This window comes from Electrophorus electricus, chromosome 11, assembly GCF_013358815.1.
Source record: "Electrophorus electricus isolate fEleEle1 chromosome 11, fEleEle1.pri, whole genome shotgun sequence".
NCBI lineage: Eukaryota > Metazoa > Chordata > Actinopteri > Gymnotiformes > Gymnotidae > Electrophorus > Electrophorus electricus.
The window spans coordinates 25,402,140-25,474,228 of NC_049545.1; the positions used below are offsets into that span (position 1 = coordinate 25,402,140).

The 72,089-nt window shown below is 42.6% G+C and overlaps 1 protein-coding gene across 1 annotated transcript; it reads right to left on the reverse strand.

Annotated features, from left to right (window-relative positions):
* Positions 1–9,402: 9,402 nt before the first annotated feature.
* On the reverse strand, positions 9,403–44,245 carry hhip (hedgehog interacting protein). Its single transcript, XM_035531878.1, has 13 exons — positions 43,608–44,245; positions 39,615–39,807; positions 33,847–33,991; positions 31,892–32,093; positions 24,659–24,810; positions 22,560–22,733; positions 21,884–22,027; positions 21,476–21,597; positions 19,501–19,624; positions 18,667–18,797; positions 17,310–17,394; positions 10,167–10,315; positions 9,403–9,895 (listed from the first exon to the last, which is right to left on the reverse strand). Exons 1-13 carry the CDS (start codon positions 43,875–43,877, stop codon positions 9,699–9,701), a joined length of 2,088 nt encoding a protein of 695 aa, XP_035387771.1. The 5' UTR covers positions 43,878–44,245; the 3' UTR covers positions 9,403–9,698.
* Between the last annotated feature and the right edge of the window lie 27,844 nt (positions 44,246–72,089).

Genomic DNA, 72,089 nt, shown 5'->3' on the forward strand with positions numbered 1-72,089 from the left:
AAACCCTGATATTTGCCTACAAAGCCAAAACTGGACCAGCCCCTCCATACATGATGTCAGTGGTCAAAGCCTGATTCTGACTTCGAGTATTTTGAACCTCAAGTACGACTTGGCTTGAAACGACATGCTTCAAGTCTCATGGAAGACAAGCATCAGTATTATTTGTCCTGGTTCCCAGATGGTAGAATGAACTTAGACTGGCTGTCCAGACAGCAGAGTCCCTTGCAGTCTTCAAATGCAGACTGAAGGCTTAACTATTTGTGGAATATTTAATTGACCATTGATCCTGCTCCTGCAAAATTCATACTATTGTGTAACTGATATGTATTGTTTAGTATTTTTTGTTATTGCACTGATTGTTGGCTGGTAGAGAGCTTATACTTGTTTTACACTTCTAGTTCAATGGTATTTGAACTTTAACCTACTGTACTGGCTATGACACATTCTATGAGTAAATGACAAAGCATTCTGGATAAGAGTGTCTGCTAAATGTAAAATATTAAAATTTAACCTTGAGTTTATGGTTCAAAAGGTTTGAAATCTGTGAAATACTATGTGAAATACTAATCACAGCTCAGTAGTAAATAATTGCATTTAAACCTGTGGCTCTGGTCTTTGGGCTTAAAGTATTGATCTAACTGAGATATCCTCTAAAACACCATGCATGTACATGTTTTTGAAGTTTTGAATAGAAAGGAAAACTAGGTGACTTGTACCATGTGCGAACCATTTCCAAATTTCAAACTTGAAAGGTAAAATATATTAGCAAAGCAGAATACCTGATAGTAATTATATAAGACAGCATGAGCAGTCTGTGAGGAGTAACCCAGTACCAGAGCAATACTGCAAATGTCATCCCAAATCAAGGGAAAACCTTCAGTAAACTGTATGTTTTGGGCAAAATTGGGCAGAGATACTCCTGTGATAATAATGAGTCTATGGCAGTAAGCAGCTGTCCCTTGGCCTGGCGGACAGGTCAGACTTCTCCGGGAGCATATGGGAAGAGCAGTCTTCAGCAGTGTTCAGTTTATTGAGAGGGGGATTGGTGAATTGGAGTTTGATTTCTCTGTGTGAAACCACTGACTTCGTCACTGTGCACTACACATCTCCCTACATGTAGAAACCTAAAGCTGTAGACATGTATAAGACAGTAATGTAAGCATATAGAATCCCAGAGATGAGGACCCATATAAAATAGAGATGTAAGCATGTAAAACCCAGGGACTCATGCACCATGTATCTTTGACTATGTCAAACATCATAATGGTCTGTTCATCATAATAATATCGTGAACCTAATTCTAGATGATGAGAGACAAATAGATTAAGAAGTAGAGAGAAAGATTTTGTAGAAGACAACTGAGACCAAGCTTCCTAGTTGTTTCAGTGTGTGGTATTAAGACTGATGGGCTTCTTGAGTGGGTTTCTGTGTCATGGTGAATGTAATCACTAACTTCCCTCCACTTCACCAGTAAATTGAGAGTCTAAAGTTCATCCATCTCTTCAGCTGACAGCACTGTTCAGCTCAGATGAATTTATGCTCAAAATAGTTTAATTAAATTATTTAGGGAAAAAAAGGAAGCAGGTAGTGGCATTTGTACAAATTAAAGCATGGACTTTGTTTCTTTTTTGAGCACTGAGAACCAGTGGCCTTTTTGGCTGGGATCTGGTTCATGGGACTGTTCTACACTGAAAGCCAACTGGCATCATGTGGATGGCAGGGTTGGTTTGGCCCAGCTGTGTGGACGGACTGCCACCTTCTGTCTGCCTTGAGAAGACTGTGGCTTCATAATCACAAATTTTGTATGAAGAGACCATGCATGACTCTTCAGTTAATTCCACATTAGATTCTGCAAAATAAATGTTGGCATGTTGCTGCATTTCTGAGTGGGTGTTTCACCTTCTGCAAGTCTTGTGAAGAGAATGGCCTCCAACTGAGATATGTTTAACAGGTGCATGGAATTGATGCACAGTCCAGGGCCAAAGGTCACAGTGCCGTGGGCCAAGTCCCAGGTGGTAGAGGTCTGAGGCTGTGACAGAGGTTCAGATGTTGTGACAGAACACCTGCATGGAGACTGATAGGTGCTCAGTCTGACCTGCTGAAATACGTAGAGCTGCTCTTTGTAGAACCGCTTCAGCAGAGGGAGCCTTAATCCTTCTGTAGGGTTTAAATGTTTTCTCCTGAAATGTTGAAATGTTAATCTCCTCTGGACTCCCTGAAAACTGGCACTTCTCTGCAGAGAGATCGTTGGGCTCAGAATAAGATTAGAGCTCTGGGGGGTGACAGGGATGATCACATGCAGCCTTGTGTGGTGGATCAGTACTGAGCTTTTTTTTTTTTTTTTTTTTTTTAAATGCTAAAGAAAAAAACCCATCATGTCAAATAATTACAAATAATGTGAATCCAGAGGTTCATAAATTATGCAAGTGAAATATACTCTTATTATAGTCACATCAAAACATTCCATAATGAATAATTGATTTGGAATGTGCAACAGCTGCTTAGGTTGGACTAGGGTTAGAGTTAGAGTTAGAATTCCTCACAGTATGGTTTGATCAGGATGTTTTCCATTTGATAGGAGTGTGTGTGTGTGTGTGTGTGTGTGTGTGTGTGTGTGTGTGTGTGTGTGTGTGTGTGTGTGTGTGTGTGTGTGTGTGTGTGTGTGTGTGTGTGTGTGTGTGCGCGAGCGCATGTGCGTGTGTATTTGGAGTGTGTGTGTGTGCATGTGTGTGTGCGCGAGCGCATGTGCGTGTGTATTTGGAGTGTGTGTGTGTGCATGTGTATTTGGAGTGTGTGTGTGTGTGCATGTGTGTATGGGCATGATCATGCACATGTGTAGCAGGAGTGTGTGTGGCCTGTCATGAATAGATGTCATGTCATTATTCTGATTCACTGTGTGCAGTTTGTAAGCAGTGCATTCTTCTGTCACCTTAAGCTTGGTTTGATAACAGACAGGCAGATTGGAATGATTGTCAGCATAAGCCTGAAACATCATCACACACATCAGAGCACCAGCCTTAGGAAAGACTGACTGGATATAAAGACGCGTGAGGATATGTGTGTCTGCTTCACTCCACGTCAGGCCTTCTGAACTTTGGAGCTCTGGAGTTTTGAGCACAGCACGTTTTGTTTTTTTTTATTCTTCTGTTCTGATGCGTCCTCTGCTCCATTGTGACAGAAAGCCAAACCCTAATCTATGCCGTGAATCTGCTCTGGGTCGGGCCACTTGTCCTCTTTTACAGCAGAACCCGTCTCCTTTAATCAGACTGCCGAGGTTGGTGGCAACCTTTGATTTGACCTTGTTCACTTCTGAGTGAAATAAAGCATGCAGATTTGTAGAACAGATATCCTGATGAATGACCTTGTGTACAGGTTAATACAACAGCACCCTTCGCGAGTAGAACCATAAAACACTTGCATAGCTTGTTTTAATGTGTTTGGGAAAATTTGTGGCCCTGGTTTGCAAAGATACCTCAACATGGAAACTTTTACCTAGGTGGTCTCTTTCCACCAATACCAGTTGTTTATCACACCCTTCAGGGATCACAGCTGAGACAAACACACACGTGCACATGTGTGCGCACACACACACAAAACCCTCCTAAAATAAAAAAACTTCACTCAATGGTCTGGACACAGCCGTTTTCTATTATATTCACATATAGACCCTTTTATCTAAAATAATATAATAAAAATAGTATTGCTGACCCATTGGAACTAGACATGTAACTTCAGTTGTAATCAGTGGCAGCAGAACAGCAATTGATCAGGGACCATGATGTCATTCTTACCCACCCATCCCCCTGGCCTCCTTTGATGACATCTACCTGTCTTCCCATGCCAATCTCCTGCCCTGGCCATTGGATTGGACTTTGTATGTATTTACATGACAGATTGGGCCCCAGTAGGAACCTTAATTGCATCATTTCATGGATGCGAGTCAGCGGAGCAGCTTACAGGCCGTAAACAGGAGTAGAGGACCAAGGAGGTGGAGAAAGCAAACACATCACACCCACGTGATAAGCTAGTGTGGTCAGACCCATGTGATAAGCTAGTGTATTTAGACCCACGTGATAAGCTAGTGTGGTGTGCTGCTGTTCACTGCTTTGGTCATGCAATAGCCCTTCAGGGACCTGCTTAAGGACAGTATGATCAACGCAGTCGGAGAATGAAAGAGAATGAAGCAAATGAAACAAAAGATAGGGAAAGTTGGTATACCCAAGGGTGTTTACCCAAGCACATTTTGGACTGAGCTATAAGTTGGGCATGTTGACTCAAAAATCATGATCATGAAAATAGGGTTACAGATACTAAGACTCATATAAAAACAAAGATTTAAAATAAAAAAATTCTCAAAAACTACTTTTAAGATGTGGTGTATCTGGTTATGGTTTCAGTAGTTGCAATTTTAAAGACAGAATTCTTTTATCTTCCTTTAGATGAAAATTAAAGGTCAGTGTCAAAAGTTTGTTGGAGTCCATGGCTACAGCGTGAGGGTGAACTGAAGGGAATATTCCACATCCATGACCACACACACTGCAGCAGTAGCCTCCAGTGACTCAGCCGTGTAAACACATGAGGTAACAGAATACGCAGTGCAATCAAGGCTGGGACAAGACCAGATAGAATCCAAAGGTCTGTCGTGTTTGGCAGATACATCAGCTGTTTACTAAGTCCATGACTTAGTTCATTTTCAAATGAATCCACATAAACACACTATCTATGGTGAGGAATGATTTTCCTTATACCTACAGAAATAAAACCTTACAACAGGCTTTTGTATGAGGATGAGTCTCAACAAATCAAAGCAGGTAGTATACATTTCTAATTGATTTTTTTCTTTTTTCCTCATCATTCTCCTGTCTAAACCCATGATCTGTTATGAATAACTCTTCAGCCCCTATACGGAATATTAAAACCTACTTCTCTGACCATCTGAATTGTGGAAATATTTAGGATACAGGCTCAATGTGTTTACGCAGTACAGGGTTACACTGTTTATGAAAGATAGCTAGGCAAGACTCCTTTGGGAAGAAAAATAAAACCTTTCTAAATTAAAAGAAATGATACATCCTACAGATAGTATATGAACTAAAATATACCCCATCACCCCATAATGCCCTTTAGATTGGCTCAAGCGGACAGACAGCCTAGCACCACAATCCACTGAATACATTCTGCTGACTTCCATGATGTGGGTGGTCCTCATTCATTACTATAACGATCGCTCACTGTGATATTTGAAGGCAGAATTTAATGAAACTGTCAACCTGCATGACGAAGTCACTGCATTCATTTGGGTCTGGTGAAACTTTGCATGGTGTAAACTGACCTCAGACTGAACGTTGTTAGGGTTTGGCTTGCATCCCTTTGTTTACTTCCAGTGGTGCCTCACTGAAACCTATGCCCTGCGGAATTACATAAATAGCCAAGTTTGTAATACTGAGGGTCAGTTGTGACTTCTATATCTAGCCAACATATTGTGACACCAGTAAAAGTGGTCAGGGTTCAGGGCTTCAGTCCTGGATTAACATTTGCGAACCACAAGGCCTGTGGCCATACTGACCTCCCTGGTGTATGCGGCAGTTTCTATACACTGTACCTTGATGAAAAACCGTTTCTGGAAATTTGGCTGGTGACGCACAAGAAATGAGACACTATCCAGCACAGGGCCACAACAAACACCAAGGGTACCTATGTAAAGCAATCATTTGTTTTTACTAGGAAATACTCTCTGATTTTTTTTCTTTGCTGTGGTATGCTGAGATATTTCTAAGTGCTACACACTTTGGCATACTGTAGCTTGGCCTTAGAACACAGCTTTAAGACTAGCTCAGTGAGACATAATCCTGCATGTGACCTACCATAAACAGACCGTTATCAGACAAATGCTCTGTTATTTAATTTGTTATGGGTACACCAGATAATGGGGTTGTGGATATTCGCACATCTGGGTAAGGAACAGTATAAATAATTTTGGAAAAAAAGATGTCAGTCTTACACCAGTTTTCAAACATGCTATACACTTTAATAAACATTATGATATTTCTGGGAAGAAACTGAGATAGCCCTAGTTTTATTTACAATACATGATCAAATTATTCACATGAAACAAATCAAACATGGCAGATGACTTAAATAACTTTATGGTGTAACTACTTAAATAATGAAAAAGCAAAAAAGAAAAGGGTTACCCTATTCACAGCTCACCAGCAGCTCCAGCCCAAGTTTCACATTAAGTGCTAAAATTACAGAAGAGACAGCATAGATTCCTCACACTTACTGAAACCAAGATAACTTTCACAAGAAAGACATTGTTGTTTCTCAAGAGACTGACAGTCCCAGAAATGCTGAGATAAAGAACATTATTACTGACTAATGATACAGTGACTAATGAAACAGTGACTAATGACACAGTATACCTAAGTACTCTACTGTATATACCTGTAGGATCCTGATTTATGAAAACAAATGATGAACCATAAAGAAACAAAATGAAGGAAAACAAACTGTATTAGAGGAAATGGATAATATTGACTTTGGATTTCTGTGGATGCAAGTAAAGCACACTGCTGTGTGTTATTCTAGATTAACCTGGTAGGGCCTCTCTGCTGTGTGTTATTCTAGATTAACCTGGTAGGGTCACTGCTGTGTTATTCTAGATTAACCTGTTAGGGCCACTGCTGTGTGTTATTCAAGATTAACGTGGTATGGCCACTGCTGTGTGTTATTCAAGATTAACCTGGTATGGCCATTGCTGTGTGTTATTCTAGATTAACCTGGTAGGGCCACTGCTGTGTGTTATTCTAGATTACCCTGGTATGGCCATTGCTGTGTTATTCTAGATTAACCTGGTAGGGCCACTGCTGTGTGTTATTCTAGATTACCCTGGTAGGGCTTCTCTCTGCTATGTGTGATTCTAGATTAACCTGGAAGGGCCTCTCCCTGTTGTGTGGTATTCTAGATTAACCTGGTACGGCCACTCTCTGGATACTAGAGGCAGTTTATGTGTAAATACTGTACAAAATAAATTCAATTGCAAAAGCAACTGACTAGCTCAGTGAACCATATTTGGGTAGTAGTATGTTTGGTAAGAGTTTAGAAAAGCTTTTAACAGATGTGTTTTACACTTCAAAAACAGTTTACTGTGTACAGAAAGTCTGGTTTACTTACATTCATGATACAGAACGTATAATTGGATAATCTAGTCAAAGTTTTTTGTATCTTGAAATTAATATTATTTACTGGTGGCTTGTGGCATGCAGAAGTGAAACAATTAATTACTCGTTACTTAATTCATTCTCCATGTCAGCTTTAAGGCCTCAACTGAACATACTACAAGCACCCAGGACTCCAGGCCATATTAAAGGCAAAACATTAACTGGCATTATGTCCTATCTTAAACTGACTTATACAGAGAGGAACATCTCATAATATCATGAACTTCTTATGATGTCTTATAATTGAACCTGGAAATATGCAATGGCAGATAATTATACACAATTTGTCAAACTGATAACCTATATACAGTGACTTTCAATGCAAAAACTAACCTTATAATTTGAAAACTGTAAATGTATGTATAGTAGACAATATATGATATGAATTCATAGACTTAATGTTAAACAGCTTTCTATTAACACTTTCCTGACATATATTATTACACTTAAAAAAATAAACCCTCCTCTATCAAAGTAATAGTAATACTATATTATTTTTTTATAGTAATACTATATTATTTTGCAATGCTAAATAGTGTGTATCTTAGTACATTACTATATGTACAACACTAAACTTGTTCCCTTTTGGAACTGTTTACTGAATATTATTCAGTAAATAAAAATACATGTGGATTTTTTTACCATGAATAATGGTGAATAATGGTGAATAATGGTGAATAATGGTGACCCAATTCCATTGCTAATAATAATAATAATAATAATAATAATAATAATAATAATAAAAACCATTTGTGGCAGTGTAACTAGCTTAAAACACCTTTGTGACAATAGTCTCTCATGTCTTACAAACAAGATATATACGAAATGTCTAGCTTGTTCCGGTGCTGAATTTCCAATAGGAACAAAAAGATATATAAACAATGAAATGAACTATAATACATTATGTGAAATCAAAGCAGCGTGTATGGTCATGAAGAGTATTGAAAAATAGCATGGTTGATACCCTGATGCTAAACCAATCTGTAGCTTGGGGGTATTTTCTCAGCATATCAGTTAGAACCACTTCCATCTTAACAGTGTAAAAATGAAATCAAAGTGACAGCTAAACATTTTTGATTTGCAACTCACCACATTTTGTTTGAATAAAAGACACACTGAATAAGACCATTCTGCAGGTTTAACTTTGTAGGTCCCCCCAGTGATTTGTTTCAAAGAGCCTTTTCAAGAAGAGTTGTTGATATCCTTCTAGATCCTTTACACTGAAAACGGACTGGCATCAAGTCCCATCGTTGTGATTCCTTAGCGCAGCTCTCGGTCAGAAGCCCTGGAATAACTCTATGGCACTTGTCAGTATTTTTCTTCAAACTAGTGATTCTTTTTTTCTCTTTTTGTTCAGGTCTCAAAAGAGAAGGACATTTGAACATAACATGAAAACAGTGGGTAGAACAAAGCTCTATTCATAACATTTATTGCCATACTGGTTATAAGGCTAACCCTTTTGGTTTGGGCTAGTGGGTCCAAGGTAGCCATGACGTCTCATGTTACATTTCAGTCAGGTAGACTGTCCATTGAGTTCCATTAGTGAGCCTTGTTATATTTGTTGTAAGTCTAAGTTTCTTCCATTTGTTGAGTCTTTGTTGTTCATGGGTGCTTGAACAGGTGACCCACCTGTGTGTAGGACAAAATATCCAGACTGAGCTCAAATGGTAAATCCAGTTGTTTGAGTCATCTGAAAGGTCCTTTTCACTGGGGAATTTTGCTTTGGACCTACCCATAACAGAAGCAGGAATCAGAGCATTGAGCATAATGAGTACCCAACCCCTTCATCTGGACAGCAGGTCCCTTTGGACCCCCAGCTGTTTGCATTGTGCATGCAACAGTATGAGTGCATGGGTGTGTATGGGATGAAATAACAAGGGGTGTAGAAAACTAGAAAAGATGTGGAGGGTAAAGACAGTTGTGGTTCCCATGGTAAATGGAGCACTAGGGGCTGGGAGAATGGCTCCAGTAGATCCCAGAAACACCATCTGAGATCTCGGTCTAGCTAAGATACTACGCAGGACTCTCAAGCTCCCAGACCTCTGGTAGAGGACCCAAACTTGAAGGAAAAGACCACCCGGAGTGTGAGTGGGGAATTTTTATATATATATATATATATATATATATATATATATATATATATATATATATATATATTCTATGAATCAAAGTTATTTTTCAAATGAATGTCAAGGTGGGATCATTGTTTAAAAATAATTTTTTAAAAAGCTGGAAAAAAGTCAGTCTGGGTAACAACAGCGTGATTTCATTGGTTGATATTTGCCCAAACAACCAGTTTTCAATGTCTAAACCAAACATGGCACAACCAGTATTAACTGAACTGTATCACTGGTGCCTGGAACCAGAGGAACGGATAGTAATGGTCATGGTGATCTGTACGCTGGTATGCAGTTGGAAGCAGGTGGTGGTCTGAAAACCAACCCTTAAATATCAGAGTGGATTCTTTTTTCTATTCCCTTATACAATGTAACTGGTGAGGTCCAGCAGGTATGATGTCATGTCAATGATGTGATCCAAGAGCCCATCCTTGTCTCGGTCCGTCTGCACACCCCGCTCCCCCTTCTCACACTGGGAGCCGGAGAAGCCCTCCTTACACAAGCACTTGCTGGGCTCAATGCAGACGCCGCCATTGCGGCAGGCAGGCTCACATTTGGCTGCAAAAACACAGAAGCAACAGCAGCACATAAGCACGAGTCAGCAACTGTGGTACCTGCCCATTTACAGGCTGCAAGGAGCAATTTGAAAAGACTTTAAGAGGCAAAGAGGAAACTCAATATTGATTTATAATTAGAGGCCAATGGGACACTATGTATTAATTTATAATATTACTAGATGTTAATTTATTTTTTCATAATGAGACACAAGATCCTAATATTTACCGTGTATATGCGCATGAATGCCTGTGTGTGTGCGTGTGTCTCTCACCCCGTATGCAGTAGGGACCCTCCCAGCCTTTACTGCAGCAGCACCTGCCTGTCGGGGTGCAGTAGCCGTTTCTGCACTCGCGTGAGCAGCTGCTGCTCAGCATCTCAGGAGCCTCCACTGGACGACGACACTCCTTAGGCACCTGAGGCCTGCCGGAGGAAAGTGTAGCTCACAGTTAATGAGGGTTAGTGTAGCTCACAGTTAGTGAGGGTTAGGATTAGTCACTGTACCTCACAGTTAGTGAGGGTTAGGGTTAGTCACTGTACCTCACAGTTAGTGAGGGTTAGGATTAGTCACTGTACCTCACATATAGTGAGGGTTAGGGTTAGTCACTGTACCTCACAGTTAGTGAGGGTTAGGGTTAGTCACTGTACCTCACAGTTAGTGAGGGTTAGGGTTAGTCACTGTACCTCACAGTTAGTGAGGGTTAGGATTAGTCACTGTACCTCACATATAGTGAGGGTTAGGGTTAGTCAGTGTACCTCACAGTTAGTGAGGGTTAGGGTTAGTCAGTGTACCTCACAGTTATGGTTAGGGTTAGTCAGTGTACCTCACAGTTATGGTTAGGGTTAGTCAGTGTACCTCACAGTTATGGTTAGGGTTAGTCAGTGTACCTCACAGTTAGTGAGGGTTAGGGTTAGTCAGTGTACCTCACAGATAGTGAGGGTTAGGATTAGTCACTGTACCTCACATATAGTGAGGGTTAGGGTTAGTCACTGTACCTCACAGTTAGTGAGGGTTAGGGTTAGTCAGTGTACCTCACAGTTAGTGAGGGTTAGGGTTAGTCAGTGTACCTCACAGTTATGGTTAGGGTTAGTCAGTGTACCTCACAGTTATGGTTAGGGTTAGTCAGTGTACCTCACAGTTAGTGAGGGTTAGGGTTAGTCAGTGTACCTCACAGATAGTGAGGGTTAGGGTTAGCCAGTGTACCTCACAGATAGTGAGGGTTAGGGTTAGCCAGTGTACCTCACAGATAGTGAGGGTTAGGGTTAGCCAGTGTACCTCACAGATAGTGAGGGTTAGGGTTAGCCAGTGTACCTCACAGATAGTGAGGGTTAGGGTTAGCCAGTGTACCTCACAGATAGTGAGGGTTAGGGTTAGCCAGTGTACCTCACAGATAGTGAGGGTTAGGGTTAGTCAGTGTACCTCACAGATAGTGAAGGTTAGGGTTAGTCAGTGTACCTCACAGATAGTGAGGGTTAGGGTTAGTCAGTGTACCTCACAGATAGTGAGGGTTAGGGTTAGTCAGTGTACCTCACAGTTAGTGAGGGCTCTCTTCTGTTTCTGTCCCATCCCTCCCTTCCTCTCCCCATCTTTCTGACCTACTTCACCAGTCTGCCTCATGTTTATTTATCTCTGTCATACACACACAACACATATATGTAACACACAGTACACACATAATACATAAACATACACATAATACAGTACACACATGCCATGCCACATTTTCATTAAACATAACAAAACATTTTGTTTGGGGGGTGGGGGGTCAGATTCATCCAAGGCTTTTTAGGTAACTGAACTGAGCTGAGAGTTAAACATTGATTAGACACTTAGTCTAAGCAAGTTGATAAATATAAACCCATATGCACTGATCTCGCATATGTGGACATGGAAAGCAAATTACTATTAGTAGCAAATGAGCCTTCATATGATGGATGATGGCATGTTTTCTTTCTTTTATTTCTTGGCATTACAACATCTGGAAATGGAAACAATAGCATTTAGTGTGTAATGGGGCTCGGACACTAAAGCTATCCCAAGTGGCCACCGATGAAACTGCGAGAACTGCAGATCTTCAAAACATTCTAATTCCTTAAGCATGCAGGCTAATGAGCCAACCAGATCTCTTCATGTATGTCTGTTACTGAACAGTAGGGCTGTACACACATGCACACGTGTGCACACACACGTACGCTCACATCCATGCACGCACACAGACACACAGGTACATGCATACATGTACACACACCCATGCACATGGTAATCGGCCTCCACTGAAGTAGTAAGTGCGTAGGGATCAGACTGTAGAGCACCCAATGACACATCCGGTGGGTCTTGCTGAGAGTAGGGCAGGGGACAGCGAAGAGGCCAGGTGGAGACAGGGTAAAGTAGGTGGAGTGGGTGTAGGGGGTGAGGGCAGTGTAGGGGTGTGAGGGTGTTGGGAGTGTAGGGGGTGTGTAGGGGAGTGTAGGTGGTGCGTAGGGTAGTGTAGGGGGTATAAGGAGTGTAGTGGGGTGAGGGGAGTAGGGGTGTGTAAGGTAGTGTAGGGGGTATGGGGAGTGTAGTGGGTGTGTAGGGGAGTATAGGGAGTTTGTAGGGGTGTGTAGTGGGGTGAGGGGAGTGCAGGGCTGTGAGGGTGTGGGGACTGTAGAGGGTGTGTAGGGGAGTATGGGGGTGATGGGACTGTAGGGGATGAGGGGAGTGTAGGGGATGAAGGTGTGGTGCTATTTCTCATGCTTCCCACTGCTGCTTTCACTACCCATATCAGCTCACTCCTTTCACTCATCCATACTCAGGCTCTTTTTTGTGCTGTTGAGACAGGCTATATGTTGTTAAAACAAAAAAGGCAGAGAAAGTGAGGCAGAGGAAGAAAGATGGAGGGTGGAAAAGAAAGAGAATGAGAAATAGAGAGAGGGAGGGAAGGAGGGAGAAAGAGGCGCTCCCTGGAGGATTGGGCCAGTGTTGTGAAGGATGTGGAGGTCAGTGTGTGGCTGGCAGGGTGGCCGTGAAAACAGCACCTGCTGCTGTGGCCCTTGTCAAAGGCAGCTGGGTCAACAGGCACTGTGGGAATGCATCCACTCGCATAAAACACAGACTGATAAATTAAAGGAGGGCCCCGGCTTATTAGTTTAAGAGTGTCCTGCCGGTCCAGCCTGGTCCTCTTTGTTTGACTCGGGCCTGTTCCACCCGGCACACCAGACCCATTCTGGCGCCGCTCTAGGTCGTCCAGTCTGCAGTATCGTGCCTAGTGTGGCTTAAATGGGCCGTTAACGTTTAGTTTCACTGATGTTAGCGAGATGCCCTGGTTATAACTTTCCCTGCTTAAAAATATTGTACAGCAATTTAGGAGCTGTGAGTCACTTTCTTGTGAGACAGTTTTATACCTCAAGGCATAACTAATTTACTAAAAACAGTGGAATTATCACTTCAGTGGTGCAGACTGTGGGACATCAACTGTGCCCAAAAGCAGTTTCATCGTGCCTCTCCCCAGGACTCCTCTGTCCTTTTTGTCATCTCTCACTATTGTCAGGCACTCTGTGGTTACATTGTGGTTACATTTTGTCAGAAAAATTTACTGTGTATTGTAGCAGTGTGCCATTCAGTGACACTGCAAAGACGCTTTGTGAAGGAGAGGTGCAGGGCTGAGATTTAGGGGAGAAAGTCAAAACCAGGGGGCTCTTGGGCTGAGAGATGGGGCTGTGCAGGACCAGAAAATGTGAACACGCACGCACGCACACACACACACACACACACACACACACACACACACACACACACACACACACACACACACACACACACACACACGCATTCACTAGAACCCACATGTGCTTGCCTCCAGGCCATGAGTGATTTGTGGCTTCCATAACTAAACCACATTGTTTAAAGACTCCTAAAAATGCAGTGAATGAAATTTAGTGCATCTAACAGACAAAATCTGCAGACAGAAAAGGAACTTTAGATGTTTAGATGTAAACTTTAGATGTTTTGTCTCACACTATGCTGTCAGACTCCACTTTGAAGTTCAGAGAGAAAGAAGCAACTACCAAAGGTATCTGTCAGAAAATTAGGGCTTTTCAATTTCAGCATAGACCACTCTGGATTCAGCAACTGCTGGATTTGCCGTTATATTTGTGGGATCAAGATATTAAAAAATATTTCAATCATGAAAAAATGACCAATCTCCAGAAATGCAGATTACCGTTACCCAGCCAGCCCTCTCAACCCACACACACCTATCACGACACACATCTACTTCCCACGTCCAAACCACCAGTTTCTTGCTCCCTTCACTCTGGCCTCATTAACTTTTCCCTATTTAACGTCTAGAACCCCTGAGTCCAGTGTTTGCACTGATGGTCTCTAACCTGCTGTGGCCTGCCCAGTGTGCTCCGTCCTGTTAATAGTGTTCCTGCTTGTTGTTTTCCACAACTTTTCATTTGTTCTCTTTTGCTTCTACTCAAATCAGCACTATTTTGTTGTGCTTCATTAGTACCATCACTCAAGCCTCGCTCCTAAGACGTCACAATTGGCATATTTTACAGGGCATGAATGAGAGAAATGGCTTTCAATTTATATAAAGAACAGAATATTTTAAATTAAACTCGGGACCTGTTAGAAAAGTTAGCTAGAATCATTTGAATATTGCAAATTGTGCTAACTGACCGCTACAAGGCTTGATTCATTATAAACTAAATGCTAATTAAAGTATTTTTGTTCTTTAGCATAATGCTAGCTGAAATGAAGCTGATCTATATGAAACTGTTGATATTTTAAACAGTTCAATCTTCACCTATGGTCAGTAAATAGTCTCTAAATTAATGCGTTACTATCAGCGTGGGTTGCACACATGCATGTTTCAGTAAGCTGCTGCCTATTTATTATTCAACATTAATGCCCTGCCAAACACACGCAGATACATGCGGCCACCCTGGCGTGACATGTTTATCAAAAAATCTTGACGTTTGACTCGATGTGATACATTCCCCCTCTATGGGCCCAACGCCCTTCAATTCAGTAAAGCAACATGGTGGATCAACAAAAATCAAAACATGATGTGGGTGTTTGCAGGACTCAAATTCTGCCAACATGAGAGACTAAAGCAGAAATCCACATGAATGTTACAGAACCCAAAGAGTTTCAGGTACATCAGTGCAAGACCACCCCTCTTGGGATAGGGGTTTAACCCTAACCCTCTTGATAGTGCGAATGTGGTAATGAAATCCTACAGAGTGACAGGGTGTGTGAAATAGCACACCCAACACAGCGGGTTCTACAGACTAAACATCCCCAATCGATGGTGGAAAGAATTGTTCCCTGGAAAAATGCAGCAATGCCAGAAAACATAAATAAAAAAGTGAGTTGGGGAGGCCTGGCCAGGGAGTCCTGTGGAAACATCTGCTGCATAATTAATTGAGTTAGACTTGGGTGGCACTGTCAGCACCTAGGGATAATCAGAAAGGCACTGACGCTGATTGTATTTCCCACAAGAAAGAAAGAAAACAGCCCAGGAATTCACATGAGCTTGGTTTAGGGGTAAAATTAAAGTGAGACAGAATCAGGCTTATTTGCACTGTTGTTTCTTCTGCAGTATTTCTAGTAATTTCACTTGCTAAATGGAAGCCAAAGGTTTGATGTCTGAAGGGGCAGAATGTTGTAGAAGGAAGAAAGAAGAAACCCAAGCTTTACATATGATTGGTTTGATTTGGAGATTTGACAGTTTGGCTCTGCCTGTTGCAATATCTGCCTGCTCAAATGATATATCAGCTGTTTTACAAGTGCACAAATCTCACAAGTTTGGATTTTGTGGGAATTTGTATGGTTGGTGTGTTTGTGTTCGTGTTGTATGGTTCGTGTGTTTGCGTTGTATAGTTGGTGTGTTGATGTTGCATGGTTGGTGTGTTTGTGTTTGTGTTGTATTTTTGGTGTGTTTGTGTTGTATGGTTGGTGTGTTTGTGTTCGTGTTGTATTTTTGGTGTGTTCGTGTTGTATGGTTCATGTGTTTTGCGTTGTATGGTTGGTGTGTTGATGTTGTATGGTTGTTGTGTTTGTGTTCTTTTTGTATGGTTGGTGCGTCTGTGTTCATGTTGTATGGTTGGTGTATAAGTGTCATATGGTTGGTGTGTTTGTGTTCGTGTTGTGTTGGTGTGTTTGTGTTGTATGATTGGCATGTTTGTGTTCATGTTCTTGTTCCATTAAATGTCTTTATATGTCCTTGGCTTGACATGAACAGTATTTTAGAAATCTGCCATTATCAATTTTTTGGGGGATTTTTAATGGTCCAAAACACATGGCACAAATTATGCTAAATTTCAAAATGCACACACACGTGCAAAAATGATTAAACACTGCAGTAGAGAAGCCGTTCACCTGCTGTGTTTGTCATGATGAACTCTAAACACAAGTGGCTGAGATCAGTGGGCCTGTGACGGTGTGCAGTTATGCATTTGTGGTAGATTCAGCTCTAAACTCACACAGACATACAAATCTATTCCACTGTCCTTAGAAAAACATTCCTGCTGTTGACGACAGGTGTGTGAGTCTTCTCAAAGCTCGGGAAAGATCCCAGCAGACCACACATGCTTCCCAGTTAACCAGTGATGCCTGAACTGCCCTGACAGTGTTGGTGTTAGAAACTAGTTACACTAACATTTGGAAATGGTATGCTTACTCTCCAATTATGGCTGAAGTTTGTGTTGGCTAAGACCGGCAGTTGTGTGATGATTTGTTTAACGGGGTATGGTCTATGTATGTGTGCATACATGACAGAGAGAGACACAGAGTTAGAGTAAGAGTGATGTATTTAGAAAGAAAGAATTTAAAATGTCTATGCTAATTTAAAGCTCTTATTCTCAGTAAATCCACTTTTCTTGTTATAAGCTGACCATCCAAATGACCAAGCTACAGTAAACCAGTGATAGAAGAAAAGCAGACCAAATATGTTAATAATTATGCTTTTTCCAGCTCTATTAGTGTCCATGGTGCCACATTAGAATAATTGAGATAGGGGAATTAGCTCCAAGTTCTACTGAAATTTAATATCCTTATTCTGCTTCTCAGTAAGGGTGCTGGATTTGCTTTCAGAAGTCCACTTTCCAGTAGAGTGTAGCTACAATTATAATGTAACACAGTGTCTATGATGCTCAGGAAGACCTACATGTGCTGATCTTAGATTTACAGCATTTAGCTGACGCTTTCATCCAAAGCAACCTATAATTATGACTGAGTACAACTTGAGGAATTGAGTGTTAAGGGTCTTGCTCAGGGGCCCAACAGTGGCAACTCGGCAGTTTAGGGGCTTGAACTGGCGATCTTCCGATTACAAGTACCTTAACCACTGAGCCATGACTGCCCATGATATGATATAAACTCTGCAAGTAGTGACCTGAGCCTCATAATATGAATTAAATTGAATACCTTTTAGGGTCCACAAGCTTGTAGAGCCTCCCGCTGTGTGACTGTAAGGCCAAACTTTTGTATGATGCCAGGATGTAGACCTCACCTGGTGAAAAGAAACATGGATGCACATGAGTGCTCCCACGGGTTCTCATTTCTCTTTCCATCCATTTCTGAACAGTCCCTGTCTGTTTTCATTGTTGCCACACAAAATAGCCTTTCTGTACCATTCCTGTACCATTGCACTTGTCGCAGTCATGTGTGGATATGTGGCGTAGACAAGAGAAGGGCGTGACAGACTGGGACTGTGTGAGTACTGTGATGAGCAGCAACCATGAAGCACAGAGACTTGCAAATGCAAAAGTATAAACATGTCAGAAGGACCTGCAGCTGTCCAGTAAAACTAACCCACACAGAAACCAGGAGCAAATGCTCTCTAGCCCTTGGAAGTCCAGCTGGATTGGCTGGCGAGAGGGCTACAGCTCTGCTATGCTTCATGTTGGCAGATAGAATGGCGAGTTCATGTTTCCTGTGATGTTCGGCTGAGGGATGGTACAGCATGACAGAACACAGGCTCACTGCAAGTCACTGAAATGAAGACAAGCCGTGGAACCTGACCCCTGTTCTGACATGGAAGTACTTCATCATCGAACTTGGCACACAGACCAGCATGGAGAGCGGGAGACAGGCTGTTGCCAGTGGCAGCAATGCTGAACGCACGGTTTGACTGGGGGAAGTGACCACAAATGGAAACCCTACTCGCTGACAAATCATTCTGACCTTTGACTCCCAGTCATATCATCTGTTGGCAGATAGAAGGAAAGGAAGTACTCTGTCAGGAAGATAAAGGACTTTTGTGTCATAGAGGAATGTGCCATAGAGGAATGGTATTTTGGAGTAGGAGTTGGAGGAGGAATTGGTTTCCATAGTGACTCCCACTTTGGCAGTCTGTGTTTTGTATCATTCAGATGTGTTTTTGAATTTTATTTATTTATTTATTTAGAAGTTATCATCAGCATCCCCTTGCAAAATGGTAACTCAATCAATGACAACGGTGTAAGCATTCTAAAACTGTAACTTCTCTTTCCTCACTCTTAAGGATTTGCTTCTCATTAGAACTCCAAAAGCCATTCAAATAAGGCATTCAAATAAGCCTGTCCAAGGTTCTCCAGTGCAGAAGAACTGAAGCAAAAAGCAATAAAATTATAAATATTACCACTAGTACCATAAAAACCTACTAGAACTACTTCTACTAGTACTGATAATAATAATAATAATAATAATAATAATAATAATAATAATAATAATAATAATAATAATTCAAACTCTGGGTTCATTGAACGAAGTCACTATGAGAGAATTATGCAGATCCACTGACCTAGTTCATCCTCACCGAAGCCCAGTATGTGCCCTATCAGCGAGGAACCACATGAACTGCTGCTTCCCAGACAAAGTGGCTTTTCCTGCCATGGTCGGTCCTCAGCAGGCCTCTGAAGGACCCTGAAGTTTCTGAAATACCAACACACAACGGGTTTCACAGCCAGGTCACTGCTAACATGTTGTGTCCTGGGGCTTGACGGGTATTTTTTTAACAGTTGTCTAACTTTCAACTTAAAGTAAAATAAGCAGCTCAAATGAAATAAGTGGTTTCTGAAAACAGTGCAACTTAACCCTACTACTGGATACTGACATGAGTTGTCATACATGTACATTTTATAACTTTGTGCATATTTTGTGTAATAACAATCCTGTTTATCAATAAATAATATATACTTATTTTAAAACTTTCCTGTCACATAAATCCATGCATGACAGATTCGAGTTTAGCATAAAAAGTACTATAAGGTCCATCTGTTGTATTGTGTGAGTGTTATAAGCCAGTGTTATAAACCAGTGTCAGGTGTCAGGTGTAAACACCATTAAGCTGTGGACAAATGCTATGGCAGGAAATGTAATCTCAGGTTTCACTGAAAAATTCCTTTTCCACTGATGTGGGTAGAAATTTATATATTAGCATAAACAAAACCACCTGTAACACGCTAGGTAACATCTCCATAAAGCTGAGTCATAGTCACTATGAAGGATTTATGGATTTATGATCTTGGATTCGAGTTTTTTTTTGTTTTTTTTTTGGTTACTATGCACTGGAAGCTTAGTTGTAAAACAGCTGAATGCTTCTAGCATAGCATTGAACTCAATGCAATTTACATACCCACTTTTGTCGGTGAATACATAACTTCCATAAAGTCTCCTTGACTGACAGCCTCTGTAGATGAACCCACCAACTGGGACAGCACCACCAATAGACCCCAAATCAAAGATAGATGGTTCATTTTCTGTGGGGAAAACACAGAATAACACATTGTAAAAGCAACAAAAGATGGCAACACTGGAAGTGCTGCACAATCTCAATATAGTCCAAGTCTGTCACGTTATGGAAATTTATAGTGACATTTAAGTTCCACAATCTTTGACAGAAATTTTAATGGAATGAATATGGCCTTCCATACAGTCAGTCTATGATTCAAATGTTCCTTAAATTACACATTTCAGTGCATTTGACAGTGCAGTCTTGACTTTACTTTTACACAATACCATTGTACCACACTGACATCTCTATTCTGTCTATAGTGACCCTATTTTACCTCTATAGGACCATGTCTTTACTACAGTGACTCTCTAATCCACACTGTGACTCTACTACTCCACTACTGACTCTACTACTCCACTACTGTGACTCTACTACTGTGACTCCACTACTCCACAGTGACTCTACTACTGTGACTCTACTACTCCACACAGTGACTCTACTACTCCAAACTGTGACTCTGCTACTCCACACTGTGATGTCTCTACTCCTGTACAGTGTGACTTTACTACTCAGCACTGACAACTCTACTAAATGACAATGGGACCATTTTATATCCATGTTTACAAAAATCTGCCAGTAAAAGGTTTTGTGGAGTGGTGGTTCTTATTATACAAACTTGGGGCAGGTAAAATCTATGTAAACTTCATCTAAGAGCAGCTGACTGTGTTCATTTTCACAAGACATTGGCATTAACTATACAACATAGGCATCCAAACCAAATACTGTGACACTATTACCTCTATAGGAGCATCTTTACTACAATGACTCTCTAATCCACACTGTGACTCTACTACTGTTACTCTACTACTCCATACTATGACTCTACTACTCCAAACTGTGACTCTGCTACTCCACACTGTGATGTCTCTACTCCTGTACAGTGTGACTTTACTAGTCCACATTGACAGCTCTACCAAATGACAATCGAACCATTTTATATCCATGTTTACAAAAATCTGCCAGTAAAACGTTATGTGGAGTGGTGGTTCTTTTTAACCAAGCTTTGGGCAGGTAAAATCAATATAAACTTCATCTAAGAGTAGTTGACTGTTCATTTTCACAAAACATTGGCATTAACTGTACAACATAGCTATCCAAACCAAATACGTCCTTGTTTTGGAATGAAGCAGTGTGTTTGGTATCGATTTGTCTCAACCATTCAGTGATAAGTGTTGTATTGTTTAGTGCGTTTTAACTATGCCAAAGCACTGCCTACTCATTGTATCTGACAGCCATAAATTATATTCATGGACACAGACTCACATTCCCTTGGCAGCACTGTGCAAGTAGGAATCCTTTTGAATCACAGCGAGTATTTACATTCAGACTCTTTTTCCTGATTAACTTTGTTCTGTAGACAGAATTGGAGATACCCCTGAGAACATGTTCTCATAATCTGAAGGAACTCATGATCTGACCACTGAGAGCCATGCCTTTTTTGTTCTCATGGAAACAAGCATGTTTGGGGAAAGTGATTTTATTTAATCAGAGAGGTTGTTAGAATGTGTCAAAAGACAACATTCCAATTATTCTGTAATGCTTCTTTGGATGTCATTACTTCTGCTTTTAATATGGCTGAGCAGGTTTGTAAAAAAAATAATAAATATCACATCATGTTTTCACTATTCAGTTTCTATTGAATCCTAATAGATGAACTCGTCCCACCATATATCATTCCCTGCTCAAATATCCTGTGTCATTTTATGGAAACAACTTCCTTCTTTATCTGTACATGTCTGTATAATACAGCTCCATAATGCTAATGTGTGTAGGCCGTGACAGCCGTTAAGAGCCATACCAAGGACAGCAGACCTACCGTAGTCTTTGCCTTTGCTGATCTGCAGAAGCCTTCCTGTTGTTGTGTTCCTTCCAGTGGAATCAGTACACAAGATCAGGAGGCTCCCATTGGTGTCCATGTGAAGCTTATCCACAGCACACCTACAAGAAGATATTGAGCAGGGAGGCCCTGAGCCAAGCAGACCATGGAGTGCATGGTTTCCAAGAGCCATGTGGACTTTGGACTTCTTTTTATGAAGTGTGGCTACAGAATTGTTCTGTTTAGTGGTTTTTGTTGTAGATCTGCCAAACATAATATGATTTGTCAGCTAATTTTCATCCCCTTAGAGAACTAATTCAGATGCTCCAATAGATGCTGAGATTGAACAGTAAACATCGTCCCCTTGTATGTTCTAAAATGATCTGAAGGACAGGGTGAGCCACCCACCTGCCTGGGTCATGCAGCCCATGAGCAAAGATTTCTGGTGGCTGATTGGTGCTGTTGAAGTAGGGGTTGTTCTTGGGTATGTCATAAGGGGTGGAGCAACACTCTGTATCCACATCAACCCTCAGAACAGATCCGGTGAAATCACTGTGGTAGCAAAATGATCCCATAGCAGGTTGGCAGAATTAGGGCAAATGTCACATTCATGTGAGCAACCATATGACCATTATATTTGATAAGCTTCTGGTCCAGTTCTAAACTGGAACACAAATCACTGAGAATAGTTTAAGTGATCAGTATTTTGAGAATAGTTAAAGTGATCAATATCTTAACTTGTAATCCCTTTTCATGCAAAAACAGAAATTATAATTTTGTTAATGGATTATGAATTAGATAGAAAATCTTGTTTTTCTGAGTCACATGTAAACCTGCAGTACTACATAAAGGCCTACATTAAACAGAACCAATCTCAGGAAATGAACCTAATCTATATAGTGGGTCTGTGAGGTTTGAAAGAGCAATCTTTGCCGCACTATTGCATATAATACACAAATATTGAATGAGGTATGTTAAATCAACCTGCAAAATTGTGGCCTTCTAGCGTTATACTTTCACTCTGTGCTGCTCTGACTCAGTGCTGAACTCTGATTCCCAGGTGTACTCTGTGCAGCTGACTCACCTCAGACCATCCATCTCTTCCATATCATCCAAAGTGATCATGCCATCTCCCAGAAAAATGTGGAGGAAGCCATCAGGCCCAAACATCAGCTGCCCCCCTAGATGCTTTCTGTGGAGCTCTGCCACCTCTATTAAGACCCGTGTGGTCCTAGTGTCCACTTGGTTGGGGTTTTTCCTAATTGTAAAATATAGAGCAGACAATTAAGCAAAAATTATGTAGATTGGCAAGACTTTACTTATCTGTGCCAAATGATGTGTGTTAAACTCAAGTTCATGCTAATTAAGAGTTTAATTAGCTTTTGACTAAGGATTATCTTGTATGCAATTTGCTTCAGGAATTGCAATATCAGTTTTAGGCTAAAATACCCAGGTGCTTGTGCAGTCTCTTGTAATCTCAGAGCTAGACTACTGCAACTTGCTACTTGCTGGTCTTCCTCTAAGAGCCATCAGACCTCTACAACTTGTCAAGAATGCAGCAGCACAACTGGTCTTCAATCTTCTGAAGTTCACATGTCACTCCACTGTTGCGCTCCCTTCATTGACCTCCAGTAGCTGCATGCATCTTGTTTAAAACCTTGATGCTTGCCTACAAAGCCAAAAATGGACCAGTCCCTCCATACATGATGTCAATGGTCAATGTCCGAGCTGTCAAAGCCCGATCCTTGAGTACTTCGAGCCTCAAGTACAGCTCAGGTTGAAACACCATGCTTCAAGTCTCATCGAAGACAGTATTTTCTGTCCTGGCTCCCAGATAGTGTAACGAACTTCCACTGGCTGTCCGGATAGCAGAGTCCCTTGCAGTCTTCAAACGCAGACTGAAGACACATCTATTTGTGGAATATATAAATGACCATTGATCCTGCACCTGTTGGGTAACAGAAACTCTAGCACATATATAACATTGTTTGTACTTGCACTTATTATTGTCTTTTATAGAACTTATGTGTTTTGCATTTCTAGGCATCAGCATCTTTCAACAGTATTCTACTTCACTGGTACCTTGGACTCTAACCTACTGTACTGGCTAGGATGCATACTATGAGGAAATGATAAAGCACTTTTGTAAGTCCTGCTGGATAAGAACATCTGCCATTCTCCCAGTTTGGGGGTCACATCCCATAGTGCTCCAGTTACCACGGGAACCACAGTTACCTTCACCTTCCACATCTTTTCCCTCTCTTCTCTCAGCACTTGAGATTTCTCAAGCTTTTCATGTCTATCACTACATCTATCACTACAGGCCTCTTCTGCTGTTTATCCACCACTACACCACTGTCTGGTTGGTTAGCCATTACCATCTTGTCTGTCTGTGTCTGGACGTCCCACAGGATCTTAGCTCAGTCATTCTCCACCACCTTCAGGGGTGTATCCCACTTAGACCTTCGAACATCCAGTCTGTACTCAACACAGTTGTTTCTGTATACTATCCAGCCAGTTGGTTATGGCCATGTATGCTTTATCTGCTGGCATCTTGCATCCCACTGTTATGTGCTGTATTGTTACAGGGGCATCTTTGCATAGCCGGCAGCATCTGGGGTCCTGTCTGGTGTGGTAGATCCCAGCCTCTATTGATCTTGAATTCAGAGCTTGTTCCTGTGCTGCCATGATTAGTGCCTCTGTGCTGTCTTTCAGTCCAGACAGTCCAGATATTGGTAGGATTTCTCCATATCAGCCACTTCCAATTCTATCTGCTGGTGGTACATCCCGTGCAGGGGTATTTCCTCCCATCATGGTTCCTGTTCCTCCTCATTCCCATCCTCCTTGGGTTTATGCTGTCTGGGGTGTCACTAAACACTTCATTACTTAGGGCCATCATCCTGGTGTACTCTTGGATCTCCTGCATAGTGGCTCTGACACTCAACCTTCCTTCCTCTTAGTGCCCACTCTCAGAGTGCTGGATTTAGGATGAAACTCTCTATGCATTGTATAACACACACACGCACACGCACACGCACACGCACACGCACACACACGCGCGCGCGCACACACACATACATACATATATACATATATACATATATACATTATATATATATATATATATATATATATATATATATATATATTCAGATGATAGCCCCGTATGAGTGGTTCAGTTACCTGGACACTGTGTACTCGACCACCCGGAGTATGTGGTCGTGGGGTCCGATTGCCCAGCGCTCTTGGTTTGTCGTGTAGGAGACGTAGAGTTTTCCATTCTTCTTGTAATTGGGGTGGAATGCCAGGCTTAGTAGGCCCCTTTCATCTCCTCCCTGCAAGTCAGATGGGAAGCACAAAGAATCTAGAAGTTAATTATGTTCCTTTTTTAAGAAGTGCACGGCCAGGCCTAAAGCCAGCCCCCATGTCCCTTTCTGCCCCGAGCTTTCTTATTCTCCCCTTTTCTATCTTGCACTCTCCACATGGGAGCCAGTTACCCCCATGCCTTCTTTCCCCACCCCCCTTGACTACTGCATAAGAAACAATTATAAAACATTTGACTCTTGGCAACCCCCTCCCTTTTGGATCCCCCGTCCTCGTTATGTAAAGTCTGTCTGTGGGGAAAGGCCCTTCTGTGATACCCAGGACTACAGTGCGAGTGATTTGTGGGTGGAATCTTTGGGGGAATGAACGCAAAGCAGAGTGACTGAAGGAATTTATTATCTCGCGGACACTTCATAGAGGACACAAATGTCCAAGATATCTTCAATTCAAAATGAGAAAAAAATCACCCACCCCAACCTCACCCACAGCCTCTCACCTTCCCAATCTCTATCTCTTTTTAATCCGTGCAAAATTTGAGAGGGAGAAAAAAGGAAATCGAAAAAGGGAAAAGTAGCAAACTGCCAACTCCCACTGTCTTGGCAACATGTTTAGAAAACACTGAAATTACTTGTGTAATAGGTAAACGTTTGTCTCAGCCTGGAGGCATCTACATCAGTCACAACTCTGGTGGTCCACTCATCATCAGCTGTAATACAGAGTATCATTTCAGTCCCCGAGCAAAGCAATCAGGTTGGGCTTTCCTTTCTCTCTCTCTCTCTCTCTCTCTCTCTCTCTCTCTCTCTCTCTCTCTCTCTCTCTCTCTTTCTCTCTTTTCTTTCTGAGACTGGGGGAAGGTGTATCATGCAAAAGCTGTTTTTTTTTTTTTGTAGGACTGCTGTAATTCCATGCTTTGGGACAGATGTAGTGTTTTCTTGCCTCACCGATCTGATGTTGGGTGTCCAGTAAACAAGTACAGTGTGCACAGTTACATCACTCCACTGTTCTGTAGCATTCCTTTCTGCAAAGAGAGTAAAGAGTTCTTCTGCAGACTGCTTGATTTAACAGTGTGGTTTAGCTCACAGAGCAAGCCAAAACACACAGATCATAAATTGGTCAGTAAAGCTCTGTTAGGCCGTGCTGAACCAATTCAAGCTGGACAGGCCAATGGCACAATGCAAGTGTGAGCCATTCTCCCAGGAATGCTCTGGAATGCTCTGGAGCAGAGTGGAGAGCTCTTCAGGGATTTGAATAAGCACCCTCAGGAGTCCTTTCAATCCTACCAAAGAAGAGAGCTGTGAAAGTTGACAGATAAATAAGGAATTATGGACCAACAGACTCAAGCAATTATTTGTGCTTTTTATTAAATGCCATTCCTGAGCTAGCGCGTGTAGAGCAGATGGCAGGGTTAGGGTTAACCCTAGTTAATAGTCTGGCTGTATGTGTGAAAATGGCTTTCACTTCCTAGATCCGCCTCCAAACACTTGACCCGTATGTTGGAGTCTCGGTGTGCTGACCCAAATCCCAAAACAAACAGCAGAGAGGTCAAGAGAGGAATTCAAGCGAGTCGTATGATCTCCTGCCAGGGACCACCGAGGAACGGTAGTAAATTAAGTCAAATATTAGCTTTTCCTTGTGATTTCATCAGTGAGTAGGTACACTGGAACACTGACACACAGCCATACGAAACAAACAGCAGCTTCAGGTCCTCTGGACCCAAACTAACAACTGGAGAATAATAGAGTCCAAGGACAGGGTTCATTCCGTCATCACCACAGAGCCCAAACAACCATACAGACAAGCCGCTGGCCTCCAGAGAGCTGGTCTGCTTAACTGCAGCGCTAACACAAACCCTCCTCTAAAGACAAGATGGTTTTAACTGCATATTTGCATTAATTCATAGGTTAGCCACCTGGTGAGCTTTTATGTAACAGTAACAGTAGCAGGGCAGGCTGCAGGAAATCTTACATCCACATATAATTGTGTAAATGGAAATACTTTTGCCAACTGCTGAGAACACTTGCACTTTCTCACAAATTAAACTGATGTCTGGCATCATACACAAGGGAATAAATTCTGTGTCACTGACACCAAACACAATTCTTTCCCACGAGTCCGGACCCTTTATCATGCCCACAAAGTCCTCTGGACAGTAATGTTAGTGACTACTACAGTAATGTTATTGACCTCTACAGTAATGTTAATGAGTAATACAGTAATATTAATGACCACTGCAGTAATGTTAGAGACAAATGCAGTAATGTTATGTACTACTACAATGTTATGTACTACTGCAGCAATGTTACTGACTACTACAGTAATGTTATGTACTACTGCAGTAATGTTATGTACTACTACAGTAATGTTACTGACTACTACAGTAATGTTATGTACTACTACAGTAATGTTATGTACTATTGCAGTAATGTTACTGACTACTGCAGTAATGTTATGTACTACTAAAGTAATGTTAATGACTACTACAGTAATGTTACTGACTACTACAGTAATGTTATGTACTACTACAGTAATGTTAGTGACCACTACAGTGATGTTACTGACTACTACAGTATTGTTATGTACTACTACAGTAATGTTAGTGACCACTACAGTAGATACTGACTACTACAGTAATGTTATGTACTACTACAGTAATGTAAATGACCACTACAGTAATGTTATGTACTACTACAGTAATGTTAGTGACCACTACAGTAATGTTAGGTACTACTACAGTAATGTTAATGACCATTACAGTAATGTTATGTACTACTACAGTAATGTTAGTGACCACTACAGTAATGTTACTGACTACTACAGTAATGTACTACTACAGTAATGTAAATGACCACTACAGTAATGTTAGGTACTACTACAGTAATGTTAATGACCACTACAGTAATGTTATGTACTACTACAGTAATGTAAATGACCACTACAGTAATGTTATGTACTACTACAGTAATGTAAATGACCACTACAGTAATGTTACTGACTACTACAGTAATGTTATGTACTACTACAGTAATGTAAATGACCACTACAGTAATGTTAGGTACTACTACAGTAATGTTAATGACCACTACAGTAATGTTATGTACTACTACAGTAATGTTACTGACTACTACAGTAATGTTACTGACTACTACAGTAATGTTATGTACTACTACAGTAATGTAAATGACCACTACAGTAATGTTATGTACTACTACAGTAATGTAAATGACCACTACAGTAATGTTACTGACTACTACAGTAATGTGATGTACTACTACAGTAATGTAAATGACCACTACAGTAATATTAGGTACTACTACAGTAATGTTAATGACCACTACAGTAATGTTATGTACTACTACAGTAATGTTAGTGACCACTACAGTAATGTTACTGACTACTACAGTAATGTTATGTACTACTACAGTAATGTAAATGACCACTACAGTAATGTTAGGTACTACTACAGTAATGTTAATGACCACTACAGTAATGTTATGTACTACTACAGTAATGTAAATGACCACTACAGTAATGTTATGTACTACTACAGTAATGTAAATGACCACTACAGTAATGTTACTGACTACTACAGTAATGTTATGTACTACTACAGTAATGTAAATGACCACTACAGTAATGTTAGGTACTACTACAGTAATGTTAATGACCACTACAGTAATGTTAATGACCACTACAGTAATGTTATGTACTACTACAGTAATGTTAGTGACCACTACAGTAATGTTATGTACTACTACAGTAATGTTAGTGACCACTACAGTAATGTTATGTACTACTACAGTAATGTAAATGACCACTACAGTAATGTTATGTACTACTGCAGCAATGCAGTAATGTGGGGTGGGGGTGGGCAGGCCATCAATCAGAGCTGCGGCTCTTATCTCAGACAGGGCTGAGAGGTCTCCTTCTCATCGGTCTGAAGAAGCTCAACAGCTGTGTGTAACAGTGAGCACAGCATGCCTGAAACTATTTGTTTCAGCAAGAAATACTTTATTATTTAAATACTTTATTTTTTAAATACTTTACTGCAGCTGCCTGTTCCTGCTGACGTGCTCATTTTGCATACAGATGTCCTCATGGCCGCGTTCCTGTGCCTGGGCCACGCAGACACCAGCATGCGCCTCATGTGCATCAGTGTGCAGCCAATCAGGGCTTTACCACTTAATCACCATCTCCCTTGCACAAATACTTTAAAAGATCAACACATGCCTCACTTTTTTTTTTGTCACAGGGAGGACTGGCTTTTTTTAGCATCTGCAAGAGGCTGACTTGATGCAAATCCAAAACCTGTAAATTGGTGAAGTACTGGTAGTTAACAGCAGTTTTGTTCTCCATCCAGGCCCTGTTAGCATCTGCAAAAACCGCACAGCTGTGACGGCGTGCTTTGTTAAACCGCACAGCTGTGATGGTGTGTTGGGTTAAACTGCACAGATGTGATGGCGTGCTGTGTTAAACTACATAGATGTGATGGCATGCTGTGTTAAACTGCACAGATGTGATGTCGTGCTGTGTTAAACTGCACAGATGTGATGTCGTTCTGTGTTAAACCGCATAGATGTGATGGCATGCTGTGTTAAACCGCACAGCTGTGATGGCGTGCTGTGTTAAACCGCACAGCTGTGATGGCGTGCTGTGTTAAACCGCACAGATGTGATGGCGTGCTGTGTTAAACTTCACAGATGTGATGGCGTGCTGTGTTAAACTGCATAGATGTGATGGCATGCTGTGTTAAACTGCACAGATGTGATGGCGTGCTGTGCTAAACTGCACAGATGTGATGGCGTGCTGTGTTAAACTGCCCAGATGTGATGGCGTGCTGTGTTAAACTGCACAGATGTGATGGCGTGCTGTGTTAAACTGCACAGCTGTGATGGCGTGCTATGTTAAACTGCACAGCTGTGATGGCGTGCTATGTTAAACTGCACAGCTGTGATGGCGTGCTATGTTAAACTGCACAGATGTGATGGGGTACTGTGTTAAACTGCACAAGGTCATTCTCCTGTCTGCAATGCTACACCAATGAATGGACATTTGATCCATACACGCAAAGATTCACAAGCAAAAAAAAAGAAATTCCCCTAAATGGCTAATTGTAGGACTACAAACATTCCTGACCAGCCAACTGGATCAGCTGTTAAATTAGTTTGTCTCCTTTATGATTATGAAAACAATATTATAAAGGTTACAGAGAAATAAGAAAAAGACTTGAATCTTAAAGATGACTGATGGCATGGAAAGTGTGTTTGTATGTGTTTTTGTGTTGGTGCATGTTTGGGTGTTTGTATGCGTTTTTGTGTTTTTGTATGTGTGTGTGTTTGTGTTTGTCTATATTTTTGTGTGTTTGTATATGTTTGTATGTGTTTGTGTATGTGTTTGTGTGTTTTTGTTTTTGTTTATGTTTGTGTGTGTTTGTATATGTTTGTGTGTTTGTATGTGTTTGTGCGTGTTTGTGTGTCTGAGTTGGGGTTAATCAAACAGCCTCTTGTTTCTGAGCGGTTTGGTGTAATTGGCAGTGTGGGGATTAAGGTCCAAGGAGACATAGAACATTAGAATCAGAGTTGTGATAAAACCCTCTCTGCCTCCCCATGCCGAGCCCCGGAGGAGCCCGGGGGCCCACGGTGCACACAAAGGGACCAAAAAGGTTCGGCTCACTGCTGCTCTCAAACTTCACAACAGGCCTCCTGGGACTGCCAGGGATCGGGCACTGTGCACTGCACTAATTGTCATAATGATTGTTTTATCCACAGCCAATTATGTTCTTCCTGTCGAACCATGTCTTTCTCCCTGAGAAAAAAAGGATGCTACACATGTAAACTTCCTGTCATAATGCAAACCTCTTCCTCCATCTCTGGACACCCCCCCCCCCACTCAAAATCTTTCATATACACAAGGCTGTGTTTATGAAAGGGGCAGATAACCATCTGTATTGGCACATGGCATGGCTGCCACTGACAGACATGCACAGAGTAGTCCAACAGCTGGACATTTACAGGATATCCTAGAAGTGCAGTTACGTTTCAGACTCACTCCCCAGACCCTAGCAGCTAGACATATAAAGTTTCCCTCACTGGCAGTGGACAGCAGCGCCATGCCACGCATTGAGAGGAAAGTTCTGCTTTGTGATTGTGTTTCTTAAGGTTCATTTCTGTGAACACAGGATAGCTCATCTGTACAGGTGCCAAAACAAATTGAAGAACAGTATATGTTTGGTGGCACATGTCGACTCTGGAAGGCCAACTGTCCTGATGGTGGGAGGCCAGCCTGCATGGATGTCAGATAGGTGCTAATTCCCCTTCAAAAGTACAGACATGCCTGAAGGTTCCTGTGTGGAGAGAAACTGCAGAGTGATGTGGTGTGTGTGTGTGTGTGGTGTGTGTGTGGTGTGTGTGTGTGTGTGTGTGTGAGAGGTGCGGTGTGTGTATGTGTACCCCGCTGCCTGACACTGCCAGTACAGTCCTCACACACTATGCACACACTCTAGTACACATTTCTAGAGGTTAGGAAGTTAGTAACAATGTATTTATTATGTTTATTTTTTAAAAGACTTTTAATTTACTTACTTAATTATGTTTATTTTTAAAATACTTTTTTGCATCTAACATCTAAAGTTTTTTTTAAATTTTTTTATTTATGGCCACTTAGCATTTTTTAGGAGTTTAAAGCACTGGGTGGAGATTGCCAGAGACGCCTGAAACAACTAGGACTGGAACTCACATCTGCCTTCCAGAAACTTCACCCCATCTGGGAGGCCATTAAACTGACACTTAATATTAAACCATTAAGGCTATGATTCCCTGTATATGGTTCACTCAGTACAGAATTGAAAATGCACTCAAGCTATCTGCATTTTTACTCCATGGAGATTGTTTTACTTCAGAACCTATATGCTGTAGCACAGAGCCAAAACACCTAAAACTCTGTCACTGTCCAATGAATTAAACTTCACACTGTAATTAATAATTTTTAGCATGTCACAGAAACATGTATGTAACCTATAAGAGGGACCATCTAGATGATTCTGTCATCCACACACACCAGCATTTGCTTGGGCTGGGTGTATGTCGTGGGTCTCACCTTGATCCCAGCCTGCACCAGTTTGTGGATGTCCAGGAAGGGCTCCTTAAGGAGTTCCATGTTGTGCATGAGGATACGCACAAAGCCCTCCTTCTCCAGGATGAACAGGCGCTGGGAGCCATCACCACAGTGAACCACGGCAGTGGGCCGCTGCAGCCCAGTCAGGACCTCCTGGACGCAGTAGCAGTTGTGTTTGTGCTTCCTGTAGGGGTAAGAGTGGGCAGGACAACAGGTGAGATGTCCACAGGTGTGCTGTAGGACATGTGATCTGTATGCCCACAGGTGTGCTGTAGGACATGTGATCTGTATGTCCACAGGTGTGCTGTAGGACGTGTGCTCTGTATGTCCACAGGTGTGCTGTAGGGCGTGTGCTCTGTATGCCCACAGGTGTGCTGTAGGACGTGTGATCTGTATGTCCACAGGTGTGCTGTAGGACGTGTGTGCTGTAGGACGTGTGATCTGTATGTCCACAGGTGTGCTGTAGGACGTGTGATCTGTATGCCCACAGGTGTGCTGTAGGACGTGTGATCTGTATGTCCACAGGTGTGCTGTAGGACGTGTGATCTGTATGTCCACAGGTGTGCTGTAGGGCGTGTGATCTGTATGCCCACAGGTGTGCTGTAGGGCGTGTGATCTGTATGCCCACAGGTGTGCTGTAGGACGTGTGATCTGTATGTCCACAGGTGTGCTGTAGGACGTGTGATCTGTATGTCCACAGGTGTGCTGTAGGACGTGTGATCTGTATGTCCACAGGTGTGCTGTAGGACGTGTGATCTGTATGTCCACAGGTGTGCTGTAGGGCGTGTGATCTGTATGCCCACAGGTACAATACATGTCCACAGGTACAGTACAAGACTCTGAAAGCAATCCCCACCACTGAAACAGTGGTGAGGCAAATATTTCACTAATTATAAAATCACTCAAATCTAATATTTAAATGTTTAAACATCCATGAAACAGCTGCTATTGAGTTTGACAGCTAGAGAAATAAACATGTTTAAACTTAGTAAACATGATTTAGCACTGAGATGTCTGCGTGTTTTGGAAAAGCACTGACTACCAGGCACCTGTATGTGGTTTAATGCAGGCTGACTTACAGAAACTTTGGGGACATATGTGGTCTCTTGCTTAAACACACACACACACACACACACACACACACACACACACACACATACATGCATAGAGACACCTGCGCACTACCTGCAGGTCGAGTTTTGTTAAACACACACTGGTCTGTAGAAGTCCTCATGTCTTTCACAAAGGTTTACAGCCCTCTAGTCAGCTTTCTGAAAAGCTGAATGAACACTTTCTCTGTGTCCTGAAAAGCTGAATGAACACTTTCTCTGTGTCCTGAAAAGCTGAATGAACACTTTCTCTGTGTCCTGAAAAGCTGAATGAACACTTTCTCTGTGCCCTGTAAAACTGAATGAACACTTTCTCTGTGTCCTGAAAAGCTGAATGAACACTTTCTCTGTGTCCTGAAAAGCTGGCCGGACTGAAGCGGCACAAACATGAACAGCTCAGCCATAGTGGGTGGTGCAGTCGCAGTGTCCCTGAGCACATGCAGAACACTCTGGCATGTTTGGGACATTCATACATGTCTCCAGTAACCTCTGCTCCCGTCCAGTGGCCCAAACAAACAGAGGCAGCAAGAATTCCCGTGATGAATTATCAGTGTGTGACGTTTGAATTGTGACTTTTTTCAACTAGTTGATAACTTCATTCAGTTTTCCCGCCACTTTGTTCATCAGATATTTCATTAAGTTATGAACCTGTAGTAATTGATAATAATGAAGTTATATTAACTTATGAAACAAGAATAATAATAAGTAATATTAAGTAATGAAACAATAATAATTAAGTAGGTAACAATAAGTTATGAAAGTGTCAATTTTTGTTAATATAAAGTTCATGTAAAGATATTTTTGTCTATAAGATGCCCACACACGTACCTGTTGATGGCGTCTATTCTCTCGTCTTCCAGATAGTTGGAATGGTGCCCATGTGGCAGTTGAGGGTGAAAGTCGGGAAAACACATGCCGCCGTCACTCCGCCCATAGTACTGGCAGAACTCATCCACGTCAGCCTGGAACAGCTCTGTTAAATACACACACAGACACCGTGCTCAGCCTGACACACAGACACACACACACACACACACACACACACACACACACACCATACTCAGCCTGAAAAACACACACACCTGACACCTGCGCTCAGCCTGACACACACATACACACACGTGCACAGCCTGACACACACACACACACCCATGCTCAGCCTGACACACACACACCCATGCTCAGCCTGACACACACACACACACACACACACACCTGTGCTCAACCTGACACACATATACACACACACGTGCACAGCCTGACATACACATACACACACCTGCACTCACGTGCTCAGGCTGACACACACACTCACACACATACATGCATGCTCAGCCTGACACAGACGGACAGACACACACACACACACACACACACACACACACACATATGCACATATGGGCGTTAGTCAGCCCTAAGGTTCTCATTATCATATGAGTGATGCGGGTGTCAGGGTATTCTTCCACGTCACCCCAGAGTGATTGAGATGGTTAAACCCAGGCTGCAGGGCTTTACCCCCGTGTGGATCGGGTCACCACCCTGCCTGCACCCTCCCCCATCTCTGGACTGAGTCATGGAGCCAGAACACTGTACACAGTTCCATTGAGCCTGACTTGGCACACTGTAACCTCCCTATGGACACATTTACTATAAAGATATATACGACACACTCATAAACATAGAAATAAAAAGACTCTCACACACACACATTCTCTCTCTCTCTCTCTCTCTCTCTCACACACACCCACAGACACCATACTCAGCCTGAAAAACACACACAGACACCTGCGCTCAGCCTGACAAACACACACACACACACACACACACACACACACACACACACACACACACACACACACACCCATGATCAACCTGACACACACACACACACACCCGTGCTCAGCCTGACACACACACACACACACACACACACACACACACACCCATGATCAACCTGACACACACACACCCATGATCAACCTGACACACACACACCCATGATCAACCTGACACACACACACCCATGCTCAGCCTGACACACACACACACACACACACACACACCTGTGCTCAGCCTGACACACTCACACACACACACACACACCCGTGCTCAGCCTGACACACTCATACACACACATGTGCACAGCCTGACATACACATACACACACCTGCACTTAGCCTGAAACACACACACCCACACCCACACACATGCTCAGGCTGACACACACACACTCACACACATACATGCGTGGTCAGCCTGACACAGACAGACAGACAGACAGACAGACACACACATGCGCTCAGCCTGACACAAACACCACATGGGCCTTGAGGGATGATGTAATCGCCTCTGAACTTGGCCAACCCCCCTCCCCCCACAACTCGCTCGAATCCAGACTCTGTATTTGAGCTAAATTCCATCTGAGGAACCCAGAGAGCCATCATCTTTAACACACTGCTTCATAAAGGTATGCAAGCGTACTGCCATTCACACTTCAGTCTCTGACAGGAAACTGAGCTGAGCTCACCAAGTCCTGCCGAGTGTGAACCGCAGTGAGATATTCAAATTTCCTTCATACATGTGCATCCTGTGTGTGAGCTTGTTAGCCACTTAATATGTGGCATTTCATCATGAGCGTGCCAAACGTACTCCAGAACATTCCTCAACATTCAGGTCAACACACAAGTGGTGAACACACACCCAGTTCTAATTGTGTTTCGCCAATTAGATTTATTTGCTTACTTTAAGGGAAGACACCCTTAAAAGTGGTTATCTTGGGCTTGCTGGCCTGAGCATTGAGACAGGTCTCAGAGTTACTGCGAGTCACAGTGAGACAGGTCTTGGAGTTACCGCGAGTCACAGTGAGACAGTTCTGGGAGTTACTACGAGTCACAGTGAGACGGTTCCTAATGGCACTTATCCCGGAGTGCGCTGCAGAGGCTCTTGTACTGAAGGATGACGAGCTATCCCGGAAACACTGTTTGGGTTTAAGACACAACTGTGGGTCTGTCAGCAGGCAGCCTGTTCTAGGCCATTGAGCTACGTGCCGTGCACACCGGACAAGCCTCTCATGCAATAGGAAGCACTAAACATGTTTCAGCGTGAGACTGCGACACACATTATTTTGAAATGTGCATATAAATCTTTTAATCAAACTGTTCATGAGCTGTTTAAAAGTAAATCAAGCATGTATAATGTTTTTATCTATAATGAATATTGATCAAGCTGAGAAGGAATTTAATGTGCTGAAGCAGTAAATCACAAAACTAAACAGCTGATTCTGACTATCTATGATGTTCTCTTAACTGAATGGTATAGTACTGAAAAGAGTTGTATTTTTGCTTATTCTTTCACAAAACATTTACATTAGAATTTAGTTTCAGATTAGAAATATACCCAGAAAAATAAATTATATGTATACAAGAAAACTCTACAATTTGGGCAATTTATGGTTAACAACTTCCTTAAACATATGGTGAAATTACTGTGTGGCCACACACTGTCTGCCTCGTTATAGTACAGTCGAGTTTTATTGTACTGCCCTGAGAGAGAGAGAGAGAGAGAGAGAGAGAGAGAGAGAGAGAGAGAGAGAGAGAGAGAGAGAGAGAGAGAGAGAGAGAGAGAGAGAGAGAGAGAGAGAGAGAGAGAGAGAGAGAGAGAGAGAGAGAGAGAGAGAGAGAGAGAGAGATCCCCCAGCAGTAGGGTTATACTTCCATCTGGTTATCTTCCAAAGCAACCTGGGTGGCCACCCAAAGTACTTGACATTGTGATGCACTTCAGCAGTTTTACATACACACAACCTTTGTAGAAAAATAAATGTGTCATTCGTCACCACATATGTTGATTCTGGAGGGGGAGAGGGAGGGGGTGGGGCCAGACCAGACTCCTCCTGCCTTCAGTGCTCTTAGGTACATACCCACGCCCCCCTCGCTTTCTCTCACCTTCTCTCTCTCCCCCTGTCTGTAGATCTGTCACTCTTTCTCCACTGTGATTTTATATAGACCAAATAAATCTTTTTCTTTTCCTTTCTTTTTTTTTTTTTTCAGGCAGTAGTCAGTTTAAGAGGGAAATTGAGACATACTGAAGACTATGTTTTAGGTGTTTAATGTGTGTGTGTGCGTGTGCGTGTGTGTGTATGTGGCCCATATGTTCTGGTGACTGTTGCCTGTTTGCCTATCTGTGCCATCTAATCTCTTATAATCTGTTATGCCTACACAGATAGGAAGAAGTCTTGCCCTGGCAGCCGGGCTTGTGTATGCCATCCACTGGGATGGAATGTGCCAGGCATGACAGTTGCACCCTTATGCAGTGCCACACCCAGACAAACAGAGGAAGTCTCTCATTCATCTCATTCATGCTATGGTGAAAACATACACTAAGTGAATAATACTGAGGATGCCAGAGATCACCCTTGTGACTCACATCGTAACCCTAACTAACTCTAACCTTGCCTAACCCTTACTAACCTTACTTAACCCTAACTAACCCAAACCCCAACTAACCCTACTTAACCCTAACTAACCTAAACCATAACCCTAACCCTAACCTTTACCCTAACCCTATCTAACCCTAACTAACCTTGACCCTAACTAATCCTAACTAATTTTAACCATAACTCTAACCATAACTAACCCTAACCCTAACTAACCTTAACTAACCCTAACCCTAACCATAACTAACCTTAACCATAACCTTAATCATAACCTTAACCATAACCCTAACCTTAACTAACCTTAACTAACCATAGCCCTAACCCTACCTAACCATAACTAACCTTAACCCTAACCTTAACCCTAACCCTCACCTTAACCCTAACCGTAACCCTAACCTTAACCATAACCATAACCATAACCCTAACCCTAACTAACCTTAACCCTAACGCTATCTAACCTTAACTAACCTTAACCCTAACCCTAACTAACCTTAACCCTAACTAACCTTAGCCCTAACCATAATCCTACCTAACCCTAACTAACCTTCACCTTAACCCTAACTAACCTTAGCCCTAACCCTAACTAACCCTAACCTTAACCCTAACCCTAACTAACCTTAGCCCTAACCATAATCCTACCTAACCCTAACTAACCTTCACCTTAACCCTAACCCTACCTAACCCTAGCTAACCTTAACCCTAACCTTAACCCTACCTAACCCTAACTAACCCTAACCCTACCTAACCCTATCTAACCTTCACCTTAACCCTAACCCTAAGCCTTTAACTTTTCCCCCATAGATTTCTTTTTTCTTTTTCTTTTTTCAAGCCTGTTCAGTAAGTCTGTGTTTGTATTTTTTTAATGCACCACCAAGGAAAACAAATCGATGACGTTTTTTACTCCAAAACAGCTGGTATTTTCCGATGCATCATAGAGTGGCTGTGTGTGTGTGTGGGGGGGGGTGTTTGTTTGGCTCTGTGGGGATGGTTGTGTGTGTGTGGCTGGGTGGCGGTGTTTGCATATTTGGCTCTGTGGGGATTGTTGTGTATGTGTGTGTTTGGCTCTGTGGGGATTGTGTATGTGTGGCTGGGTGGGGGTTTGTATGTGTGTGGCTATATGGGAATGGTTGTGTGTGTGGCAGTGTGTGTGTTCTTCTGGTCAGGCAAGGTGTCAGGGTCAGTCACATCTAGACCATTCTCTCTCTCACTCACACACTCACAAACACACACATGTGCACACACTCCAAACACATCATGGTTAGCTGCACTGACGTAACCCGCAGTGTTTGCCAAAGAAGCAAGGGGAAGAAACTTATTCACAGCCCCAGCCTGTGGGTGTTTGTTTGGGTGTCTGTGTCCAGCCCCAGACTGTGGGTGGGTGTTTGTGTAGGTGTTTGTGTTCAGCCCCAGACTGTGGGTGTTTGTATTCAGCCCCAGACTGTGGGTGTTTGTGTTCAGCCCAAGGCTGTGGGTGTTTCTGTGGGTGTTTGTGTTCAGCCCCAGACTGTGGGTGTTTGTATTCAGCCCCAGACTGTGGGTGTTTGTGTTCAGCCCAAGGCTGTGGGTGTTTCTGTGGGTGTTTGTGTCCAGCCCAAGGCTGTGGGTGTTTCTGTGGGTGTTTCTGTGGGTGTTTGTGTCCAGCCCAAGGCTGTGGGTGTTTGTGTCCAGCCCAAGGCTGTGGGTGTTTCTGTAGGTGTCTGTGTTCAGCCCTTGGCATAGAGGTGTAAGTCCCAGTGTGAGTCATGACCCATAAACATCAAGGATAAGGCAATACCATCACATAGCTTTTCTCTGTAGCATCTTTGGAATTGTAATCCTCATATTCTGACCGTTACTACAATTTTATGCAAACATTTGAATGTGGCACTGTTCCTTGGCCTTAGATTAAGTAAACACATGATAATGATCTACTACTTCCTCACAATGAAGAGAGCTGAACTTGTTCATCTGAGCCTTATTTGTTCATTATGAAGAAACTAATTTGGTGTTGGCATCTTGCTCATATATTGTTAGTCATATAAGATAAACATTTGGTTTCTTGTTTCTGTGCCCACACACAGCCCTCATCAGGAAGAAACGACTCCAGCCCAGTCACTGACTGCAATTTCATGCATGCTTGCAACCCACACAAGAGCTAAAGAGATTAAAACATTACAGATGCTACCTGGTACGTGCCGTCTGCAGGTGTAGTAGAACTCTCTGCAGTAGCTGTTGCAGAGCCGAGGCAAGCCCGTGTGGTGGAGTGGCGTAGACTCGTGCTCCAGCGAGTGTAAGAGCACTTGTGCATGGGGTGAGCAGTGGGCACACTTGATCTCCTCCAGCAAGCGAGAGCACTCTGTGTTATTGGTGGAAAAGGTCTGTGGAGGTCAGACAGAAAGCAAAACAGCAACTATTCTCACAATGACATTCTCAATGATATTCTCACTGTGATATTTTCACAATGATATTCTCACAATAATATTCTCAGTGATATTCTCAGTGATATTCTCACAATGATATTCTCATGGTGATGTTCTCATGGTGATATTCTCACAATTATATTCTCATGGTGAAATTCTAACAGTAATATTCTCACAGTGATATTCTCGCGATAATATTCTCACAGTGATATTCTCATAGTGAAATTCTAAGAGTAATATTCTCAGTGATATTCTCATGGTGATATTCTCACAATTATATTCTCATGGTGATATTCTCGCGATAATATTCTCACAGTGATATTCTCAGTAATATTCTCACAGTAATTAGGGTTACTGCTCCATTTTTATTGCTCATTTTAATTATGTTAAAATTGCTCTGATTACTCCGTTCTATTCAAATCAGAATTCTATAAATGTGTATACTAATTCATAAATGTGTATATTCATTTATAAATGTGTATACTAATTCATAAATGTGCATACTAATTCATGGGACATTTGACCTTTATGCACTTCTAAACTGATAAAGCTGATTCTCTTTTGAGATGTGTCTGTAAGGCTTAGAAATTGTTTATTGAGAACCGCATATTACATGCTGATTGCATTCTGTGGCAAAAAAAAGTGAATGAAGTGGAGTGAAATAAAACGAGCGTGATCTAAACGAGTGATCTAAATGAGCACGATCTAAATGAGAGTGATCTGAACTAATGTTCTAAACGAGCATGTTCTAAATGAGAATTATCTAAATGAGCATGTTCTAAACTAACATATTCTAAACGAGCATGTTCTAAATGAATTATCTAAATGAGCATGTTCTAAACTAACATATTCTAAACGAGCATGTTCTAAATGAATTATCTAAATGAGCATGTTCTAAACTAACATATTCTAAACGAGCATGTTCTAAATGAATTATCTAAATGAGCATGTTCTAAACTAACATATTCTAAACGAGCATATTCTAAATGAGAATTATCTAAATGAGCATGTTCTAAACGAGCATAATATAAACGATATTCAAAACGGTACTCTAGCCACCAAACAAATCTACACAAACAAACCAGGGCTGACAAAATTAGCAGGATTATTTATGTAACAAATTAGCTGTAATAAAACAACGGTGTAATGGGCCTCCCCACAGTATGCGCTCACCGGCTCAGCCGCCTGGCACAACTCGCCTGCTCTGTGTGAGGTCTGTGTGTAAACAGACAGACACATCATTCCACCGCTGATATCAACAAATTAGTCTTCTGTCTGGGGCAATTAGTGCCAAAGAGTCTGCAGACCCTGTAGTCTGCCCCAGCTGCTGCTACAGGAACCAACAGCCTGGAGAAATTTGGGGTTTGGACTTCATAATCCTGTTAATCTGGGAGAATGATGTAAACAGGAGATGCTTATGGCTGCACTAGTATTAGGTCATGTGACACTGCAATATATTCTCCAAATCACCAGTCGCAGACTGCTCGAAAACTCAAAGGGATGAACTGAAGAAATACCACCATGCCCGCACACCATTGGAAGGTAACGGAAAGCGTTTTGATTCCCCAGCATGTTCACACTGCTGACGGTGGACCGTGCGGAGAACCGTGTTGTTCCTGAAAAGCATCTCGAGCTTTCATCCCGTCTGGGACTAGCACTCTCGGTCGTCTTCGCAGCTCTGAGAGTGCCCGCCCTCTGCCTCTAAACTGCCCATTAGTGAGCCCCACACTGGCACATGGTCCATGGAGAAGAGCATGTGTGCGCTCAGGCATGCCCTGTGCCCATATGTTCCTGGGACAAGATCCAGTCCATGCCATCACCCGTACCACTAACAAGACCTGTTCTGTTTGTTAAGGGGAAAAAAATCCTCAAAACTGTCACTGCTCTAAAAACTGGAGAACAACTCCTAAAAAATCAAGAAAACCATCAGTGGAGCTCATATCATAATGCAGATCTCAAGCTTTTTAAATCATATGTAACGCTTGACAAATTGCTCCAAAAAACAGCATGAATTTGTCGCATGTACAAATGGGCTCCATTACTCAACAGATATTAAGGCCAGTTCATACACTGAGGTCTGTGTTAATTGAGATGTTATAAATGGTCCTTTAAACTAGAAGTAAAAGTAAAAGCTCTGAATTAATACAAGAAAGGATTGTGTTTCAGTGCTTACACTGTTGGCTGCAGGCTGAGTCAGTCACCACTTACCACACCACCTGTTTCCGAAGCTACCTGAAGCTCACTCCTCTTTTCTCATTGCTATCATTAAGATTTTTTAAAAAATTAGGACTCACCAGGTCTGATCAGCAGGGTGTGGTGTTGCAGCACTACTTAAGATTCACACAGTTTCCTTCATGAGTGAGATTACTAGAACAAACATATAAACGCACAAAAGCACTCTTGAAAACATTTGCGTGTCATTCTGCCCTGAACAATAGGGGCTACTGCAGTTTTATAGGGTCACAGGACAACCAGGAGGGAGTCACAGTGTGTCTGAGTAGGCATAGATAAGCATGAGTGTGTACAACTACACATTTGTGACTACACCATTAGGAAGATATGCAATCACAGATCATAGCCTTCTGATGGAATCCAACATTAACCTGAAAACTACTTACACTCACCCACCCACCCAGGAGCCAGCTCAGCCCAGGCGGGTATTTAACATCTTAAGAAAACCACTTTTGGCCCTTTGAGAATAGGTGTAGGTTTGCGAGGGGGTGGGGGAGTAGGACAAACACTCTCTCAAGCGCATTAACACTTGGACAGAGGCAAGGAGCTGGGAGAACGATGTTCTCCGTCGTCACCCATTAGCGAAACTAACAAATACAATGGTGTTGTTGTTATTCCTTTACCATACGCTAAAAGACTCCGTGTGTGGGCAGTGTAGCGGAGGAGGAGGAGATGTCGACTCCTTTTTGTTCTATTCAGACTCGCTCTTATTTGCATGACTTGAGCAAATTAAATGATGCAATATGGCTTTTTTGGTCACGCACCAAAGTGCAATGCCACCCAGCCACATATGTTGATTTGCCGATGTTGTTTACATGAGAAAAGAGGAAGCTATTTGCCGGGTATTCGCTATCGAAGCACAGAAGTTGTATTTATTTGTTCTATTGTTAAATCTAACTCTTGAGCCAAGGGACTACACGTCCCGAAAAGAAATGTGAACAGTCCCATTACTCCAAAACTAGGTCCACGAAATATCGCGCATGGTATATGCACCATTTGTTCAAATAATAACAACGTCAATTCATACGAGCCAGCGAATGACAGGTTACCACGAAAAAGTTCTGCTTTACAAAACGCAGCCATCATTTGCACACGTTGGACATACGCACGCTGAACACATACAAGCAAGCGTGGATACTCGCATGACAACAGCACACATTACACATTGCAACACAACGCCAGCCCGCCAACAGCATTAACCTGCGGAGACACTGTCGTATGTCATGCTCTCGATCGGTAACCCAGCGTGAACGAGCGCGAACAAGCACCCATAACTATGGAAACACTGTAAAGATTTTCAAGGGTTAGAATCGAGATCTGCACATGCTTACATCGCGAAGCTTTGCTCCATTTCCGACTGAGCAATGACAAGCGTTATTTTATCGGAATGCACAACACTGGTATAACACAAGGCAAACCCTTTAATCCAGCTCATGCATCTGAACCACAGTGGAAACTACAGCGGGAGCTTGGCCACCATGTGGAGTAGTTGACTTTCAGATCTGTTACTTGCCGCCAGAACATACCCTGGCATCCCTCCGCTGAAGGAGCTGGTACGGAGCTCTCCTGGTCGGACAGCAGGTCACGCGCGGATACAGCCTGTGACAAACCTCCCCGCTGCTGCTCGCGTCCAGTGACAGTTTTCGCTCTTTTTTCTTCAGACGTTTCGGCAGACTTCCATCGTAACATCTCCTCCTCCTTGGATTTATTTCGCCTTTTTCGCCAAATTTTGCATCACCACACTCCCAAAGGTTGACAGCGATTGCCAACACGAGTACAAATTTCAAATGCCTCATATTAGAAAGGATCAGTGCGACTTTTACAAAACTGCACTGATGTGAAGTCCCTTCGACTACAAAAAGTTTATTGGGATACTAAATTACTATCGAAGTAATACTACAGATTTATTCCTGTTAAGCAAACACGAGCTAAACTATGCAAGTACTTTGAATTAAATATCAGTAAAGTGTAAGGCAATAAAGTGCTAATTATAATGGCATAACACAGGAAAAAACATTTTCTTGCATAATGATATGAAATCAGAAAAGAAATTCAAAGTCGACCACAGCAATATAAAGCAATCTCAGCAGTTTTCTTGCGCGAGTTAAATCCCGGTAGTGCTCAGTGGTTGGTGCGTTTGATGAAAAAAGCAGCACTAAGTTGTCTCCTGCAATGCCTTCAGCACGCGCACATGTTTCTCTGACTCTTTTCACCTTCTTTTTAACCAGCGCGCGAGAAGCGAGCAAGATGACGTGGTGACGTGAACGCGCAAAAGTCGCGTTCATAAGAGAAGACAGACAAGCCTACCTGTTGGGGCAGCGCGCAGGAACAGGGTTACGCGTCAAACATGCTTTCACCCCTAGTGCCTCCTTATTAAAAATTATACGAATCTTTACGTTTATAAATAACTTTACAAATATTCCACGTTTTATTGAAAATATGTTTTTAATTACATGGTACTTAAAGCCCTGAAAAAAATAACTGTTTTGGATTTTTAAAAACACTGGCATTTGGTCATTGTCATTTCAGAGTATTTGACTGTATTTTGTAACAGTCATTTTTTCTTAATGCAAACTCTCTGAAACATGTAGCTGCTGGAACCAGGCCTGTTTATCCTGCCTATGGCAATGAGATAATGGAATCTCCCCTTTAATGTTTTGGTTATTATAACAAACTCTTATAGGGCTATTCAGGAGAGCACAGCAGAACAGGCATGGTGCATTAGAACATGCTACTATATTACACTAGTGCGGATGGTAAGATGCCTCACATTTCTGTTCTTCAGAAGACTTCTGATAAGCCAGAGCCAAACGCAGGACAAGTCCTCTTTTCTTCTTGTGTTCAGAAAGATCTACAGATTGCCAGACTATAGGGGAATGTCCTTGGCAATAAGGGAGAGAGAGAGAGAGAGAGAGAGAGAGAGAGAGAGAGAGAGAGAGAGAGAGAGAGAGAGAGAGAGAGAGAGAGAGAGAGAGAGAGAGAGAGAGAGAGAGAGAGAGAGAGAGAGAGAGAGAGAGCAGACCTCAGTTTAGCTCCATTACCACACCTGTTCTTCCTTGGGGGTCCAACCCTGATCAGAACTTTTTGCCTGCTTATCATCTGAGATCAGGAACAACAGGAATGCTCAGTGATTGGACCATTGGCCAGTGTTGGGAAAGGCTCTGTGCGCTATGTTTCCTGGTGTAGTATCTTGTGGACACAGTTATATTCTCAACATACAAGTGCTGTTATTTCAGGCAGAAATTACTTTATTAGATGTAAAAGCACACCTAGCAAAAACTGGTACAGTAAAGGTGTGGGGTGAACATCTGGTTATGTCTTTGCTGTGCAGTTTACAAATGTGTTACATTTTTTCTGGGCTGTTCATGGATGTGTTACATGGTTATGTTGGACATGGATGTGTTATATGGATGTGTTAACCATGTGTTACTTGGTTATCTGAGTAGGTTACGGATGTGTTGTGTTTTTGCTGGGCAGGTTATGGATGTGTTGCATTTTTTCTGAGTAGGTTACAGATGTGTTGTGTTTTTCCTGGGCAGGTTATGGATGTGTTGCATTTTCCTGGGCAGGTTATGGATGTATTGCGTTTTTGCTGGGCAGGTTACGGATGTGTTGCGTTTTCCTGGGCAGGTTACAGATGTGTTACCTTTTTCCTTGGCAGGTTACAGATGTGTTGCATTTTGCTGTCCAGCTTATAGATGTGTTGCGTTTTGCTGGGCAGGACACAGTTGGTTCCTTTGCTTACTTTTCAACAACACAACCATACACATTATAAAATTATGCCTATACATCTGGGAGTCTACAATTCCCAGGTAAAGACAATATATAGACAACATACACTATAACTGAATTATGTACACTAATAAGCAGTGATTACCTGAGGAAGAGCAGTGAGGCTGAGCATGTAAAGGGTATGACCTCTCAATGACCCTAACAGAAAATGACTGGGGAGACAGCAGGGAACACTGATATGAAACCATGCAGGCCATGCAGGCACACCTGGGCCGCAATGCTGCCCACTGGCCTGAGACCAGCCCAGCGTAACACTAACCCACTGGCCTGAGACCAGCCCAGCGTAACACTAACCCACTGGCCTGCAACATGTGGGAAGCAGCTGTAGGCAGGCAAGAGGATAATGCATCTGTCCCAGGGAGATGTTCTGAGGGCGGACCAGAGAGAGAGAGAGAGAGACGAGCCACCATCTCAGAGCTCAGAGCTAACCCTAACCCCAATTGTAACCCTAACCCTAACCCTAACCCCAATTGTAACCCTAACCCTAATCCTAACCCTGTCTCAGGGAGATGTTGTGAGGGTGGACCAGAGAGAGAGAGAGAGAGAGAGAGACAGGCCACCATCTCAGAGCTCAGAGATATCATTAACCCTAACACTAACGCTAACCCTAACACTAACAATAACCCTAACACTATCATTAACCCTAACACTAACGCTAACCCTAACACTAACGCTAACCCTAACACTATCATTAACCCTAACACTAACGCTAACCATAGCACTAACGCTAACCCTAGCACTAACGCTAACCCTAACACTAACAATAACCCAGGATCACTGCACAGGTTTATACATACATGTAATTCTCTGATGTCAGAAGACAGATGCAGTGTTAATGATGCTTTACATACAGCACTATCAGTTCTGGTATTCTACCAGAATTTTATAACAGTATGGTTGTTAAATTAATGCTCAAAAGAGACTGCAAATAATAAATGAATAAATGATTAAAAATGACAGCTGCAAATAGTCGCTACTCATACTAAATTCAACTTCATTCATTCATTCCTCCTCAAGCAAAAGGAAAAAGTAATGGATGTGCAACTGCCAAATACAATAAATACAATGTAAATACAATGCAAATACAACTGGTAAATACAATTAAAATACAATGCTCCTTTTCCAGTTATTCTGTATCATAATCAGAGCCTAAGAACATTTCTTCCCATATAGCGATGAATGTACTTTGACTGACTTGTTCTTCTGTTGGTTTTTATATAAAATGCACTTCAATGGTTTAGTTAGATAAGCATTTAAACTGACTGAGATAGGTATTTCCAGAATATTTTTTGCTTTGTCATTTGGGAAAGTCCCTGGGTGTAAAACTGGTTGTCTCAATTAGAAATATAAAGCATAACTGTGGTCCTTCAGTCCTTTAAGAAAACCACACATTGTTCTGGGGGCCAGACAGCCCCTGACCACACATGGACCACCAAGGCTCTTAAAGTCAGTGACTAAAAATGGCAAAACTGACTCATGTGATTATCTAAATAGGCATTATGGGTAAAGAGTACATATAGGTAGTCCATGTTCACTTCATCTGCAAAAACACCTCCCCTGCCCACAAACATACACACACACACACACACACACACACCCATGCACCAGCACACACTGTTCATGTCTCCAGCTATAGCTGTATATTAGCAATATCTCTCATTTCAGGCCTGTAGCATGGGAGTGGCTATCCTCACTGCAGGTTTGACTGACACATTACATATAGGTTTGGGTAGGCCAAGCTTTGCATTATGCATGTTAAAAATTAGCACAATAAATTTGTGAATTTAGCTTTGTATGCTTCCATAAAAATATCCTTCAGCCTCTCGCAGATGACCTCTGGTTATGTGATACAGGAAGCTCATGCTTTAATTGAGGAGGTCATAGCCCACTGTCCTGTTGCGTGACAGTAATGGTAACAGTAATGACCCTGTAATTCATGTACTCGCTCTCAGATACCGAGATCATAGAAAGTATCCGTGGTGTTCACCATAGTTGTGACATGTCTAATGAGGCCTCGCCATCCATTTATGAACTTTGGAGGGAGAGAGCGAGAAAAGAAGGGGGATCCAATGGCCCGTTTTAGCAGTGTACACTAACCCTAACCCAGTTTCCACTTCAGTGTAGTGTGGACAGTGTACACTAACCCTAACCCAGTTTCCACTTCAGTGTAGTGTAGACAGTGTACACTAACCCTAACCCAGTTTCCACTTCAGTGTAGTGTAGACAGTGTACACTAACCCTAACCCAGTTTCCACTTCAGTGTAGTGTGGACAGTGTACACTAACCCTAACCCAGTTTCCACTTCAGTGTAGTGTAGACAGTGTACACTAACCCTAACCCAGTTTCCACTTCAGTGTAGTGTAGACAGTGTACACTAACCCTAACCCAGTTTCCACTTCAGTGTAGTGTAGACAGTGTACACTAACCCTAACCCAGTTTCCACTTCAGTGTAGTGTAGACAGTGTACACTAACCCTAACCCAGTTTCCACTTCAGTGTAGTGTAGACAGTGTACACTAACCCTAACCCAGTTTCCACTTCAGTGTAGTGTAGACAGTGTACACTAACCCTAACCCAGTTTCCACTTCAGTGTAGTGTAGACAGTGTACACTAACCCTAACCCAGTTTCCACTTCAGTGTAGTGTAGACAGTGTACACTAACCCTAACCCAGTTTCCACTTCAGTGTAGTGTGGACAGTGTACACTAACCCTAACCCAGTTTCCACTTCAAATAGCTCTAAACCCAAAGGGCGATTTTGGGGGGTTGTCGTGCTTGGTGAAGTGGCCTTCTGTGAAGGAGTGTGTCAGTGGTGGAATTGTCCTGCTGGGACGACGGCTCAGGATCAACAACCTCTAAATCAGTGGCTCTTCCAGACCACACTGGGCTTATCTGGGTCCTGCTGTCTCTCTCGCTACTTTCTTTACTTTACTTACTTTCTCTATGCTTTTCATTTCCCTTTGCTGATCTATTTGTCTCTCTTGCTTCAGTCTCTCTCAATCTGTTGGCCACCCCCTCCCTATTCTTTTTGTCCTTGATGTTTTTATACAGTTAATAAAATTCTGGGTTTAAAAAACACAAACTTGGCCTGAGTTCTGTCCCTCTGTGGCCTTTACAGGAGATACAGGTCTGATCAGTATGCAGGTCTGATCAGTGGGCAGGTCTGATCAGTAAGACATGTCTCAGGACCACTGACTGACCTGCGGGTCACACTGGAATTTACCCCCATACTCTTTTCAACATTTTTTAATCTTTCTCTCCTCTCTTTCTCTCCTTCTCTACTTCTCTCTTTCTCACTCTGTAGGATTGGATAATGTTCAACAAACCATGCCATGTACATAGATAAATATATAGATACTTTACTGACGTTGTATAGTACAAGAAAATGTTATGTCTCCCCACCAACACTACAATGAAAAAGGTTTTAAAAGAATAAAAAGATAAAGTGTGTGCAGGGTACAATATAATAATAAGAATATAATAAGATTGCGCATCTATTTATATGTATTTTATGCTTGGCCTATCAAATGTTGTTCTGATAATATAACACTTTGCATCCAAAATGGCTAGTGCAGGGCTACACTATAACCCTAACCCTAACCCCAGTGCAGGGCTACACTATAAACCTAACCCTAACCCTAACCCCAGTGCAGGGCTACACTATAAACCTAACCCTAACCCTAACCCCAGTGCAGGGCTACACTATAAACCTAACCCTAACCCTAACCCCAGTGCAGGGCTAGCACACAGGTGGTTCTTTTTCCCCTCCTCCATGTCCATGCTGTAATTATTTGTAAATGGTTCCAGTAGGGGCCAACATAGCAACCCAGAGAAGACTGGTAGATGTGCTGCCCATATGTGAGTGTGAATGCCAACTGTGATGAGGCATCATTAGGTCTGTGCTCCTAATGGGGTGGGGTAGTGAGGAGTGGGAGCGCAATGGTGAGTGGAGCAAAGGAGCATGGGGGCAGAGCGGGAGAGCGCGAGGGGTGGAGGGTGCTGTTGGGTGAGAGTGGAGCACTGGAAAAAGCTGGTTGGGGGTATCTAATCGCTGAAGGTCAGAAAACAGAGTGCTGAAAGTCCACCAAGTGCTCAGGAGTTAGGGGTTAGGAACCATAGGTGCAGCCCTTAGACCCTAACCTTCACTCTTAGTCCCTAACCCCGCATCCTTAGACCCTAACCCTAACCTTTAGACCTTAACCTTTATCCTTAGACCCTAACCTACAGAGTGTGTCTGAATGTTACCACTCATTTTCCAAACAGATTCAGTTCAACCACTATAACCAAGGTTGGACCCCATAGAATCAGTAGAGCAGTTATTCACACTGCAAAGTAATTCTATGGAAAATGTTCCTAAAGTAATCCTTTTTAAGATATACAGTACATTTGTATTATATCATCACGTACACAAAAAGGTGGATATAAGCTAATGCAAGAGTGATGAATTATGCACATGTTTATATTACAGGAAGTGGACTATATTTTATTTTCCATGATTGTGATTACATTAGTTCTACCAGGTACTTTGTACAGGGTACCACTCTCCCCTCATACATTTACAGACATTCTATTTGACTTCAAAGGGTGAGTACTTTGTGTCTGTGACATCAAACTTGAAATTCATATCAGGTAATGTGAACTATGATGAATATATCCAAGATGTTATGTTCAAGAATATACTATTATTTGTCTGTGCTCCCAATCCAAAGTAGACAGTTTGGAATCAAACTTCTTTTCCCATGTCTATACAACGTTGATGTACAGTGTGTGTGGGAATCGGAAATGTGACATGGATATGCTGTTGATTCAGGGTGTTGTTTTCCTCTTTTTTCCCAGATGGAGCTTGTCTCCAGATCTGATAGGACTGAGGAGTAGAGCCGTGCAGGGGGGCCATGCATGTGAAGGTTCTCTTTCTTTCATCTACACAGGAGAGGTCATGGGTTTACAAACCCTCTTAGATTTATTGTCCCATGGAAGTGTTTGAGGTCTCGCTCTGTGAGTAAAGCACTCCCTCTCACTTTCCTTCTCTCACTCTCACTCTTTTACCTCAAAAATCTGAAGTGAAAACTTTCCTTTTGTCTTGGATCAGATTAACTGGAAGGAGTCAGGTCTAATAGGATCTGTTTCCTAATAGGATCTGTTTTCATGCGAGGAAGTTTTTTTTTTTTTTTTTTGCTGTTTTTCCTCCTTAAGGGAGAGTCATAGCAGAAACCACGACATAGTAGCCGAACTGTGTATTTTCCTCTACCGCTCTGAGTGAAATACCAACACACACACACATACACACATTCGCACACCCACCCAGACTCTCACTCCCTCACGTACACACACATAAACTGCGGCTGATGCAGCCTGTGGAAGGTATTTGGTTGTTTCTTTGATGCCACACAGATATTACTGAGAGAATGTTGGGCTGAAAGCAAGTGTCTGAGCACTTGCCCATGTGTCTGTGTTTCCTGGCCAAGCCTGTCTTCTTTCTGTGCTGTTGCTTTCTCTTCCTACACACCTTCAGAAGCACCTGTCACAGAGTCTGCATGTCTCTCCCTCTTATCATGTTTCCAGTATCTATCAGCATCCGTCAGTTAGTCATGCACATATGGGCGTTAGTCAGCCCTAAGGTTCTCATTATCATATGAGTGATGCGGGTGTCAGGGTATTCTTCCACGTCACCCCAGAGTGATTGAGATGGTTAAACCCAGGCTGCAGGGCTTTACCCCCGTGTGGATCGGGTCACCACCCTGCCTGCACCCTCCCCCATCTCTGGACTGAGTCATGGAGCCAGAACACTGTACACAGTTCCATAGAGCCTGACTTGGCACACTGTAACCTCCCTATGGACACATTTACTATAAAGATATATACGACACACTCATAAACATAGAAATAAAAAGACTCACACACACACACACACACACACACACACACACACACACACACACATTCTCTCTCTCTCTCACACACACACACACACACACACACACACACACACACACACACACACACACACACACACACACACACACACACACACTCAGGAATGCCCATTCTAACATGCAGTGACAAGCAATATTGTCTCTCTCTCTAGCTCTCACTCGTTCACATACATCTTCTGTCTTTACCAACCAATATCATCTTCTCCAAAGCCCCACAACCGTTCCTCAGCCAGGCAACAAATTAAGTAGCGCCATTTACCATAAACAGACTACACATTTGGGTGCTTTTTTGTGGGAAAGCTCATGTTGTAAATATTCCGGGGAATAATGTATAAAATAAGACAGTGAAAAACCCCAAGTTTATCTTTGGCTAATTGCTGCGATACAGCCATGGGGATGTGTGCTGGTTGCGGTTCTCTCAGGGCTTGCATTCCAGATGCTGATAGTGGAGAGAGGACCACCAAAGTCTCTAAGTATGCTTTATTGACTTAAGCTGTATAAAGAGCCTGATAAAGAGGTTCCCTCTCATGGCCATCTGTCTGCCGGCCTGACAGCAGAGGCCAGTGCTGTGTGCTCAGTTTGTGACAGTGGCCTGTTATTGCCTCCAGATCTTCAGTCAGTCAGCGTCCTCCGTGCATGCTCGTTCATTGCATGCTGGATCAGTCAGCATCTGTGCATGCTTGTTTACTGCATGCTGGATCAGTCAGTGTCCTCCGTGCATGCTCGTTCACTGCCTGCTGGATCAGTCAGCGTCCTCCGTGCATGCTTGTTCACTGCGTGCCGGATCAGTCAGTGTCTTCTGTGCACACGCCTTCCCTGCATGTGGATCAGTCAACATCCTCTGTGCACGCTTGTTCCCTGTGTGCTGGATCAATCAGCATCCTCCGTGCACGTTTGTTCCCTGTGTGCTGGATCAATCAGCATCCTCCGTGCACGTTTGTTCCCTGCGTGCTGGAGTTAGCATTCATAACACACACTGTGGCTCTTGCATTATGTTACTGTTGAAAGCATCGTGATATCAGTGCATGAAGCCCCTTCTATCTATGCTGTGTGTAATAAGCACATATAATTATTTTGTAGTTTTCAGACAGGTTTTGTGGGACTAGAAATGGATAAATAACATGTGACAGATCTTACAATCTTTGTTTTTACTTAAAGGATAAAGGAATAGTCTGCTGGAGTCAGAGAAGATTAATGAAGAACCTGTAAATTAATGAAGAACCTTTAAATAAAAAAGTCCTTTTTATTTAAAAGGACTTTCTTAATAAATTTGCTGCAGCAATTGTTTGGCTTGTGCATGTGCAGAGTTGCAGAAGCCAGTGGATTGTGGATTTCTGTATTTGCATGTATGTCTGACGAGCACCAGTGTCACATTATGGACATGAGCTTTATGGAAATGTTATGGACATGAGGTTTATGGACATGTTATGGACATGAGCTTTATGGACATGTTATGAACATGATCTTTATGGACATGTTATGGACATAAGCTTTACAGAAACATTATGGACACGATCTTTATGGACATGTTATGGACATAAGCTTTACAGACACATTATGGACATGATCTTTATGGACACCTTATGGACATGAGCTTTACAGACACATTATGGACATGATCTTTATGGACACCTTATGGACATGAGCTTTACAGACACATTATGGACATGATCTTTATGGACACCTTATGGACATGAGCTTTACAGACACATTATGGACATGAGCTTTATGGACACCTTATGGACATGAGCTTTACAGACACATTATGGACATGATCTTTATGGACACCTTATGGACATGGCTAGGGAAATATTGTATCTGTTTCAGCACTCATCTGTCCTTTCCCCCTGTTCCTCTGAAATCTGCTTTTAGGCTGAATCACCTGCCAAACATGAGTACTTTGCCTATTCTAAATATTTGTACGGTAAATTGGACAGTGTGCTGTTGCGGTTGTGGCCCTGTGAGTGTACATCTAAACATCCTTATGGACTCTGTGCTCATCTTAAGGCACCCGTGGCCCTGCCGTCTCTGTCTTTGTGTTTTACGTCGTCCACTTTCTTCTGCAACATGCCTGCTACTCAGCTAGAGCCACAGGACTTCAACTCCCTACAGCACCACACAAGTCCTCTCCACCCTAACAATCACATAAACCCAGTGATGTCCAAGTCTGCCAGTTTCATCATGGAATCTGTTTTGGCCAGGGCACAGTCATGGTGGATAGCCCCATTGTCCTACTTTGTTTGTAGAATGTATTTGCCATCTTTGTATACCGTTACTAACACAGTTAGTGAAATTATATGTAATTTATATAAAAAGAGAAGCCATCTATGTGCTTTGGTTTTTCCTCTCTTGGACTATCCTCTGGTTAGTTAAGGTAGGCTCTGAGCTTAATTACTTTTGCATTTATCTGACACTTTTGCCCAAAGCAACTTACAGTACAACTTGAACAACTGAGGGTTAAGGGCCTTGCTCAGGGGCCCAACAGTGGCAGGGCTTAAACCAGCAATCTTCCAATTACTTGTCAAGCATCTTAACCACTGAGCTACCACTGCCATTTGCATTCGACTCTATTAAATTAAAGGCTCATACATCCTCAAACTTAGACATCTTTCCTGCCTGATATGTGTCTTCTTTGAGGAAAAGGTTGCAGTAATCCGCCAGTCCTTTTCCTTCAACTCCTGACTTCCAGCAATCCGACTATGTCTGCCGGATCCCATTCCTGCCACTCTGCTCCAGACATTATTGAGCGATCTGCTTCTATTCATCTCTGCCATCATCAACAACTCCTTATCCTCTGATCATGTGCCAACTGCATTCAAGACCACCAGGGTAGTACCAATCCTAAGGAAGTCCACATTGGACTGCTCCAACTTAAAGCAGACTGGAATCACTTCTTTCTTTCCTTAAATATTCTTGAACAAGGAGTTTACAATCAACAATTTCTTTTCTCACCCAGAACCAGCTCCCAAACAGTTGTTACAAACCTGCACATTCAACAGAAAGAGCACTCATAGCAATGATGGAGAAACTTGCAGTCAGAGCTGTCAAACTGTCATCTGTCTTAATTCTTTAAGACCATTTAACAGCCTTTGACACAGTAAACCACGACATTCTACTCTCTGTTCCTTCCAGCCTCTGTGTAACTGGCTCTGCATTTAAATGGTTCCGCTCCTATCTGGAAGGGCGGTCCTATCAGGTCACATAGAGGGAATCCACATCCAATCCATGTAGACTCTCTACTGGTGTCCCCCAGGGTTCAATGTTAGGCCCTCTTCTCTTCTCTTTGTATACTCGCTCACTTGATAATGTAATATCTTCTTGTAGTTTCTCCATCCACTGCTATGCTGACAACACTCGATTTATTCTTTCTTTCCCACCTTCTGATACTCAGGTTTCCAGATGTGTCTCAGCCTCCTTGACTAACATTGCTTCATGGATTACAGTCCACCACTTGAAGCTCAACACAAGCAAAACTGAGCTTCTGTATATCCAATGAGCTGCAAATACTCAATATGACCTCACAGGTTAACATTTGCATTTACAGTATTTGGCAGACACTCCTATCCAGAGTAACCTACAGATGTGCTTTTTTATTTACTCAAAGACTGTAACCTAACCAGTACAGCAAGTACAGGTGCCATCTGGAGCTACTCATAGCCTGTGCGTAACTTTGAACAACCAGTTGTCATTCTCAACTTGTTTTTTCAAACCTGAATTGCTCTTGCAGATTCAGATACAAAGGGTCCAGCCCTTTCTCTCACAGGAAGCTGCCCAGGTGCTACTGCCATCAGACCTCTACATCTGACCCAGAATGCAGCAGCATGACTAGTCTTCACACGTCACTCCACAGCTCCAGTACTTTGAACCTCCTGTACGGCTCAGCTTGAAACACCACGCTTCAAGTCTCATGGTAGAGAAGCATGGAGATGATTCTCTGTCCTGGCTCACAGATAGTGGAATGAACTTCCTCTGGCTGTCCAGACAGCAGAGTCCCATGCAGTCTTCAAACAGACTGAAGACCCAACTATTTTTGGAATATTTAAATGACCACTGATCTGGCAAGTATGAAATTTCATACCAATGTTGAATAACTGAACTCTACCACTTATTGTTTGGTAGTGCTAGTTACTGCTCTTATCGTTGTCTGTTATAGAGCTAAACCTTTTTTTGCACTTCTAGGTATCAGCATTTATCTGTATATTTCAACAGTATTCTAGTTCAATGCTATTTTGAACTCTAACCTTCTGTACTGGCTAGGACACATTCTATGAGTTGATGAGAAAACACTTTTGTAAGTCACTCTGGATAAAAATGTCCACTAAATGCCAAAATGTAAAATGTAAATGTAAGCTATATTCTGCTGAAATTGGTTGTTGAAGCAGATTTGTTGGAAAGTTGCATTTAGGTGGCCAGCGAATGAGATTTAACACAGTATATCTGAAAAGGAGGGCAAGCCCAGGCCCAGATGATACCCCCACTAGGAACCAGGCTACTGGGTAAAAAAGCCCTGCTCAAACCCTCCGTGTGGGGCCTGTCTGCCCACCGGCAACCCTCCTCACCACACTCCAGTGCTTACATTGTATAGGTTGCATCCAACCTGGAACACTGTTATAGGCCTAATTCAAATTCAATTTGTATTCCTTGATAATTCCATGCCACTTTGACCACTGGCTGCTAAATGCCTAACGAGTTTATAATAATATTTTCAACAGTTACCACAAACAGACAGGATGGTATACAGATCGTGTCTCAATAATTGTTTAGAGAATTGTTTGGACTACCAGTGTGTTACATCATCTGAAATCTTAGTAAATATTTATCATTGGGGAGAAGGACAGCATGGGGGAGGTGGTATGAGGGGTTCTGTAAGTCTGATCTTATGTATGTCTGGTCTTAGATGGGGGAAGTCTTGGGACACATCAGTGCAAGAGCTGCCTGTTGACCCTGTTTACTGTTTAGGACCCCCAGGCTGATAGGAGTGTTATTGACCCAGGGCCGTGTGTGTCATGTTTGGGATCTGCTGAGCATATCCCTAGTGTTAATCTATACAACAGAGCCTGTTATAGCCAGGCAAGGCCAAACAATACAATCCATCAGGCATGGCCCAAGGGGTACATGGGTAAACAGGCTGGAGGATGAACTATAACTAAACATGGCTGGGCGGAAACTATCCAGTGTGTCCATGCCTGGGGTCATTGGTAATGTTTAATTGTCTTATTGGGGGGCTTGTTTTGTGTGTATTGCTTGAGTAGGGTAGGATCCTACCTCCCAGCCACTCCCCCACATCACAGACACTGCTGTTTATTTGAACTTGGATAATATGCCTCACTGACTGTATCTGCTCTGTACATGTTTGCCCAATGCTGCCTCTGATTATGTGCTACTCCTTATTTCTTTTTCTGGGTCCTACTGACAGAGGGAAACAGTGATGACTGAGTGGTGAAGATAATCAGTTGGCTGCATGGCTGCAACACCCAAGAGAAGAGGCATCTCCTTTTAGTACAGGAAGGCATGTATTATATATATATATATATATAAAGAGAGAGAGCAAGACAGAGAGAGAGAGAGCGAGAGAGAGCGAGAGAGAGCGAGAGAGAGCGAGAGAGTGAGAGAGAGAGAGTGACAGCGAGCACTAGTGTGTCAGTTCCCGGAGCGATGGAGGTCAGTGCACAGTGACTCCCAGAGGTTGCACTTGTCCGAGGACCACCGTGCTGGGGTCCTTCCCCTCAGCTCGTCCATCAGCCGCTGTAGTCTTCTCCATGCTCCATTCTTATCTCTGCCCTTAGAGTCCTTGTGGCCTGATGTCTGCTACAGGAACAAACAGTTCTCCATCCAGTGTGGACAGACCGGTCAAACTCTGTCACAAGGAGTCGTAAATACAAAAGTTTCAGTAAATAAAAAATATACAGCTAAAAGGCAGGTACAGCTGACTGACATACAGTTTACCACTGCCAATGTCCTCAAACCTCAATCACATGCATGTAGAGTATATGCATTCAAAATAGCTGCAGTTAAAAAACTATGGATACTCCTTCACACACAAACTCATACACACTATTCTCTCTCTCTCTCTCTCTCTCTCTCTCTCTCTCTCTCTCTCTCTCTCTCTCTCTCTCTCTCTCTCTCTCTCTCACTCACACACACACACACACACACACACACACACACACACACACACACACACACACACACACACACACACACACAGACAGCGTTCAGTAATGGTAGGAGGCCTTTCCCTCTCACTCCTCTGTTGTCTGAAACTCTCTACTCCAGTTCTACTGCAGTTCAAGGTTTTGTTGCCCACCCATAGAGGTTATAGGCCTTCCCAACTGTGCCCTGTCACTCGCTCCTAAGTGGGTGGTCCAGTAGGGTCCGGCTTAGGCACAGGTGGGGCATTGTAGGGTTGTTCACAAATATGGCTCCCCCACCAACAACACACACACACACACACACACACACACACTATCCATTCCCACATGGAAAGGTGGAACTCTCCATCAGACCATTAAAATACTCAAGGTACACAGAGGAATGGAATAAATAAACCAGCGTGATAGCTGAAAAGACTACACACACACACGCGTGCGCGCGCACACACACGCGCGCATGCACACACACACACACACACACACATTATAACTATGCTTCCATCTGCCACATCAAAATATGTTCCTTTGTATTCACTGTAAAATGTTTCACTAGTACAATTAGTATGCGATCCTGACACCAAGACAACACAATCAACAAAACCAAAATTGCCTTTAAAAAAGGGAGAAAAATTCAAATTCCTACGAGCTGGCCTTTGTAAATAATTATGGTTCTGCTGACTGTATTGTCCAAAGTTTACAAGGCAGGTTCACTGCACCCTGTCTCGTGTTTGGATGTTGAGGAACCACCAGCAAGATGTTGACATATGGCTGATCTGGTGCAGTGCACAAGACATGGCCCAGTCTCGACCATAATAAACAGTAGCATAAAGAGATATCTGTGCTACAGAGAACCCCCTCCTCCCCAGCCTTGTGAGGGCACTTCCAAATGTCATTTTCATCAAATTGTGTTTTTGATTGACTTAATTGTACAAATGACTGTGACTCAGTGTGCAGGTAAGGTATGTCTTCCCTTTATTGAGGACATTATGCTCAGCCAGTAAATGAATCACTCCAAATGGCTAAAATTGGAATCAAATTTAATCAGTCTAAATGGCTAAAAATACTAAACATTTGTGTACATCTGTTTCTGTGTATAAGTTTATCTGTGTATATCTGTATGTGTGTATAGGTGTATCTATTGGTCTGTGATGGCATAGTTGCTAGCAAGTTTGCATCTCAGCTCTTGGATTCCAGTCCCTATCTGGGTTGAATGTTTTTGTTTCCCTGTGTCTGTGTGGGTTTCCTCTGGGCTTTCTGGTTTCCTCCCACAGTCCAAAAACAGGGAGGTTGGGTTGATTGGATACTCTGGATATTTATATATATATATAAAATGTGTGCATGTATGTCCAGTGAGGGTTTGTGCTCTGTTATGGTTTTAACCTCCTCCTCTCTCCTTTCCCTGCACCCAGTGTGGTTTCCCCGCTGTGGTTTCTGATCGAGAGTACACTATGCGCAAATTGCCTGCCGCTTCACTCAGGTGAGTGAGTGTTCGTTTAAAAAAAAAAGAAAAGAAGATATTTGTAAAAAAGTGAGTTTGAGAAAGGTGCTATATAAATGCAATTTATAATAATAATCTGTGTATAGGTGTACAGTGCTATCTAATCCCAGTGACCTGTGCTTATTGTTTGGTTTATTTGTGTGTTAGAACTGAGAAGCTCCTCCTGGCCCTCTCCTCATTCACGCTATAGGGTTAGCGTTAGGGTTAGTGTTAGGGTTAGGTTTAGGGTTAGGATTAGGATTAGTGTTAGCGTTAGGGTTAGTGTTAGGGTTTGGGTTAGGGTTAAGGTTAGGGTTAGGGTTAGGGTTAAGATTAGGATTAGTGTTAGGGTTAGGGTTAGTGTTAGGGTTTGGGTTAGGGTTAAGATTAGGGTTAGTGTTAAGGTTAGGGTTAGGGTTAGTGTTAGGGTTAAGGTTAGGGTTAGTTTCTGGGCACGGCCCACTAATAACAGTGTAGTTTATATCTGACAATTCCTATAGTTTATATATTATTCATTTGTTGTTGACATTCATTTGGGCTGAAGTGCCTAAAAGGATCTCTCCACTGCAAATTCACAGGAATTAATTCAACGAAACAAATGAATGCTTACCAATGGTTACATTTACAACTGGTGTTTAGTTTTCATAACCTTTCTTACACACACTGTTTGTAGGCCTCCTGCCTGGTTTTTATGCCACAACACTCCCTACATTGCAAAGCAAAAGGAAGAACATCAAAAGTACTGCATGCAAACTAGGGTTAACCCTAAACGTACTCCTATGCATCAAAAATACTTTAAAAATACCCTGAAAAATATTTTTAGCTGCTGAGGGTTTTCCCCTGAAAGTTGAACTCTTCATAACCAACCGCAAAGGCTCTTGCGTTCTCTGTCTTGTGCTCCTGTGCAGATCTGTGTGGAGGGCCACCTCTGTGTGCAGATCTGTGAGGAGGGCCACCTCTGGGTTTTCACTTTTGGGGATTAGCTGTTTCGCACTTGACACAGATACCATCTCTAAATAATGGCCCCTGTCCTGACCCAAAGGCACAGACCCTGTGCGCACAAGGGAGGGGAGGAGTGCAGGCATCTAACACCAACCATGTAGTGAATAAGGTCAGGGGTCATCGTTAAAGGGTTGTCCCCATGGGTCAAGAGGCACTCCTCTAATGGGAAGGATAAGATTACCCCCCCACACCCCCCTTAGCTGTTTCACACCGTCATGCGTGAGATTATGACTTGTTTCAGTGAAGTATGCAGTGTCAGTAAGACTGGTCATACAATGTCCTTCTCATAAAGCTGCTCTACATACTAGAAAGTCAGGAGGCTGCAGGTAAAGGGCACTCACATAATATACCGATCAATGATAATATACTGATCAATGATAAGGTACTGATCGATGATAATGTACTGATCAGTGGTAATATACTGATCAATGATAATGTACTGATTAATGATAATATACTAATCAGTGATAATATACTGATTAATGATAATTTACTGATTAATGATAATGTACTGATCAATGATAATACACTGATCAATGATAATACACTGATCAATGATTATGTACTTGTCAATGGTAATATACTGATCAATGATAACTTTAGGAATTTAGTGTCTCCTAAATTGTATCAATAGTTTGGTTAGACATTCAATAAACTGTATATAAAGTAATTATTTCACTTCAGTGAATTATTTTCCCTCATTGCATGTTCTGTTCCCCCTTGTTGGTTTATTCTGAGAGAGGGGAGCAGTTTTACAGTGATTGCTGCGATATGACTGCTGTGCTATGATGGCACTACTATGACTGCTGTAACCTGCTGGTTCAGGTTTTTTTGACAAAATGATTCTTTTAATTCCCATAAAATGTGATCTTAAAAGTGATCTTATTCTTTTCCCTGTAGGGTTTGTTTCTTCATCTCACTTTCTCATTCTTTCTCATTTGGGATTAGATGAATCTTTTCACATAGCTATACTGAGGTCAGAAATGACCATCAGTCAGAAATATGAGCCAGTATGTCCTGGTCAGGGTAGGTACACCTCTACTTTTTTTCTTGTCTTACTGTTTCTATCTCTCTTTCTTTGCCTTTCTCTCTCTACATCTTTTCTGTGTCTGGTTTCTATTTCTCTTTTTCTCTTTATTTCCTCTCTCCTGTTGTTTTTTTTTTTATATGTCTTTGTACATAACTCCTCTCTCCCTCCATCTCTTCTTCAGCCTCCATCTCTCTCTCTCTCCCTCTCTCCCTCTCTCTCTCTCTCTCTCTCTCTCTCTCTCTCTCTCTCTCTCACACACACACACTCTCACCCTTTGGTGTTTTGGTCTCCAGCTCAGATCTCAGAGAGTGTGGGGGAGGTGTGTGGGCGGGAGGCTCTGGGTGTATGCGTGTCCATGTCCAGGACCACAAGCCTGCCTGCCGGCATGCGTGCACCGCTCTGCTCCGCGGCGGCGGCTGCTGCTTCTTGTGTGGTCCCCGGCAAACATTATGATTTATTCAGCTAAAGGCAGAGGAGCAAGACCCCCAATGACCACAGAGAGAGCTCCACACGTGGGTTTAATGATTTCACCACAAAAATGTCTGCTATGGCTGGGGCCAGGAGAGAGAGAGTGAAAGAGAGGGACAGATAGAAAGAGAGAGAAGAAGAGGGAAGGAGAAAAAAAGAAAGGAAGACAGAGAAAGAGAGGGAGGGAGAGAGATTAGGAGAGAGGGAATGGAAGCAGGAGAATAATGTGAGAGTAAATGTGCTCATGCTGTTTTCTGCACTGCCATTCAGTGCCTATCCACTGTGGATCACCCAGCAGCACAAGCCTTATCTCTCTAGCTCTAGACCTAAACCTAAACCTAACCTAAACCCAACACTAAACCTAAACCTAAACCTAACCCTAACCATACACCAGAAACACAAGCCTTATCTCTCTAACTCTAAACCTAAACCTAAACCTAAACCTAACCTAACCTTAACATTAAATCCAAACCTAAACCTAATACTAAACCTAACCCTAAACCTAAACCTAACCCTAACCATACATCAGAAACATAATCCTGATCTCTCTAACCCTAAACCTAAACCTAACACTAACCCTAACTCTAAACCTAAACCTAACCCTATCCCAAACCCTAACCCTAAACCTAAACCTAACCCTAACCCTAACCCTAACCCTAACCCCAAACCTAATCTAAACCTAACCCTAACCCTAAACCTAATCCGAATCCACTGTGGATCACCCAGCAACACAAGCCTCTCTGACCCTCTCTGATCTCTCTAACCCTAAACCTAAACCTAAACCTAACCTAACCCTTCCCTCTTTTTTACTTTTATAATTATATTCTTCCAAACGGACACCCCAATGTCTGTGTTACTGGAACCAGCAGATGGAGATATTATCATAAAGCGTTTATAGGACAGGGACACTACATGATTTACATTAATGAATGTGGCCATAAACACAAACCTCTTGATCGCTAATGCCATTTGACATGTGCTTCTTCCCACATCATTCTTATCTCATGAATAATTGGCACTAAAACTACAATAAGTTCTGAAGTAAGGGACATTTCATTGGGATTCCTGTAAAAGATAATAACCACTGCCATAAGCATGGGTAGCCTATCAGAATTAGTTTGGGCTGTGTGTTCATGAGAGTTGTAGTGATATAAATTACACATGAACACAGTGTACATTCACTCATTTACACTTATATATACACATCTGATCAGTTTTACAGGCATTTAGTTCTCATGCATTTACAGTGTGACACCTTTTCATTAAAAAAAACATCTGCAAATGACCCTTCTTGCTTTTAACTCTTCACTTTTGTCTCCAACATCATGAAGAAAAAATATTCAGAGGTGAAACAACTGTAATCCATGATTTGTGTCAATTAAGTATTTATTTATGTGGTTATTTAAGTTTTAATTTGAATATTTATTTATCACCACTGGCATCTAATCATAGTCAAAATCCAATTTAGATATGCACTTTACTGTTAGTGGGGTAAAAGGGGTCTTGTGTTGAATTTTAACGAAACAGAACTAAACAGTAATCCAGCACCTTTCAATGAACACTACTCATTAAGCAATACCTCAACAAATGGTGCTCCCTACCCAAGTTCCTCTGCACAGAGGCATAGATCAGACCATATCCCAAAACATGGCCTTGAGACACTGAGCTGTTGTTTTTACAGTGGGTGTAACATGCATGGCTGTTGATGCCATTAGTTTGGGCTGCCAGTCTGGCGATGATATGTGAAGGGAGGAAAAGGGAGGTGAGCAGATCAGCTTGCAGACAGCTTAATTTACTGTGTGTGTGTGTGTGTGTGTGTGTGTGTGTGTGTGTGTGTGTGTGTGTGTGTGTGTGTGTGTGTGTGTGTGTGTGTGTGAGTGTGTGTGTGAGTGTGTGTGTGTGTGTGTGTGTGTGAGTGTGTGTGTGTGAGTGTGTGTGTGTGTGTGTGTGTGTGTGAGTGTGTGTGTGTGTGTGTGTGTGTGAGTGTGTGTGTGTGTGTGTGTGTGTGTGTGTGTGTGTGTGTGTGTGTGAGTGTGTGTGTGTGAGTGTGTGTGTGTGAGTGTGTGTGTGTGTGAGTGTGTGTGTGAGTGTGTGTGTGTGTGTGTGTGTGTGTGTGTGTGTGTGTGTGTGTGTGAGTGTGTGTGTGTGAGTGTGTGTGTGTGTGTGTGTGTGTGAGTGTGTGTGTGTGAGTGTGTGTGTGTGAGTGTGTGTGTGAGTGTGTGTGTGTGTGTGTGTGTGTGTGTGTGAGTGTGTGTGTGAGTGTGTGTGTGAGTGTGTGTGTGTGTGTGTGTGTGTGTGAGTGTGTGTGTGTGAGTGTGTGTGTGTGTGTGTGTGTGTGTGAGTGTGTGTGTGAGTGTGTGTGTGTGTGTGTGTGTGTGTGAGTGTGTGTGTGAGTGTGTGTGTGTGTGTGTGTGTGTGAGTGTGTGTGTGTGAGTGTGTGTGTGTGTGTGTGTGTGTGAGTGTGTGTGTGTGAGTGTGTGTGTGTGTGAGTGTGTGTGTGTGAGTGTGTGTGTGTGTGTGTGTGTGTGAGTGTGTGTGTGTGAGTGTGTGTGTGAGTGTGTGTGTGTGTGTGTGTGTGTGAGTGTGTGTGTGTGAGTGTGTGTGTGTGTGTGTGTGTGTGTGTGTGCACTGCAGCTGGGATGGGGGTGGGGGTGCTTTAGTGTGTTCATGCAACTCTGTGCTCCTCTCCCATATTAGCTGGAGTGCATGTGTGTGTGTGTATGTAGGCTCTGATTACTGTGTGAGAGTAGGATCTGATTACTGTGTGAGTGGGTGTCTGATCACTATGTGAGTGGGGCTCTGATTAATGTGTGAGGTTGTCTGATTACTGTGTGAGAGTAGGATCTGATTACTGTGTGAGTGGGGGATTACTTTGAGACTGGGGGCTGATTACTGTGTGAGTGGGCATCTGATTACAGTATGAGTGGGCGTCTGGTTGCAGTATGAGTGGGGGTCTGATGTCAGCAGGTGTAAGTGTGGTGAAATCTACTGCAGATTTCCCAGGGGTTCCAAGGGTCACAAAACAGTCCCAGGGGTTTCACTGACAGATGCTAGCAGACTCTTCAAAAGTGTCACATCTTCTTTCTCTTTCTCTTGTTAATTTTTATGTCCTTCCTTCTCTCACTCCAGTCAGCCCTTATTTTTATTCCTTTCTTTGTCTCCTCTTTCCCATCTTTCCTTCCTTTCTGTTTGCTTTCTTCTGTCCTCATTCTCTCTCTTTCTTTCTTTATTCACGCTCACATTCACACTCATTCATACTCACATTCAATCTCATTCATACTCACATTCAATCTCATTCACACTCTCATTCATACTCATTCACACTCTCATTCACACTCTCATTCACACTCTCATTCACACTCTCATTCACACTCATATTCATACCCATTCACCACATTCACACTCATTCACACTCACATTCACTCTCATTCACACTTCATGACTTTAGCCTGTGGCCACTACTTATTACTTACTTTATTCTCTCTCTCTCTCTCTCTCTCTCTCTCTCTCTCTCTCTCTCTCTCTCTCTCTCTCTCTCTCTCTCTTCCTGTCTATCCTTCTCTTCCTCTTCTTGTCTCTCTCTTCCTCTCTCTCCCTCTCTCCATCTCTCCCTCCCTCTCCCCTCTCTCTATTTCTCTTTCTCTCTCTCTGGTACACACGCTCCTAACAGCCTAGTTCAGCCATCCTGTGAGTTATGACAAATGTTATTATTCTCCCTTTTGGATTATTTTAACACACACTGCCGAGTAAATCACAGTGTTTTCCTAAACCGCGGGTCAGCTGCTGACCCCTTGTTTGAACAGCTGTAATGAGCAGTGTGCATTAATAACTTCACTGGGCTGAGAGTGCATGAGCCAGAGAGTGTGGAGGTACTACTATTTGTGGGTGGTGTGGAATGGATCTTTTTATCACAAGAATTGATGGATTTATGTTCTGTTCTGTCTTGTTATCTGTTCTGTTATCTTGATGCCTTAACTTTGTCATGTTCTATAATTTTGTTTTTGATACTCAGATAATAATATAACTGTGTATCATTAGATAAAAATTGGCTTCAAATGATCCAGCAAAAGGCAATAAGAACTGTGATTGGGGTCAGTATTCTTGTTTCACCACAAAGAGGAAGAACCTGTTTGTCTCATGTGGTCAGTGCCAGGTCTGTGGATGCTACAGACTTGGTGTCATTCACCCAGCATACACCATTCCCAATTACAACCCCTTTCATTTCAGTAATGAGCAGGTATGAATGTCTGCATGTTTTATAATTCACCCTAAAGCACGGGCATCTATGTCTTACGCACTAGCACCTGGGCACTCTCTGACCATAGAGTAAAATTCCTAAACTTTATATTGGTAGAATAATGATAGTAGCCAAGTGGTGAGCTATAAAAGGCAAAACAAAACATAGAACGCCACACACAGAGGTCACTTCAAGAGCTTTCTGAGTGTGGATGCCCTCCGTTTCCATGGTGAGGCTCAGGGTGCCGGATACAGGAGCTGATGGGGGCTAACCCTGCACTGGTGTGGCCACATAGAATCAGGTCTAACCCTAAACCTAACTTTGTGTCCTACAGGGTTAGGGTTGATCCTCTGTCCATGAGCCCTGAGGTTTGCACTTGCTATTATTTTGTTTTTCAAGTCTCACTGTAAGAAATGTGTGGCATAAGCAGAGTATTGTAAAATAAAGACTCATACACCTACCAGGATTTAGTTACTACATAAACCTACCAGGATTTAACAAAATATTTTGTAAACAGGTGAGAGTCAGGGCTGAGGTGTGCAGTATGCATATTAATTACATGATGCTAATTATCTTATTAATGCTATGGCATGGCCTTACTGCTGTGTAATTTTGCCTTATCTGCCACCCAGGTTCTCTCTCTCCCTCTTCCCCTTTCTTTCTCTCTCTCTTTTGCCATCACTCTGCCAGATGTCTGTCAGTAAACTTGTTTCTTTGCCATCATCGATCTGTCAATGCTTCTGTCCTGCTCTGTGTTTATCTGTTATTAAATCATCTTGCTCAGCACTGCTGTTGGCTGCACAGGTTTTTGCGTTCTTCCAATCCACCCTGGTGAGCACTGCACAGTCTCCCGCCCCATCCAGGCCCCGCCCCATCCAGGGCCCGCCCCACCTAGGTCCCGCCCCATCCAGGCCCTGCCCTATCCTGTGCTCACTGTCGACCATTCTGCCTGAAAGAAGGAGCTTCTTCTGCTGGTGGAATTTTATAAAGATGCATAAGAAGTGTGGATGTTCTTTTGAGAGTCTGTGCCACTACTTACTTTAAATGACTACCAGTCAAAGGTGGTTTCGTGTGGACGGGTTTTTAGGCAGACAAGAGAGTGGTGAGGTTTCTAAGAAAAGTCTTGTGGAAACAGTACTCACCACATGAAGGCTGGGTGGTTTTCCATCCACAATACAATCTTGGCCATGATTAGATGGACAATCAAATTTAAAAAGTGTGTTTGTGTGTATTGGGATGTGTGGGTGGTTGTGTGTGTGTGTGGGTATGGGTGTGGTGTTGTGTGTGGATGTGTGTATATGGGTGGGTTGTTTTGTGTTTGTGGGTGTGTATGTGTGTATGGATGACTGTGAGTACATGTGTGAGGGAAAGAGAGAGTTCTTCCTCACTCTCACAGTGTGTGGTTAATCCCTGTCTTTCTCTGGCTCCTAAACCAAAATGCTTTGTGACGGAAAGACTTGAAAAAAGAACAAAGGTGGTCTCATGCAAAATGAAGATGAATGGGAGAAGCCAACGTAGTGAACTCCAGGAGAATGGGAGAAGCCCAATAGTTTTGCCATTAGAGGTCCTTTACTCTAAATGTTGTGTTTTCATGAATTCTTGATCAGTTACCATTAGTGAGCACGGCTGTGATTTTTGGTCTCCTGCAATGCAGTGGATGTTAGGGGTACGCCTGCTTGCCTGTGGTCTGGATCATGTGGTCTGGAATTCTGGGAGTCTGAGGAAGAACAACAGGCCCTTATTATATGCCTTTCTTCCTGCAGTGCCTCTAATACTTCACTGCTCTGCAGGACTGCAGGACTGTGAGACTGCTGGACTGTATTCTGTTACCCCCTGTGATCCTCCAGTGATGGCCACACAGAGCTCTGCCTCAGGAGAGGAACGCAATTCACAGCAAGTTTTAATAACCTTTTTTTTTGCACTGGCTTGGGACACAAAGAGGTCTCTCCTGTGGGAAGGTATCAGTAGTTGTCAATAGCAACAAACCCAGCCCAGGGGATGGAAAGATCTCTAGAGAGGTAGAGGTATTGGGAGGGGGCCAGGTGTCAGGGGCTGTCAATCGCAGGTAGGCCACAGACACCAGGATGGTTGTGTTCCCATGAACCACCCCGACCACCTGGGAGGCTTAACTCCCTGAGGAGTACTCACACACACAAACACACACACACACACACACACACACACGCAAACACACACACACACACACGCACACACACACACGCACACGCACACACACACGCACACACACACACACACACACACACACACACACTCACACATATATATATCTCATTCAAACAAGCACTGTCATGCACAATTTACAGGCTTCAGTACATTCACACAGTAGCAGAACATTATATTTCATAGACACACTAACAATTCTTGTCTGCATCATGCTTTCACTCAGTCACTGACATTCTTGCCAACTGTGATATGATGGCTGGTCCGAGTGAACTACAGGACTGAACAGTGTGAAACGTGCACACTCTGGCTGGGTGTGTGTACACCCCTAGGCTGAACCAAGTGCACACTCTGGGTGGGTGTGTGTATACCCCTGGGCTGAACCATATGCACACTCTGGGTGGGTGGGTGTGTGCCCCCTGGGTGGATCCATGCAAGCAGGCTGGGTTGGTGGGGGAGTTGCTGTCCGGCCGTCAGACTGTTTGACCTCTGCTGCCAGCGTGGCACTATCTGCGATCAGAGGTCATGGCCCCAGGCTTCATTCCCAGCATGTCTGCTCATGGCGTTACTCCCAGACAGGCCTGTTCGACTGGGTGGTCATTTCATAATCACACACCTCCTCATATCATTAAAGTCATCCTTCCATTTGTAAAACCACTTAATTATATAACATTTGTGGTATGTACGGATTGATTGTTGAAGGTAACATTTTTATAGGCACTGGCCTTAATTGTTTCTTAATTGCAGTAAAGGAAAAAAAGCCATAAAGTACTTTGACATCTATTTCAGCCATAACCTTGAATTGTTGTGGCCACCACATTAAACAATGTTGCCAGTTCTCAGAGAGCTTACAGTCTTGATTTTAAAAATTCAAAAATGTGTAGGTCTAAACATCACATTCAAGTTGAAAAAGAAAAAAAGAAGATATGTTAAAAACAATCTTTTTATTCCAGTTTGTTAATCATATCCAAAGGTCCTAAAAGCAGATGCAAAAAAGTCCTTATGTAATACAATATTGCATGGATTTAATACTTAAGCAGTCCTAATGGATATGATGTTCTTCATAATATTTCCCACGTCCATAAAAAAGTAACTAGATCCAAATGAAAATTCATGGATATTTATATCTCATGCCATGCTGCCTGTGTCAGAAGTCAAAGACTTAGAAAAGCTCATTGGGTTACCACCAAGGTATAAATATGGTTTTGTCATCAGTTAACTACCATGTCAGGGAGAACTGGCCTGGCAGTGGTCATATGGTACCCAGCTGAAGGAAGTCCTGACACACACAGTATAACATTGCTGCTGGCCCGAGTGCTGATGAGCGTGGAGCAGGATGCACAGACTCCCTCGATAGTGAGATTTATTAACACAGAACATACTACGACGGTGGCACTCACATACAACATTAATGTTGGACATGAAGATACATTTAACGGACACAGGCTACAGCTACATTTAACAATGGCTACACAAACATTTAACAGACTTCAGCAAACAACGACCAACACGATGCACACACTAGCAGAGGTTTAAATAGACAAACACTCGACGTTAAACCCCGTGCAGTTGTGTCATCACGGAGGGCATGGCTACAAATAAGGGCAAATCCCCCTGCACGCGGCAGGCCATACCATGTGACTCGTAGGGGGGAGTGTCCCATGACACACAGTCTTTCCTCCTTCTCAGGTTAGAGTTAGGGCTAACCTAGGCTAACCCTAACATCTAATCCTGACCCTAGCCATAACCTTAACCCTAATTCTAACCCTTAACACTCTAGACTGAAAGGACAGGATGAAATAATTTTGCTATTTAAATTTTCCTCTGATTATACCTGTATATCAGTAAAAGGACAAGTTATAAACTTGTACTGACTTAAGGGTTGGTTTGCTTTTGATGGTGCTGCTGGTAGTGGTGTTGATGATGGTGCTGCTGCTGATAGTGGTGATGGTGGTGGTGCTGGTGTTGGTCTTGGTGGTAGTGGTCATGATGGTGGTGCTATTGGTGTTAGTGGTGGTGGTGGTGCTGGGTTGGTGCTGTTTGGAGGATGTTGATGGTGGTCTTTGAGGATATGGCATCTGGAAATGACTGGTTTAGGGATTGCCCCATAAATTATGACTGCTTCATAAAAGCAGGAAAACAAATCTTTCTGTGGTGACTTAAGATGGCCTGGGACTCCCTCTCATTCCTCCTGCTACCCACAGTGCCTCACAACTGTGCTCTTTGAGCCGCCTGCCAAGCCTCTACTAGAGTTGCTTTTGCCTGGCGCCCAGTTGGACAGGAGAGCTCCATATCCACTTGCACATGCGGGTCAGAATCATTGGATATACCAGCCTCTCCAGCCCAGCGTAAATATGCCAGTTCCTCCTGCCATGTGTGGCACTGGCCTGGGGCCACCAGCTCGCCTCTGAAGATGGAGTCATACTGTGATGACTCAGCTCATCCTTTCCAGCTCTGCTGCCGTTAATGGCACCTCTATGAGATCTGACACATATTCATTTACTCTTTAACACATTCATTTACTCTCTGACACTCTTTTTCTCTCTTACACATATTCATTTACTCTTTAACACACTCATTTACTCTCTGACACTCATTTAATCTCTGACACACTAATTTACTCTCTAACACATACTCATTTAATCTCTGACACACACTAATTTACTCTGACACTCATTTAATCTTTGACACATTTTTATAATATCTGACACATTTATTTACTCTCTGACACACACTCTTACACGCCAACATTTAATCTCTGACACACACTCATTTACTCTCACACACTCTTTTTCTCTCTGACACACACTCATTTGCACAGATTTGGGTTTGGAGTACAGAAACACCTGTAATCATGAGTTATGTGCTATCTGTGCAAACATAGTGGTCCATGCCCAGGTGCCTGCTGGGTCATGACAGTACACTCAAGGAAGTGCTCTGAAACTGCACACCCAGAGACCCCTACTGGAATGTATTTGTTTTTCAAGAATCATTGACAACCCTATCCATGCCAAGACCTTACAAGAAGAAGAAAGTATAATGACCCCTTACTGTAGGAAACACTACTGTAATAACATTACATTTACCTGACACTAAGCAACATACGCTTATGACTGAACACAACTTGAGCAACTGAGGGTTAAGGGCCTTGCTCAGGGGCCCAACAGTGACATCTTGGCTGGGGTGGGACTTGAATTGGCAGCCTTCTGATTACTAATCAAGTACCTTAACCACTGAACCACTGCATATTTATCAGGTCCTCTATGGAGCCTCCCTCTAGGGGGATTTCAGTGGTTACCTGCCAGTGTTGAAGAGGCATCTAGGGTCTGAAACAAAGGGTCTGAAATCTTGATTCTGGATTTATACCTGGAACACACATTGTGATACTGTGAAATCAATAATGAGAGAATGAATGGTGCTAATATAATATAATATCATAATTAATTAATTATTGTTAATTATATAATATAATATCATAATTAATTAATTCTTGTTCATTATATAATATAATATCATAATTAATTAATTATTGTTAATTATATAATATAATATCATAATTAATTAATTCTTGTTCATTATATAATATAATATCATAATTAATTAATTCTTGTTAATTGTATAATATAATATCTAATATGAGTGGCAAGGACAAAAAGGCTGGGGGTGAATGAGTGAATGAGTGAATGAATGAGTGAATGAGTGAGTGAATGAGTGAGTGAATGAGTGAATGAGTGAGTGA

Coding starts and splice junctions, on each gene's coding strand:
- hhip (XM_035531878.1), bottom strand. CDS start 43,877: ATGAGGCATTTGAAATTTGTACTCGTGTTGGCAATCGCTGTCAACCTT. Junction 22,028..22,559: donor GAAGAGATGGATGGTCTGAG/GTGAGTCAGCTG, acceptor TTGCTACCACAG/TGATTTCACCGGATCTGTTC. Junction 21,598..21,883: donor GGGCTGCATGACCCAGGCAG/GTGGGTGGCTCA, acceptor ATCTTCTTGTAG/GTGTGCTGTGGATAAGCTTC.